The 72,089-nt window shown below is 46.2% G+C and overlaps 2 protein-coding genes and 1 pseudogene across 3 annotated transcripts in view; 2 read left to right on the top strand and 1 right to left on the bottom strand.

Annotated features, from left to right (window-relative positions):
• Nucleotides 1-8,685, top strand: part of CCDC88C (coiled-coil domain containing 88C) — a 150,168-nt gene extending 141,483 nt beyond the window's left edge. Inside the window, exons 29-31 of one of the 2 annotated variants that reach the window (XM_040332983.1) lie at nucleotides 2,477-2,769; nucleotides 3,604-3,825; nucleotides 6,316-8,685. In XM_040332983.1, the coding sequence (XP_040188917.1) occupies nucleotides 2,477-2,769; nucleotides 3,604-3,825; nucleotides 6,316-7,206 (1,406 nt within the window). In that variant the 3' untranslated portion in view covers nucleotides 7,207-8,685. The remainder of the gene's footprint in view (nucleotides 1-2,476; nucleotides 2,770-3,603; nucleotides 3,826-6,315) is intronic. The other variant, XM_040332984.1, reaches the window with a different exon arrangement.
• On the bottom strand, nucleotides 1,266-1,422 carry LOC120921457 (annotated as a pseudogene).
• Nucleotides 8,686-40,452: 31,767 nt separating the features above from the next.
• GPR68 (G protein-coupled receptor 68) lies at nucleotides 40,453-63,916 on the top strand. The gene is made up of 2 exons (XM_040331953.1): nucleotides 40,453-40,580; nucleotides 62,701-63,916. Exon 2 carries the CDS (start codon nucleotides 62,771-62,773, stop codon nucleotides 63,872-63,874), a length of 1,104 nt encoding a protein of 367 aa, XP_040187887.1. The 5' UTR covers nucleotides 40,453-40,580; nucleotides 62,701-62,770; the 3' UTR covers nucleotides 63,875-63,916.
• The last annotated feature ends 8,173 nt before the right edge of the window (nucleotides 63,917-72,089 follow it).

Here is a 72,089-nt window from a genome sequence, read left to right as displayed (position 1 = left end):
TGTAACCTACGGTTACATTGGCGCAATTGCTTCTTGAATCTGGCCCAATGTGTTTCAGGGTCTGAACACCTTTCCTTCATCGGGGCCACAAGAATACTTTGTAGTCCTGATGAAGGTGTTCAGACCTCTGAAACATGTTAGCTGTTTTTTTATTGTAAACCATTCTCGTTTTCTTGAACTCATTTGTGGTTTGGCACTGTAACGAAACGTCCAACACTCCGCTTGAGTGCTTTCGTCATATACCACGTACTTCCATTCTGAATATAAATATCAGATATTCCAATCGCTCACAAGCCCAAAATGAGACAATACATTCTAATGAAAAGCCTGTGGCGTGCAAAACACAACCCAAAAACTCCACCCGGTGCAGAAAAAATGTGCGCACACATAAAGAGTGTAATCACAAAAACGTGCAACGGGTGCTGCGTCAAACGGTCCTCCTCACGAAGGACCTGACCCTGATCCCCCGGGGTGTTAGGCTTCATACGGGGACTGAGGTACTCAAGTGGTCAGAGAAGCCGAAGCCGACACGGACCCAATTCCTTGGAGGGTCTGTTGAAACAGAACCCTCCCAGTACTAGGTGGGCTCCCCCGAATGGAGACCCCATGAGAGCAGGCGAACTAAGCCAGAAGGCCATGTCCACCCACTCCCAAGACGTTCAGGGCTGGCCCGAGGACTGGCACCCTACTAATCACACAGTGTACAAAACGTGCACCAAAAAAAAAAAGACAAAGTGACAAACAGGGGTAAAATAAAAAAGAAAGTTGGGGAGAAGGAAGGTGGGAGAGTGAGTAGAAAGTGACCATCGTGCAATACGATGGCCGGCCCTCCGGCCAGGAATCAAAAATTCCTCTGGTCCTAGCCAAAAGGCCCGGCCCTAGAGGCAGGTGGTAAAAAAGTGTAGTGGAGACGTGACCAAGGTGCCATACAAGTAAGTGCCCTCTCAAACACTTGTGCAGGTACGGCACCCCTGGACTGCCACTCCAGGGGCACTATCTCCACAGGCTTTTCAACGTACCCGCAGCATCCAACCCAGCCAGGAAGGTAGGAGCTCTGAGAGATTGGGGAAAGCCCACATCAGCAGGTTACTCCCATCACTCCCTCCTAATCGCGTCCTAATCGCGTTCGGGAAATACTAACCGCTCCCCCCGACAGAAAGAGGAGCAAGTGTTCTCTCCCGAACAACTGACCGAGGCAGGCACCACAAAATTCAGGCCAGGGGCCCGCCCCTCAGCTTCGACCGCATGTTTCTCTGTCCAAATCAAAAGGCTTCCACCTCCACGCCAGCAAGTTTAGCATCTGCCAACCGCTATCCCTTTCCACCTCGCCGTGTACTAGGGACGGTTAGCATAGCACCACCTACTGGCATCTGATAAGAACACATACTACACTTGATCTTAGCCAAAAGGCAGAGAAGCGATACAAAACGAGACGATACTTGTTTAGTTGCTAAACATGGACTGTTTATTAGAACCAGAATACAAGTCTTATACACAGTAGAAGAGGAGGGTCCTACCTCCTGCTTATATTACGCCCAATACCAGAAACATAAATTAACATGAGCTAATTAACTAATCCCTTAACGCAGTCGATGTGACTCCCTAACTACAATACACATTATCATACATATCAACACAGAACTCCTTCATACAATTGCAGGGTTAATTAGCAAAGACTCTTAGAAGTTATCCTAGACTCATTTACATTATAATAGACAGATAGGTGGCTGGAGTTGACATCGGCATCTTCTAACCGTATGTGTCCCAACATTATGAATCAGTCACTATTTCTAGTATAGCATATACAGGGTTCCCAGAGTCTGTGTGTCTTGGGAGGACATGGACCTGAATCCAAAGTAACACCACCTCAAGGGTCCCCAGGCGTACAGCTTACAAAGAGCACCATTCCCCCAAATGCCAGGGCCCATGATCGGTAGGCAAGAGGCTGGCATTCAGTCTCCTCAAAGTCTGTCCCAGCTAGGTCTGTCACAGGCACTCTTCATGCCATCTTTCCCTTTATGGATTTGGGATACTCAAGTTAACCACTGCATTAGAATTTTTTTTGTAGTTTTGTCATCCTGCAGAATTTTTTCACCAATTATTGGCATTTCCAGCACCTCTCTAATACCTATTCCACATTTGTATTGCTCCTTCTGGGGAGATTTCCACTCTGTCCTGTAGATATGATGGCAAGTCCAGCAGAAGTCTACCAATAGTGACATATGAAAAACCCACTATTGTCACCAAAGCAGATATTCCTTTTGGCAGATATCCCCAGTGACAACTTTCTGTGGTCTAGGTCTTCTTTACTTTGGATCGTGAACATGGTCCTTTTCCACAGTGGAAGCAATAGTTTGTTTTAAAATGATGAAAAATCTGTTGACAGACTTTTTTAGTGGACATCATGAAAAATTGTTCCTGATTGGGTGCCAAGAGTTTCAAAAATGATGACAACCTCTTTTGTGTGTCGGTCTAGGTTCCTCGGGTTATCCTCCTGTCAGGACGGAAAGTATGAGCAGCGAAGATCTGGTTCCCACTAAAGACTCTGCCACCTTGCCCAGAGACAGCTATGCTGCCAGGTCCATCTCTACCCTGATGGTTGCTGGGGGCAAGCCGGAGATTCCATCTAATAGGAACAGCGTGGTCTCTTACAACCAGTCTGAGAAGAGACCCCCTAGTCGTGCCCAGTCTAGGCCAAGGTCTCCAGGGAGTGAGATGGTGAGCTTGGAGGAGTTTCTTGAGGAAAGCAATCGCCAGTCTCCCTCGACTGTAAGTATTTCACCACTGTTTTTTTTTTTTGGGGGCAAATTTCTACACACTATAAACTTTGCATTGTGTATACACTGTGACCCTAATAATACTTGATGCTGGCAATACGCACGGGTCCCAGTAGACAGGGGGGACCAGTGAGGATGCACAGCGCGACTCATGCATGTGCAGTAGGAAACCGGGAAGTGGAGCCGCAGCGCTTCCCTTCCTGATTCCCTCACTGAGGAAGGCGGTGGGGGCAGCTGAGAGCCAAGTGACTGATCGGCTTCGGCTGCCGACATCGCGGGCACCCTGAACAGGTAAGTGTCCATTTATTAAAAGTCAGCAGCTGCAGTATTTGTAGCTGCTGGCTTTTAATATATATATATATATATATATATATATAATTTTTTTTTTTTTTTTTAGGCGGACCTCCGCTTTAAGAAAGGCCTGGATTCTTTCCTAAATGTACATAATATAACTGGATACTAATATTTATAGGTAAAGTTGACCCGGGGGAAATCCAATTGCCTCTCGGGGGGATCAGGAAGGAATTTTGTAGCAAATTGGACCGTACTTTGCTGGAGTTTTTTGCCTTCCTCTTGATCAACTGTGGGTATATAATTTGGTATATGGGATTGTATATATATTTTTTTATGGTTGAACTAGACGGACTTATGTCTTTTTTCAACCTGACTATGTAACAGTGGAAACTGTGACAAATGAAACGACCTACGATTCATTAGGATGATTTTTTGGGGGGCAGGGAGAAGCAGCACAATGGAATCTCCCCCCATAACGTTTTGCCTTGCCATACAAGTTTTAAGTTTTGCTCCTCGTCTCTCCTTTTTTCAGCGTCGCAGCAGTTTAATTGACAGCGAGTTCATCACACTGCAGCAGTTTCTGTTAGAAGCCGAATCTCTCCACCCTTCCTCCCTTTCCCCCTCTCCCACCCCTCATCTCATGGACTCCTCCGAGCCGCCGTCAAGAACCGCATCGCCGTCCCTTGAGAATGGCACATGGAGGCAGAGAACGGACCCGGCCAATAGGAGAGCGACTTCGCTGTATATCCCCAGGGTACCCCAACTTCTGAACCTCCACGTCTGTCCTGCACCATCTCACCCACAAGCACCTTTGCATGCCTAACACTTGTTTTTAACCCCTTCTATCCTAGGCACTGATCTCACAAGATTAACTCGGGTTATTTTGGTTTTTCGGGTGTCTCGCAAACTGGTGGGATTGTGGGTCTCGTCCTCTGTGAGGTTTTTGGGAATGTGCCAATGGTGTCCAGTTAACAAATAACATCTTTACACTCCACAGAGCTGCATTAACTAATATCTCCTATCTGTGTTTAGGAATTCCTGGAATAGTTTGGTGCCAAAGTTATGTGGTGGTTATAAATTAAGGCTGATATTTGTGTGTAGGATACAAAGAAATATAATTGGATGCCTGCACCCTTGCTTTAAATGTTAATGCATTCTTCTAGCTGAGCTCCGGGCTCAAAAACTTTCATTTAAAGGAGTTGTAAACCCTCAAGGTTTTTCACTTTAATGCATTTTATGTGCTGTGCTGCAGCTGCCCCTCTTTTCCTTACCTGAGCCCAATCGTTGCAGCGATGGGGACGAGCACACCAGCTTCAGCCGCTGCCTCGGGTCCTTATTGAATAGATTGGCTCCTGCTTCTGTCGATCAAATCCAATGACGTAGGGGCGAGTTCCGCTGTCTGTGTCAATGGATGTAGCAGTAGGACTCGGGAGCACGCCGCACGAGTGCCCCCATTGAAAGTGGCTCTCCGTGGGGGCACTCGAGATAAGGAGGAGCCAGGAGTGCCGCGGGGGGGGGAAAAGGAGGCTCGGGTGCAAAACCCTTGCAAAAAGGAGGCAAAATAATGTTATATAATATAATATAAATATATATAATAAAATAACCTGAGTAGCGGTCTATATGCTTCCACTCTTTTACTCAATGAAATATATGTATCTGTTAAAAATATCTATTTTTATAAAATGTTTAATATTTAATTATTATGGCCCAGATTCTCAAAGGGCTTACGACGGCGCAACGCCATGTACGCCGTCAAAAGTCCTAATCTGGGCCGTCGTATCTATGCAACTGATTCTTAGAATCAGTTACGCATAGATATCCATTAGATCCGACAGGCATAAGGCTCTTACGCTGTCGGATCTTAAATGTAATTTTTTTTTCGGCCGCTAGGTGTCGCCTCCGTCGTTTTCCCAGTCGAGTATGCAAATTAGCTAGATACGCAAATTCCCGAACGTACGCGCGGCCGACGCAGTAAAGTTACGACGTTAACATTAGGCTTGTCCCGGCGTAAAGTTGCCCCTGGGTATATGAGACGCAATCAATGTTAAGTATGGCCGTCGTTCCCGCGTGGGAAATTTGTAAATTTACGTAAGTCGTCCGTGAATGGGGCTGGACGCCATTTACGTTCACGTCGAAACCAATGACGTCCTTGCGACGTCATTTGGAGCAATGCACCCTGGGATATTTTTCGGACGGCGCATGCGCAGTACGTTCGGCGCGGGAACGCGCTTAATTTAAATGCTCCACGCCCCCTACCCGGCTAATTTGAATTAGGCGGGCTTGCGCCGGGTGATTTACACTACGCCGCCGCAACTTTACAGGCAAGTTCTTTGTGAATAAAGCACTTGCCTGTAAAACTTGCGGCGGCGTAACGTAAATGAGATAGGTTACGCCCGCGGAGTTTTACGCCCATCTACGAGAATCTGGGCCAAAGTGTTTATTTGCACCTTAAAAGTCTCAATTTTTTCGAACTGTCAATTTACAATTATTGGGATGTGGTGCCAAAATATTAAGTTTAGGACTTTAATAGTAGATATACATGAGAGAGAGATCTATACTCCGGCACTACCCCTCATGTATTAATATAAGTAAACAAATTAAATGACTACCTACTGTATAACCCAAAATCTAGGAAAAAAAATAAATAATTCTTCAAAAGCAGAAACAATCTAAAATACAGGCTTCCTAAAACATTTAATAAATAAATATGTTCCCTTTTTAATGGCGTTTACCAAATTTTAGTTTTGTGGTAGGTGGCAATGCGGTCAATTCTGCACACTGGAGGAAACATTTTTGTTGTCACTTTTTTTTTTTTCCCCCTCATATCTTAGAGCCCATTCACATCTAGGCGACAAAACGCCCGACGCTTGTGCTGCTAGAGGGGAGAATTCCCATTGCTGTCTATGGAGATGGTTCACATCTCATAGACGCCGTACGCCTGTCGCCTGAAAAAAAGTCCCGGACCCTTTTTTTCAGGCGACATTGGCGTTCGGCCATTGACAGCAATGGGAAGGATTTGAAAAAAAAAAAAAAGATACACTATTCGCGGCAAAGTACGCCGTGTACGCGGCGTTGCTTGTCGCGGAGGTGTGAATGCAGCCTTTGTGGCCAATCCTACGCCAGCTTACATTCTCTATTGACAGCACCATACTTTTCTGACTTCCAGGAATTCCCCCCACTGACCTGTATAATCTGAAATGGTTCCTGCAGTCATTAAGTGGTTTCTGCGTTTTTTTATTTTTAGGAGACATCAAGCAATCGGGATGACTTGTTGGGCGATTATTTTAAAAGATCTGGTGAGCCTCAAGAAACTGGAAACCCGTCTGGTCAACCCGGCTACAGGGACTCCCAAACGCTGCCTGCCAACTATCTAAGTTCATCAGTGGTTGGAGATGGCAGAATGATGAAACCGGGGCAGTTCGTCAAACCCAGCCCACGTCAGATAGAAATGGGAACAAGTTCGCTCAGGCGACTACAGCCAACACAACAGCCCATTACAACACCCAGGCAAACTCCAGAGCCCCAGCATCCAGGTAGCATGGCTGCCAGGGGCAATTCTCTCAGCAGGGTATTTAGTTTGGCTACGGCAGACCTTCTCAAAGCCAATGGTCCGGACATGAACCGAATAGAGAAACCTGAGCTGGAGCCCCCACCAGGGAAGGATTTTAACAGTCCTATTTTAAGAACCTCCACCCCTACCGGTTCCCCAAGGGACAGACCACAGTCGGCCAGGATGCCCAACCTACCACGAGGCGATGACTTGCGCAGTCGAACTTTAGATAATCGATATCTGTCAGTGGCCAATTCCAGTCAAGACCGGACATTGCAGTCTGCCCCGCCACCCGGCAGCTTCCAACAGCAGTACACAACAGCGCCCTCTGCCGGCAGGGGCAAACCACGACCTACATCTCGCTTTGGAGAAGTGGCCATGATCTCACCCGTGAGGCCGATCTCCAGCATACCCGAGGCTGAAGGTCAAACTGTCAGTGCACCTCCCAAATCACCCAACATAGACTGCCCACCACCTCCAGCGAACGACGAGGAGGCAAACAAGAGTGGATCTACCAAAAGTACCCCTGCGTCTCCAGATCCCAATGATCCCCAATCTGTTTGGTACGAGTATGGCTGTGTGTGATGAGCGGAGAAAAATGGCGGACATTTAAAATTTTAAGTGTGGTCCATCCTTCAGATATGCCACTTTCTACAGGAACATGATCCTTCAAGGGCTTCGTTTTTTTTATAGGAAATGGTTCAGTTAACTCTACCAGGCTGCCCAAGACCTCCATACAATTACCATGTACTTGCTGAGGTTTAGGATTTTCTTTTGATCAATATGTACATAAATGTGCTCACTGCTGATTTATACAAAGACTCCTATGGAGAGGTGCACCGTGACAATATGCATCTTCAGCTCAAGGGACAAATCAAAATCTTCTTGGCTATACAGAGGTTTATATTGTAAATAGTATTGTCACTTTTTTTAGTTTGTATATGTTGTATGTCAAAACCTGGTGCTTAAAATATTGGTACAGCCATTGCAGGGAGAGGCTTGGCGTCAGACATGTACATTAAGCAACTTAGGCCCAGATTCTCAAAGGAGATACGAGTTCACATGGGGCTTCTCTTTTCTCCTGCTGGCAGTACAGGGAACGGTTTGTCCAGCACCAAGGTCAAGGATGGGGAACTGCACCCCCCCTCACCCACTGCTAATGCATGACACAGAATGGGTGTACTGCCCTGCACCCACTTTGCACTGGCTGCCCTTGGTTGGTATAGAGTTTGCACTGCATGTGCATGGTCAACTGCTTGCTTTCTAGCAGTTGGTTGCACATGCATAGCAAGTTTTTTTTTTTGCCAGCTGTGGGTTGATGGGGTGTAAAGTGGTCATGTTGAAGTAGGGTGTACCAGTAGATCTAAAGCACTCAGTAAGGGGGCATCCCCTTTCTGTTACTACGCCCTGGGTGGCTGCCCCTTTTGCCCACACCCTTGTCCCGGCCCTGCTTGCAGTTGATATGTATAAGCAGATGGGAGGTTGGCCAAGTCCTATCCAGTCGACATGCATTCCAGCATTGGCTGCATGGCCTTTTTCAGGGTAGCTTTCCTTTTTTGGAGGCAACACTGGACCTTGCTTGGGTAATAAGCACTGATGCAGCTACTTGTATAGTCAATAGTCGGTGAGCATTTAGTGGGGTGACAATGCAAGAGAACATTTAGGAGACAGGGAAAGGGTGTTGTCTCCCTTTAACAGGAAGTGCCTGAAATGAGGACTGTCATGGTGGGATCTCCAGGGTTTTTAAATGAAAGCTGCAGAATAAAAAATTTGAAGGGTGGCATTTGAAATAACAATAATATGTTAAAGAAGATGTCTTATTTCCAAATAGGGCACCCTTTCTCTCTCCATGGCTGTCCGACAACACAGCTGGCAAGGAGTTGACTACTTTTAACAGACAGCAATTACCTGCCTGTGAAGAAAGGAGAGGGGCCCCTGTTCTGCTCTGCAGCTAGCCTTAACATAGGAAGATGGTAATAAGTTCTACAAGTACTGTATATACTCGAGTATAAGCCGAGTTTTTCAGCACTTTTTTTGTGCTGAAAATGCCCCCCTCGGCTTATACTCGAGTCACCTTTTTGCGCCTGATCTCCCGGATTTTGGGGACCCGGTATCAAACTTGGCACACATATAGCCCCACTCGTCCTCTACAAGTGTGCAAAGTTTGTTGTCTTGGGGACCTACGGCCGGGAAGCACCAAATTTTCTAAATTTCTCCGGTAAATTTAGGGACCCGGTAATGGCCGGCTGTAGGTCCCCTGGACCCCAACCTTGGCACACATGTAGCCCCAGTTCTCCCCTATAAGTGTGAAAAGTTTGCTGTCTGGGGGACCTACGGCCTGGGAGCATCGTTTTTTTTCAAAGCCGGGCACCCCTTCTACATACTCCCATGTTAACCACTTAAGCCCCGGACCAAAATGCAGGTAAAAGACCAGGCCCCTTTTTGCGATTCGGCACTGCGTTGCTTTAACTGACAATTGCGCGGTCGTGCGACGACGTGGCTCCCAAACAAAATTGGCGTCCTTTTTTCCCACAAATAGAGCTTTCTTTTGGAAGTATTTGATCACCTCTGCGGTTTTTATTTTTTGTGCTATAAACAAAAATAGAGCGACAATTTTGAAAAAAATGCAATATTTTTTACTTTTTGCTATAATAAATATCCCCCAAAAACATATAAAAACTTTTTTTTTCCCTCAGTTTAGGCCGATACGTATTCTTCTACCAATTTTTTGGTAAAAAAAAAAATCGCAATAAGCGTTTATCGATTGGTTTGCGCAAAATTTATAGCGTTTACAAAATAGGGGATAGTTTTATGGCATTTTTATTAATTAATTTTTTTTTTTGTTTTACTACTAATGGCGGCGATCAGCGATTTTTTTTCGTGGCTGCGACATTATGGCGGACACTTCGGACACATTTTTGGGACCATTGCCATTTTCACAGCAAAAAATGCATTGTTTAATGACAGTTGCAGTTTGGGAGTTAACAACAAGGGGGCGCTGAAGGGGTTAAGTGTAACCTCATTTGTGTGTACAACTGTAGGGGGGTGTGTGGCTGTAGGTCTGACGTCATTGATTGTGTGTTCCCTAATATAGGGACGCTCAATTGATGACGGCGCCACAGTGAAGAACGGGGAAGGTGTGTTTACACACGGCTCTCCCCGTTCTTCAGCTCCGGGGACCGATTGCGGGACTCTAGCGGCGATCGAGTCCCGCGGCCAAGGTCACGACCCACCGCTGGGATTTATATAGTCACGTACAGGTACGTGATTGTGCCCAGCGGTGCCATTCTGCCGACGTATATCGTCGTTAGGTGGTCCTTAAGTGGTTAAACGTCAGTCTAGACAGGGGCACAGTGAGGCATGCAGATGGACACTCTAGGCTTATACTAGAGTCAATAAGTTTCCCATTTTTTTTGTGTGGTAAAATTAGGTGCCTCGGCTTATATTCGGGTCGGCTTATACTCTAGTATATACAGTACTTTGTCCCCTGATGAAACATTATTAAAAATTTAAGATGTCGTCTTCTTTAAAGCTGCTTGGACATTTTAGTGAATAGGTTTACATCTACTTTGTGACGCTGTTGCCCTGCATGGGGGGGAAAACCATGTTCCAATCTGATTTATACAATCTCCTTTACATTTTCCAAAATTACGTAATTTGAAGGTCTGTCAAAACAGTCTACGCCATAGGTCCTCTCACCACCTAGCTATTGGTAAGATCTAACGCAGATTACACAATCAGATTGGCGCGTGTATATGGACAAGCCTTATAGTGACCAATGCTGGACCGCTCAAGACGTTGGGCTCAGACTTCTATCCTGCTGTATGAAGTCTACAATCTGTTCTAATTTCTGTTGTTTTGTGAAGATAGTGACGAAGAAATGAAATGAGAATAACATTTATCCAGCAGATCTGTATTACAAATGTTTATGAAAATAGATTCTTGTTAATTGTTTAATTTATTAATCTGCATCACTACTGAATATTTGTAAATTAAAAGCACAATGACTGCGGCGGTTTATTACTATGGTGTATGTTCTGGAATGGTTTATTTGTTATGCGTTGGTCCATAGAGTTGATTAATTGGGGGAATCTGAACGTATTTAGGACAACGGCGATACAATGTGTGAGAGAATTGGATTCAGCTGTCGGCCTCATGAGCAAACATCACATAATAGGGCCATACACAGGTGAACGTCTGCCTCGGAGCTTACCTGAGCCGAGCCCTTCAGGCCCCTTTCACACTGGGGCGGGAGGCGCGGTGGCAGTATAGCGGCGATATACCGTCGGATTTGCCGCGGGATTCTGCCGCTAGTGGTGCGGTATTAACCCCCGCTAGCGGCCTATAAAGGGTTAATACCGCCCGCAATGCGCCTCTGCACAGGCGTATTACCGCGGTTTCCCATTGTTTTAAATGGGAAGGAGCGGGATACATACCGCTCCAAAGATGCTGTTGCAGGAGATTTATTTTCTCTCCTTCCAGCGCATCGCCTCAGTGTGAAAGCCCTCCGGCTTTCACATTAAGGTTGCTGGGCAGGAGTTTTTCAGGTGGTATAGAAGCGCTATTTTTAGCGCTGTGCCGCCTAAAAAACTCAGTGTGAAAGGGGTCTTGCATTCATGCACTTGTATTGGCAGCTGTGGGTGGCACATGTGGCTCCCCCGGGCACCAGAAAGCACTGGAGACTCGGCACACAGGAGCTGCTAAGCATGGAGGCATCCATGTAAGTCTGTACCAACCTATCTGTTTACTCTAAACACTGGCCACTAATCTGGTCTCAATAGACCAGTTGTTATCTGTGATGTCATTTATCACTAATGAATGGATTGGCCACATTCTTGGTGATGTCACCGGTCTCTAGTAAATGCGGCTGCATTCTCTGTGAGGTCACAGCTTTCTAGAGATAGGCCTGAGTGTGTGCCAACCTATCTACTCACTAGAGACCAGTGACATCATCTCAGATGCAACCCATCCAGTCACTAGAGAGCGGTGACATCATCTCAGATGCAACCCATCCATTCACTAGAGAGCGGTGACATCACTGAGAATGCAGCCTATCCATTCACTAGAGAGCGGTGACATCACTGAGAATGCAGCCTATCCATTCACTAGAGACCAGTGACATCACTGAGAATGCAGCCTATCCAATCACTAGAGAGCGGTGACATCACTGAGAATGCAGCCTAGCCATTTACTAGAGAGCGGTGACATCACTGAGAATGGAGCCTATCCAATTACTAGAGAGCGGTGACATCACTGAGAATGGAGCATATCCAATCACTAGAGACCAGTGACATCACTAAGAATGCAGCCTATCCATTCATTAGAGAGCGGTGACATCACTGAAAAAGCAGCCTATCCAATCACTAGAGAGCGGTGACATCACTGAGAATGCAGCCTAGCCATTTACTAAAAAGCAAAGACATCACCAAGAATACAGCCTGTCCATTAATTTGGGACTAATGACATTGCAGATAACATATCCAGTTCATTGATATCTGTAATGTCATTAGTCCCAAATGAATGGACAGGCTGTATTATTGGCGATGTCTTTGCAGCCTATCCATTCACTAAAAAGCATTCTCAGTGATGTCATCGGTCTCTAGTGATAAGTTGGCACACACTCAGGCCTTTCACTATAAAGCTGTGACCTCACCAAGAATGCGCCCTTTCCATTCACTAGAGAGCAGTGACATCACTGAGAATGCAGCCTATCCATTCACTAGAGAGCAGTGACATCACTGAGAATGCAGCCTATCTATTTACTAAATAGCATCACCAAAAATACAGCCTGTCCGTTCATTTGGGACTAATGACATTGCAGATAACATATCCAGTTCATTGATATCAAAATCTGTTATCTGTGATGTCATTAGTCCCAAATGAATGGCTAGGCTATATTCTCAGTGATGTCACCGCTCTCTAGTGAATAGAAAGGGTAAATTTTTTTTGTTTTTAAAGGTTTTTATTTGCCAGATGCACATACAAAGAATAGAACATTACATACAAGGTACACTCTTGCTTGTAAGCATCAAAAGTACATAATTATCATTTAAAGTGGTAGTAAACCCGCTGCAGTTTTTTTTTTTTTTTTTTTTTTTTTTCATACCTGAAAAGCAAAAGCCATGATGAGCTAGTATGCACCGCATACTAGCTCATTATGAAATACTGACCTTGGAACGAGGTTTGGGGAACTTACCTGGTCCCCGCCGAGGGAGATGTCATCTTGCCTCGGCGTGTCTTCCGGGTATTGCTGCTCCAGCGCTGTGAGTGGCTGGAGCGGCGATGTCGTCACTCCCGTGCATGCAGGCGGGAGACTTCTTTCCAGCAAGGTCTGGCGGCTGCTTATAGGCTTACCTGTAGGTAAAAGTGGTAGTACAGAGTTAACTACCACTTTAAGGTTGTTCAGATTACACTTCCAACAACAGGAGATATGTCAGTACAAATAGCGTTTTTTTTTTTTTTTTTTTAAATTGCGAAAAAACAAATGAAAGGGCACATCTTTGCTGCGGTCACAGTTTTCTAGTGAGAGGTTGCCACACACTCTGGCCTATCCATTTTTCTAGGAAGCTGTGACATCACCGAGAATGCAGCCATTCCATTTACTGGAGGGCGGTGACGTCACCGAGAATACAGTCTATCCATTCATTAGAGACTGATGACATCCCTGAGAATGCAGCCTATCCAGTCACTAGAGAGCGGTGACATCACTGAGAATGCAGCCTATCCATTCACTAGAGAGCGGTGACATCACTGAGAATGCAGCCTATCCAATCACTAGAGAGCGGTGACATCACTGAGAATGCAGCCTATCCAGTCACTAGAGAGCGGTGACATCACTGAGAATGCAGCCTATCCAATCACTAGAGACCGGTGACATCACTGAGAATGCAGCCTATCCATTCACTAGAGAGCGGTGACATCACTGAGAATGCAGCCTATCCAATCACTAGAGGTGACATCACTGAGAATGCAGCCTATCCATTCCGTAGAGAGCGGTGACATCACTGAGAATGCAGCCTATCCATTCACTAGAGAGCGGTGACATCCCTGAGAATGCAGCCTATCCATTCACTAGAGGTGACATCACTGAGAATGCAGCCTATCCATTCCGTAGAGAGCGGTGACATCACTGAGAATGCAGCCTGTCCTTTCATTTGGGACCAATGACATCACAGATAACATATCCAGTCCATTGATAACAGATTTTGATATCTGTGATGTCATTGGTCCCAAATGAAAGGATAGGCTGCATTCTCAGGGATGTCACGTCCTCTGGTAAATGGATAGGCTGCATTCTGAGTGATGTCATCAGTCTCTAGTGAATGTATAGGTCAGTGATGGCGAACCTTGGATGTTTTGGAACTACATTTCCCATGATGCTCACCTACACTGCAGAATGCATGAGTATCATGGGAAATGTAGTTCCAAAACATCTGGGGTGCCAAGGCTTGCCATTACTGGTATAGGCTGTGAGATCAGTGATGTCACTGGTCTCTAGTGAATGGCCTGACTGTCTCAATGGCGCCAGTGCCTCCATCGAGAGGCACCATTTTGGTCTCCTCCTGCTGTTTGCTCTGTGCTGCCTGTTGGGACTTGTGTTGCATTACAAGCTGGCATAGAGGAATCTCTGAATAAACACAGAATAATAGACTTGTGCAATGGGCTATGTACATAGGATGTAAATGAGTGTATTGTACGGGTCTGATTTCTACATAGTGTTTGTCTTTAATTTCTGGACAATGGACCCACCCTGAAAGCTGCATCTGGAGCCAAACCCCATCCATCACAGGGGGTGCTAGTCCTGCAGATTACACTGGAACCATCCACAGACTATGCCCGCTCCCCAAACTAAAGGATCCCACTATATTGAGGCTCCTACAAATGTCATTTAGCCAGATTCAGGTAGAGATACGCCGTCGTAACTCCGAATCTGCGCCGTCGTGTATTCTCAAATTGAGATACGCTTAAATGTTGCTAAGATACGACCGCCTGCGCGGTCGTATCTTAGCTGACTATTTACGCTGGCCGCTAGGGGCGTGTACGCCGATTTACGCCTAGAATGCGTAAATCAGCGAGATACGCCTATTCACGAACGTACGTTTGCCCGTCGCAGTAAAGATAGGCTGTTTACGTAAGGCGTTTTCAGGCGTAAAGATAAACCACCAAAAAGATGGCGCAGCCAATGTTAAGTATGGACGTCGGAACCACGTTGAATTTTAAAATGTTTACGTCATTTGCGTAAGTCGTCCGTGAATGGGGCTGGCCGTAATTTATGTTCACGTCGAAACCAATGAGTCTTTGCGGCGTAATTTGGAGCATGCGCACTGGGTTATGTCCACGGACGGCACATGCGCCGTATGTTCAAATCGTCAATTACGCGGGGTCATGCTTTATTAACATTAAACACTCCCACCTCTTCCCAATTTGAATTGGGCGCGCTTACGCGGCACATTTACGCTACGCCGCCGTAACTTAGGACGCAAGTGCTTTGTGAATACAGCACTTGCCTCTCTAACTTACGGCGGCGTAACATATATAAGATACGCTACGCCTGCCTAACGTTAGGCACGTTTACGTGAATCTGGCTAATTGTGTGCCACTAGCACTTTTTTTTTTTAAGCTGTTGGCAGTCTTCCTACATGCAACATTCCCCATCATAGTCCTGTCTCCTGTAAACCTGACCTGTTTGTGGAAATGATCGTACAAGAAAAGTCCAGTCCATTGTGATCGGATCTTGCTGTGCTTTCCTTGAGATCCGCTGCTTTCATCCACAAGGCTGAACCAAGCTAAGTACCTAGGCCAGTGATGGTAAACCTTGGCACCCCCAGTAGGGTGACCACGTGTCCCGGATTGCCACAAATGGGGCTTTCTTTTGGTGGTATTTGATCACCTCTGCGTTTTTTTTTTGTTGCACTATAAACAAAGAACGATTGACAATTTTGAGAAAAAAATATATATATTTTTTTCTTTTTGATATAAAACACAACCAATAGAAAAAAATGTGAATTTGTTCCTAAATTTCGGGCAGCCAATATGTATTCTGCTATATATTTTTGGTAAAAAAAAAAAATAAAACACAATAATAAGCGTAGTAGATGCTATAACTTTTGTGCAAACAAAACTATGTGATTTTTTTAATCTTTTATTAGTAATGGCAGCAATCAGCGACTTCTAGTGGGACTACCATATTCCAGCAGACAAATCGAACACATTTGATGGGACCAGTGACACTTAATACAGTGATCAGTGCTAAAAATATGCATAGTCACTGTACTAATGACTCTGGCTGGGAAGGGGTTAACATCTAGGGCGATCAAAGGGTTAACTGTGCCTAGCCTGTGCTTTCACTAGAAGAAGGCATGGATCATTTCCTGGATTTACACAGATGAGGCACACCTGCAGCTCTCATTGGCCCTCTTATAACTCATCACCCCCACCTAGGGTTGCCACCTGATTCACCCGGACAGTTGGGGTTTGGAATAATGTGTCCAGGTTTCAGACTGCCTGAAACCCGGACACATTATTTAGACTGGACTATGGCTTCCCAGCAGGGTTGCTGGCTGCAGTTCTCTAAGCTGAGAGTGTCTGTTGCTCTTTCACAGTGCCGAGAGCCAACATTAACACCCCCCCCCCCCCCCAAACACAAGAGAGAAGAGAGGGCTCAATCTGCACCTCTTCCCCCCACCCCTTCTCTCTCCTGCCTCTAAGTACAATAAGGCACATCAGGGTTCTCAGAGCACCCCTTACATCAGAGTTCCCCTTTACTCTGCGAATCCAGATGTTAAAGGGGGGAACTCTGCGGACCCAGATGTAAAGGGGGGGAACTCTGCGGACCCAGATGTAAAGGGGGGGAACTCTGCGGACCCAGATGTAAAGGGGGGGAACTCTGCGGACCCAGATGTAAAGGGGGGGAACTCTGCGGACCCAGATGTAAAGGGGGGGAACTCTGCGGACCCAGATGTAAAGGGGGGGAACTCTGCAGACCCAGATGTAAAGGGGGGGAACTCTGCGGACCCAGATGTAAAGGGGGGGGAACTCTGCGGACCCAGATGTAAAGGGGGGGAACTCTGCGGACCCAGATGTAAAGGGGGGGAACTCTGCGGACCCAGATGTAAAGGGGGGGGGGAACTCTGCGGACCCAGATGTAAAGGGGGGGAACTCTGCGGACCCAGATGTAAAGGGGGAGAACTCTGCGGACCCAGATGTAAAGGGGGAGAACTCTGCGGACCCAGATGTAAAGGGGGGGAACTCTTGTTATTAACTTCATATAATTAGAAATGTTATTTAATATCAAAATATATGTATAGTTTACACCAAAATAGTTTATCCGACAGGCTTCCGACGGTCGCATACATCGCGTCACGAGTAGCCGAAAGAAGCCGAACGTCGGTGCGGCTCTATACGGCGCCTGCGCACCGACGTTCAGCTACTTTCGGAAAATCGTGACGCGATGTATGCGACCGTCGGAAGCCTGTCAATCAAATAGGAACGCCCAGTCCCGCAGCCCATACCCGGAAGCTGCGGAGAAGATCGCTCTCTAAAACGGTAAGTACAGCTTCGATTTAAAAAAAAACACCCGATTCCCCTTGACAAAATGAGCCTCAATCTAATGTTAAAAATTAACTTTTCGGGTGAACCTCCACTTTAAATCTCGCAGTAAAAAACAAAGAAAAGCTACTGCAGCCAGGAAAGTGGTGACATCTGCATTGTATGTATATGGATGGCTTTTCTCTAATCCCCTCTAATAGAACACAGTTACATCACGTTGGGTCAGGTCACGGCATGCATTTAAATACCGGCAGCGCTACATGCCAATACACAATGGGAGATGATGAAGTGTGCGCTGCCAAGACCGAGAGTGGATAGGAAAGCCCTTTCCTATGACGGCCGCACTCTGTTTACATGAACCATACAGAACACAGCTGTACGGAGTAACACAGCCAGGATTTAAAGACAAACAGCGATTGCCGCTGGCTACAGAGAAAGTGCTGCAAAGTAGAATGCCGCGTACACACGACCGTTTTTCGGGTTCTAAAAAAAATGACGTTTTTCAGGCTCTAGAAAAAAACAACGGGCCAGATTCACATATCTTTGCGGCGGCGGCGTAACGTATGTCCTTTACGTTACTCCGCCGCAAGTTTTCAGCGTAAGTGCTTGATTCACAAAGCACTTGCGTGTAAACTTGCGGCGGCGTAGCGTAAAGCCGTCCGGCGCAAGCCCGCCTAATTCAAATGGGGCGGGGACCATTTAAATTAGGCGCGTTCCCGCGCCGAACGTACTGCGCATGCTCCGTTATGAAATTTCCCGGTGTGCTTTGCGCGAAATGACGTCGCCCTGACGTAATGTTTTGAATGGCGACGTGCGTAACGTACTTTCGTATTCCTGGACGACTCACGCAAAAAAAAAAATTGAAATTCGACGCGGGAACGACGGCCATACTTTAACATGGCTGGTCTAAATCTAAGCCATGAAATTGCAGGCTTAAGTTTGCGACGGGAAAAACCAACTAGCGACGACGTAAGAAAATGCGACGAACGCGCGTACCTTCGTGGATCGCCCTAAACAGATAATTAGCATACCCGACGCGGAAAACAACGCAATCTCCACCCAGCGGCGGCCGAAGTATTTCATCCTAAGATCCGAAGGCGTACGCCGTCGTATCTTGTTTGTGAATTACAAATAAACATACAACGCGGCAAATTTGAAAGTACGCCGGAGTATCAGCAGATACTCCGGTGTACTTATTCTGTGAATCTGGCCCAATGTTTTTTTCAACTTGATCATTAAAACGGTCTTGCCCACACACGATCGTGAAAAAAAAAAATGCTCTAGCAAAGCGCAGTGACGTACAACACGTACGACGGCACTATAAAGGGGAAGTTCCATGCGGATGGCGCCACTCTTGGGGCTGCTTTAGCTGATTCCGTGTTGGTAAAAGACGATTCATGCTTTTTCAGTCTGTTACAGCGTGATGATTGTGCTTCCTCCATTACGAATGCTAGTTTTACCAGAACGAGCGCTCCCGTCTCATAACTTGCTTCTGAGCATGCACGGATTTTTCACGTCGTTAAAGCCCCACACACAACCATTTTTTACAACCCGAAAAACGACAACGTTAAAAACTTTGTTTTTAAAAAAAAAATAGCATGTTCGGATTTTTTTTTTTGCCCGTTTTTCAGAACCCAAAAAATGCTCTGAAGCCCACACACGATCATTTTTAATGAAATTAAAGCGGTGTTTCACCCTAAAAACAACTTTCTAGCATGTCATTCAGCATAGTAGCGCGAGCTACAGTATGCCTTTATATTTTTTTTTTGGCGCCGTACTCGCTGTTATATCGCGTAGTAAAATTCCAGACTCCCCGCGGGGAATGGGCGTTCCTATCCAGAGGGCTCGTGATAGACGGCCGGCTATGGCGCGTCACGCTTCACGAAAATAGCCGGAGTAGGTCTCAGCTCTTCCCGGCGCTATACGGCGCCTGCGCACAGACATCGGAGCTGACTGCGCAGGCGCCGTGAAGAGCAAACACCTATTTCGGCTATTTCCATGAAGCGTGACGCGCCATAGCCAGCCGTCAATCACGAGCCCTCTGAATAGGAACGCCCATTCCCCGGAAACTTTCGTAGGCGATTACACAGTGAGTACGGCGCCAAAAAAATATATAAAGGCATACTGTAGCTCACGCTACTATGCTGAATAAGATGCTAGAAAAAAAAAAAAAAATTTTTAGGGAGAACCTCCGCTTTAAGTACTTTAGACCCGGGCCATAGTAAAAAGACGGCCTCCAGGTGGCTCTATAAATCCGGGAGGCCGTCTTTTTACGGCCTCGCGTCCTTCCGGCCACTGGGGGGCGCGCGCACCCCCCGAGATGCCGATGCGCATGCCTGGTGGCCGCGATGTCCGCCAGGTACCCGCAATCGGCAATGACAGAGCAGGGACGTGGAGCTCTGTGTGTGTGTAAACACAGAGCTCCACGTCCTGTCAGGGAGAGGAAACAGATGCCGTGTCCCTTGTACATAGGGACACAGCATCTGTCACCTCCCCCAGTCTGTCCCCTCCCCCCCAGTAAGAATCACACCCAGGATACACATTTAACCCCTTCCTCGCCCCCTAGTGTTAACCCCTTACCTGCCAGTCACATTTATACAGTAATCAATGCATTTTTATAGCACTGTTCGCTGTATTAATGTCAATGGTCCCAAAAAGGACAGGGGGGCCCTGCTTAAAGCTGTGTAAGGGGCCCCAAAATTAGTGATGGCTGCCCTGGGGACCAGTGAGGACGCGCAGCGCAACTCGCGCATGTGCAGTAGGGAACCGGGAAGTGAAGCCGCAACACTTCACTTCCTGATTCCCTCACCGAGGATGGCGGTGGGGGCAGCCGAGAGCTGAGTGACAGATCGGCTTCGGGTGCCGACATCACGGGCACCCTGGACAGGTAAGTGTCCTTATTTTAAAAGTCAGCAGCTGCAGTGTTTGTAGCTGGTGACTTTAATAAATCAGTCGGCGGACCTCCGCTTTAACCACTTAAGGACCCCTTCACGCCGATGTACGTTGGCAGAAGGGCGCGGCTGGGCACAGGCACTAACCTGTACATCCTCTTTAAGAGCCCAGCCATTGCGGCGCGCTCGCGACCCGTTCCGAAGCTCCGTGACCGCGCCTGCGGAACCGATCGCCACCGGTGTCCCGCGATCGGTTCCGGAGCTGAAGAACGGGGAGAGCTTTGTGTGTAAACACACCTTCCCCGTTCTTCATTGTGGCAGCGTCAATGATCGTCTGTTCCCGATATAGGGAAAGACCATCACTGACGTCTTACGTCCAGCCCCGCCCTCCTACAGTTAGAAACATATATGAGGTCACACTTAACCCCTTCAGCGCCCCCTAGTGGTTAACTCCTAAACTGCACTGTCATTTTCACAGTAATGGGTGCATTTTTATCGCATTTTTTGCTGTGAAAATGACAATGGTCCCAAAAATGTGTCAAAATTGTCCGATGTGTCCGCCATAATGTCGCAGTCATGTAAACGCTATGAATTTTGCTCAAACCAAATCGATAAACGCTTATTGCGATTTTTTTTTATACCAAAAATAGGTAGAAGAATACGTATCGGCCTAAACTGAGGGAAAAAAAATGATTTTTTTTTATATCTTTTTTGGGGATATTTATGATAGCAAAAAGTAAAAAATATTGTATTTTTTTCAAAATTGTCACTCTATTTTTGTTTATAGCGCAAAAAAAAACAAACGCAGAGGTGTTCAAATACCACCAAAAGAAAGCTCTATTTGTGGGGAAAAAAAGGACGGCAATTTTGTTTGGGAGCCACGTCCCACGACCGCGCAATTGTCAGTTAAAGTGACGCAGTGCCGAATCGCAAAAAGGGGCCTGGTCCTTAACCTGCATAATGGTCCGGGTCTTAAGTGGTTAATAGATGGAAAGTTGAAACAATGACTGAAGGTCCGCTTTAATATTTCCAAGCCTGTGATATATAGACACTTAAGACACTGACTCCGTTCCGGAATTCTGGGAGGAGTGTATTCCCGGGAGCTGGCACGCAGCACAACCAACGTCCTGGAAAATCCAACCCTTTCCTTGTTTTGTCATATATGTTTCATGTTATAAAATTGCTGATAAACAGATGAGCAATAAAAAGTCATACAAATACAGAATACTACAAAACCAAGATTTACAAATTCCTCCATGAGGTCCCTGTGTGGGACTGACAAGTCCATCTCATATTTACCCTTTCATGACTAAGCCTAATTTCTGACATTTGGTGTTTACAAGTTAAAATCCGTATTTTTTGCTAGAAAATTACTTCAAACCCCTAAACATTATGGGGCAGATCCACAAAGATCTGCCCCGGCGCAGCGTATCTGAGATACGCTACGCCGCCGTAACTTACTTGGTTTGAATCCTGAAAGAATTTGCGCCGTAAGTTACGGCGGCGTAGTGTATCTCTTGCGGCGTAAGGGCGCGGAATTGAAATTGGGCGGGTAGGGGGCGTGTTTCATTTAAATGAAGCGCGTCCCCACGACAAACGAACTGCGCATTGCGCCGTCCCTAAATTTCCCGCCGTGCATTGCGCTAAATGACGTCGCGAGGACGTCATTGTTTTGACGTGGACGTAAATTACGTCCATCCCGATTCACGGACGACTTACGCAAACGAAAAAAAAAAATTCTAATTAAACGCGGGAACGACGGCCATACTTAACATAGCAGGTTTAACTATACGCCACGAAAAAGCAGCTTTAACTATACGCCGGAAAAAGCCGACTAGAGACGACGTAAAAGAATGCGACGGCCACTCGTACGTTCGTGGATCGTCGGAAATAGCTCATTTGCATACTCGACGCGGATTACGTCGGGAACGCCACAGAATTGCATCTAACCCAGATGCCGTCGTATCTTGTTTTGAGGATTCAAAACAAAGATTTGACGCGGGAAATTTGAAAGTACGCCGGCGTATCAGTAGATACGCCAGCGTACTCACTTTGTGGATCTGCCTCTGTATATATATATATATATATATATATATATATATATATATATATATATATATATATATATATTTGTTAGAGAATAAAATGGCGATTGTTGCAATATTTTATGTCACAAGGTATTTGTGCAGCGGTGTTTTAAAACGCAACTTTTTGGGAAAAATGTACTTTCGTGAATTAAAAAAATAAATAAAAAGTAAAAAGTTAGCCCAATTTTTTTGTATAACGTGAAAGATGTTAAGCCGAGTAAATAGATACCAAACATGTCATGCTTTATGTAGCGCCTGGTTACTTCCAAGTACCGGTGCTATTAAAATTTAGAGGGCGATCAGCGTACTAATGACTGATCCGAATTACAATGTTCAAATAGGGTCTCCGTTTCAGATTGGCTGTGCTGTGGGCTCATTCTGTTGTTACTGGGGTGCTATCCCACCCCAGGGTGACAGGTGGCAGCAGCAGCAGAGTCGAGACTTGGGTGTTCTTTTCCAGCAGCCAATCAGGAGGGAGTGTCATCGCTGGGCATGCTGGGAGAAGGTACTTATGGGACAGACGCCATTGAGTCTGGGTCTTCTTCCAGTGTGGCACCCACCTTTAGGGTGACCACATCATGGCGCCCTGGCGTTATGGCCTACCTGGCCGGGGTGCGTGTGCCACGCGGTGTTCCTGGTTCCGGGACGTTTGAGCAATGGCGGGAACGCAGTGATGGACCTGGGAGATCTCCAGGGCCCTGGATGACAACCCCCCTTTTATATATATATATATATATATATATATATATATATATATATATATATATATATATATATATATATATATATATATATATATATATATATATATATATATATATATATATATATATATATATATATATATATATATATATATATATATATATATATATATATAAACCTCTGGGCCCTTAAATAAATATATATCTTTTTAAAGGGGGGGTTGCCATCTGGGGCCCTGGGGACCTCTGGGCCCTTTAATAAAAAATATATATATAAAAATTTATAAAAAACCTGAGCCCTTTAATAATAAAAAAAAATTATATATATATATAAATCATATTATATATATATATATATAGAGAGAGAGAGAAAAAATAATAATATGATATATATATATATATATTTATTATTAAAGGTCCCAGAGGTCCCTAGATGGCAACCCCCCTTTTAAAAAATATATATATATATATATTTTTTTTTTTATTATTATTAAAGGGCCCAGAGGTCCCCAGCTGGCTACCCCCTTTTTTTTATATATATTTTTCTTTATTTCTTCTTTTTTTTTGTAAAGGGCCCCCTTCAATTTCAGGTGGCAGCACCCCCCCCCCCCACCGTCTCTGCTACAGGGGGCCCATGCCTAAAGCTGTGTAGGGGCCCCATAATTCCTGATGGCGGCCCTGCGGATAGCCAATCGCCGGCTCTACAAAATGATACCGGGATGATGCCTGCAGCTGCGGTCATCATCCCGGTATAACCCCCGAAAGCCGAGGACGCATATCTGCATATGTTTGGCGGGAAGGGGTTAAAATCATAATATTGTTCCAGGAATTGGAATACACAAAGGAAAGGAAATTATAAATTCGGATACAAAATGACAGTTCAGGTAAACGCTACAATTATATTTACATACAATGTTACATAGATAGTCTGGTTAAAAAACAAGTCCATCTAGTTCAACCAATAAAAAGGGGGGGGGGATGTTTTTACAGTCCTAAATACACAATTCTACACCCCCAGTTGACCAAGAGGAAGGCAAAAAAATAAAAACAACTACAGCAAAGCATGATCCAATTTCTCCAGCAGGGAAAAAAAAAAAAACTTTCCTAAGGGAAAGAGGCAATCGGATATTCTCTGCATCAAGTTTACCTATAAATATTTCAACAGTCAATTAACAGACCTTTAGGGTCTAAAAACATTGGCAAAAATAAAATTTAAAAGTGAAACAAATGAATGACAGGTTTGCTTTAACCACTTGGCCTCCAGAAGATTGACCCCCTTAATGACCAGGCCATTTTTTGCGATACGGCACTGCGTTACTTTAACTGACAATTGCACGCTGTACCCAAATAAAATTGAAGTCCTTTTTTCCCCCCACAAATAGAGATTTCTTTTGATCACCTCTGCGGTTTTTATTATTTATTTAAAAAAAAAAAAAAAAAAAAATTTGTAATATATCTCTATATATATATATATATATATATATATATATATATATATATATATATATATATATATATATATATATATATATATATATATATCTTTCTGCTATAAATCATATACAAGAATGAAAAATAAAAAAAACACATTTATTCATACATTTAGGACAAAAAAATTTTGGATTTTTTTTTTTTAATAAATCCCAAAAGCTTATATTGATTGGTTTGCGCAAAAGTTATATAATATAAATATTATATATATATAAAAAATATATATTGTATATGAAATATATCTGTATATATAAAACTTTCTGCTATAAATCATATACAAGAATAAAAAATAAATAAAAAAAACACATTTATTCATACATTTAGGACAATATGTATTCCGCTACATATTTTTTTGGTAAAAAAAAATAAAAATAAATCCCAATAAGCTTATATTGATTGGTTTGCACAAAAGTATACAATATAAATATTATATATATATATAATAATATATTATATAAAAAAAATATTATATATAAAATATATCTGTATATATAAAACTTTCTGCTATAAATCATATACAAGAATAAAAAAAAATATAAAAAAAAAAACACATTTATTCATAAATTTAGGACAATATGTATTCTGCTACATATTTTTGGGTAAAAAATAAATAAAAATCCCAATAAGCTTATATTGATTGGTTTGCGCAAAAGTTATAGCAACTAAAAACTATGCGATATATTAAATAGAATTTATTTTTATTATATTTTTTTTTACTAGGAATGGCTGCGATCAGCGACTTAAAGCGGGACTGCGACAGACAAATTGGACACGGACACTTTTTGGGGGAACCAGTGACACTAAGGCCCCTTTCACATTGAGGAGTTTTTCAGGCGGTACAGCGCTAAAAATAGCGCTGCTATCGCGCCTGAAAAACTCCTTCACTGCAGACTCAATGTGAAAGCCCGAGGGCTTTCACACTGAGGCGATGCGCTGGCGGGAGACAAAAAAATCTCCTGTCAGCAGCATCTTTGGAGCGGTGAGAGGAGCGGCATGTATACCGCTCCTTCCCATTGAAAACAATGGGAAACCGCAGCAATATACCGCCCGCAATGCGCCTCTATAGAGGCGCATTGCGGGCGGTATTAACTCTTTATCGGCCGCTAGCGGGGGTTAATACCGCACCGCTAGCGGCTGATACCCGCGGCAATTCCGGCGGTACAGCGCCGCTATTTTTAGCGGCGTTATACCGCCACCGCAGCTCCCGCACCAGTCTGAAAGGGGCCTAAGGCTGGATACACACCGATGGCATTTTTAGTGCTTTTTGCATTTTGAAGATTTGTACTACAGTCCATTTACCATGGTTTGCCCACTGACAGAATGGCACTCTGCCTTGTATACATAGTGTAATGAACAATCAGGCGGGGGCCGCCGGACATCGAGTCTGCTAATCGGCTCCCTCTGAATAATCACAGCGGGAGCGGGTCGCACCGCCCCCTAACCCAGAAGTGCTGGATCACATACCAGGAAGTAGAGCCGCCTTGCCACTGTATATACACAGTATACGGTCAACGAGTGGTTAAGTGCTGATGCAGCTAGAGGAATCTGGCATGATGAGACGAAATTAACTCATCCAATTTGTATTAATGGAGATTCTGTAAAAATGTAATAAATGGTCGGTATTGCTCAATCTATATCCTCCCAGTCTACTGCTCTCCCCATTCTTCCTATACACAGGCTGCCATTGCAGATGAAGGATTTCCAGTCTATAGGATGCCGGCCAATGTATATCCTGAAATTGATCATTAAATTAATCTGGCTGCATTTCCTGAGCCCTGCGCCACCAGATGCTCCAATTGTGTGATGGAAAAGCAGCCGGTGGTTCCAGGAAAATTAATACATTCCTACCCTATATTATGAATCCGGATTGACCCCTGGAGGGCCAGAAGATGGCCAGACAGGGCTGTTGAGCAATGTCCCCAGGGCCGATCCTAGGCAGGGTGCACAGGGTGCTTTGCACCCAGGCGCCTGAGGAGGGGGGGGCGCCGAAGTGGCAGAGTTCTCCCCTCCCTCCTCTCCTTGTTTGTGTCCGTCCAGAACTAGTGTTCTGAGTATAGGTGTTTGTCCGTCCAGAACTGATGTGTCTCTGACCATCTCCTGTACTATGTCTGCAGTCTCTGACCACCTCCTGTACTGTGTCTGCAGTCTCTGACCATCTCCTGTAGTGTGTCTGCAGTCTCTGATCATCTCCTGTACTGTGTCTGCAGTCTCTGCCATCTCCTGTATTATGTCTGCAGTCTCTGATCATCTCCTGTACCAAGTCTGCAGTCTCTGACCATCTCCTGTACTAAGTCTGCAGTCTCTGACCGTCTCCTGTACTATGTCTGCAGTCTCTGATCATCTCCTGTATTATGTTTGCAGTCTCTGATCATCTCCTGTACTGTGTCTGCAGTCTCTGACCATCTCCTCCATTATGTCTGCAGTCTCTGATCGTCTCCTGTACCAAGTCTGCAGTCTCTGACCATCTCCTGTACTAAGTCTGCAGTCTCTGACCGTCTCCTGTACTATGTCTGCAGTCTCTGACTGCATCATGTCTGTAGTATGTCTGGGGGTCTTTCTAACAGACTCTCTAACATAGGGGTGCCCAACCAGTGGCCCGGGGGCCACATGTGGCCCGCGGAGCCCTCTGATGTGGCCCGCGACCTCCTGCTCTGGGATGGAATAGAATAAAATACTGTTATTAAAAGGTCAGTTTATTACTACAATCACAGGGCCAGATTCTCAAAGGAGATACGACGGCGTATCTCCAGACCCCTGTGGAGGGGAGTTTTTTTTTGGAGGCACATGATTAGAGATATAGGCTCTAATAGGTGTCCAAAAAGGTGAACGACGGGCGCTCATGCTGGTCACTTGCTGTTCACTTAGCGTTGTGTTAGGAAAGCGAATGAATATTCACTTTCCTAAAACACTGAACCGCCTCTCAGCCAATCAGGTGCTCGGGTCTGTTATCTGTCACCTGATTGGCTAAAAACGACAGACACTGATTGGATGCCTATCAGGCATCCAATCATAGCAGAGGATGGGAAGAGAGGACGGGAGAAGACATCGAGGAGCTTGGAGGACATCGCCGCCATGACCCGCTGCCCCACCGAGACAGGTAAGTGCCGGGGGGGGGGGGCGCGCTGGCAGCATTTGATGGGCACAGTAGCTGCGTTTGATGGGCACGGTAGCAGCAATTGATGGGCACGGTAGCAGCAATTGAGGGGCACGGTAGCAGCAATTGAGGGGCACGGTAGCAGCAATTGAGGGGGCACGGTAGCAGCAATTGAGGGGCACGGTAGCAGCAATTGAGGGGGCACAGTAGCAGCAATTGAGGGGGCACAGTGGCTGCATTTGATGGGCACAGTGGCTGCATTTGATGGGCACAGTGGGGGCAATTGATGTTTTTTTTTTAGTTTGTTTGCAACCTCTGACCTAAAAATGTGAATATCTAGTAAATGTCTCATCCACTTGTACCGTCTCCAACAATCCAATTTTTAGAAAACCTGAAATGTTTGAATTCTCTTCTTGGAACAATGAAGAAGTTGCATCGCCTGATCTCTATGTCACGATTCTCCATGAGCGCCAACAAACCGATCATCCTGGAGGAATAAACAGCGCGACTTCCTGGGGATGTGCTTGTATATTTAGCTCGCTCTCACCCCGGGTGTGTCTGCTGGACAGAATGTTTGTTTGTTTCTTGTATACTTTCTGGTGAAGACATTGAGGTCATGGATAGATGAACTCGTAGCTAGCCGAGCAAACGTCATTTCTTTTGAAAGGAACGTTTTAGGTTTCGAATTTCATAAATGTAGGGCTTTTTCTCTCAGAAAATAAGTGCTGGAACTCAACCGCAACCCCCCAGCCCATACCTCTCAACCCCCCCCCCCCCCCCGGACACACCTTCCAAACCGCATCAAATAGTGGGTGTGGTCACATTTCATTAAAGTGTTTGTTAACCTAAAATAAAAATAAAAAAGATCCTTTTCCGTTAAAGCATGTTATACAGCACATTGCTTGTTCTGTGTCATTTGCCCCCCCCAGATCACCTGAAATACCTGGCTGATCCTGGCCCCCCCCCCCCCTGTAAACTGACCACGATTTATCATGGCTTCTAAGCCCTGACACCGTGGTCAGTTTACGTGCCTCTGTCATCCGCAGCTCTCCTGCCTCTCCTCTGTCCTTTCCCCCCTCCCTGCCTGTCAGCTCCGTCTCCGTGCCCGCCCCCTCCTGCTGCTGAAATTACCGTTACATTTTTACAGTATCCTCTCTATTTATGTAATCTGCTCCTGTGTCTGTGGGAAAAAAATGCAGCTATATACCCGTTTTCAGAATGCAGATTGCCCGACTTGATCCGCCGCCTCTCTCCTGATGACTGACGTCAGCGTGGGATCCTCAGCCCCGCCCACTGCAGCTGTCAGGCTGAGATAGGAGAGAGGCGGCGGGTCACGTGAGCACCAATTGGTGCTCTGAAAAGAGGTATATAGCTGCATTTTTTTAATTTTTTTTATATATACACGACACAGACACAGGAGCAGACTACATGAACAGAGAGGATACTGTACATTTTACAACACTAACAGTGGAAGGATCTTCAAGGAGCACTAAATACTAGACATGTGCAATTTTTTTAGTTACGAATACGTTTTCCGTCAATTTTCGTTATTTTAGTTGATTCGTTAACATACGAATGAACGAACGGTTTAGCGCAATTAATAACGAATAGCGATATTTTCAAAATAACGAATATGAAAAACAACGAAGATACGAAAGAAGAAAGAAACGAAAACATAGAAACAATGAAAATACCGAACCCAAAAAAAAAAAAATATTACGAAAAACAAAATGAACGAAAATGCAAACTTACTAATATTCGAAGACCGAAAAGAAAACAACCGAAATGCCGAACAAAGAATAAAAAACGAAAATCAAAACCAACGAAAAATAAATTACGAATCTTCGGAAAACGGAAATGAAAATACGAAATAATGTAAATTAGCTTTCGTTAGTACTGAAATATTTCTGGACATTGACCAATAGCCACTGAGCGCTGTCCCTTTCCTCTGAGGAGGTTTGTTCCTTCCCCCAATGAGCTTCTTTCTCATTACCTCCTGGCTCCTTGTGTCTTTTTCTGTGTTAGACTGCAGTGCATCTCATTTCTAGATTTGTATTTGTAATATCTGACATATTATAGTTTTCTTCTACGTCATTCTAGACAGGGTGTGTGTGCTAACTAAGACAGTCAAGTCAATCACAGTAAAGTATGAATTACAAAATTACGACGAGTAGTGTGTCGAATAAACGTAAAATGTATTCTAACAGAATTACGAATGCAATAAAATCTACAAAAGTACGTTTTTACAATCAATGGAAATTAGACACGAAAATACGAATGATCATAAAGCAACGAAAATATATTTCTTACGAAAATACGAACGCGGCATGATGGAAAATATAATGTAAATACGAATAGCAAAACAACGAAAATTAAACCAACGTAAAAACGAAGGAACGAATAAAATCATTTTAAAAATACGAACGCAGCAGAATACAAAATATAACGAAAATACTAATCTCGATTCAACGAAAAATAAACTAACAGAAAAAAACGGAAACGGAAAAAAAAAGTGTTACGAAAATTCTAAAGAGTACGAATACTATAACTAACGTCTTACGAAATCACGATAAACGAACTTAAAGCGGGGGTTCACCCTTAGAGGGCACTTTTTCCCCCTTAGATTCATGCTCGTTTTCTCTAGGGGAATCGGCTATTTGTTTTAAAATATGTGCAGTACTTACCCGTTTACGAGATGCATCCTCTCCGTCGCTTCCGGGTATGGGCTGCGGGAATGGGCGTTCCTTCTTGATTGACAGTCTTCCGAGAGGCTTCCGACGGTCGCATCCATCGCGTCACAATTTTCCGAAAGAAGCCGAACGTCGGTGCGCAGGCGCAGTATAGAGCCGCACCGACGTTCGGCTTCTTTCGGCTACGAGTGACGCGATGGATGCGACCGTCGGAAGCCTCTCGGAAGACTGTCAATCAAGAAGGAACGCCCGCTCCCGAAGACCCATACCCGGAAGCGACGGAAGAAGATGCATCTCGAAAACGGGTAAGTACGGATCATATTTTAATACAAATAGCCGATTCCCCTAGACCGAACAAGCAGGAAGCTAAGGGGAGAAAATTTTTTTTTTAATAAATGGGTGAACTCCCGCTTTAAACTAAACAGAAATAAACAAAAAATTTTGCTGTGCACATGTCTACTAAATACCAGGAGTGCATTAGGTATCGAGTGCAGAGTCAGGGGGGGGGCATTACACAGAGTGCAGAGTTCAGAGGTGTGCTGCATACTATCGCTGCACGATTAATCATTAACAATCAGGATCACGATTCTTTCCCCCTCGTGATCTAAACAAAGTATTTTCCCGATTCTCTCACCTCAATGAAGTAACGTATGGGCATATAGCATGGACATGGATTCGCATCTATATGTTCCTCTTTGATGTCTTCTCTAATGGTTCCTTAGTGTAAGTATGGATTCCAATTCCCAATAAATCATCTGCGGATCTATAATCTCTCAAGCATGCAGAGGAGGGAGAGAAAGAGCAAAAAGAGGCAGATGCTCTTTCTCTCCCTCCTCTGCATGCTTGAGAGATTATAGATCCGCAGATGATTTATTGGGAATTGGAATCCAATTGGGAGTCCTGGGAGACCAGTTATGGATACTATTGTTTACAGATCTCCTTTGAAGACCATTCTTCATCATATTGTGATTTTTGCTTCGTTGCCATTTTTTGACCTAGGACTTTTTTTCCTCATTTGGTCATTTATTTCATATATGCACATCCTGTGTATGGACTTTGATTAGTTCTTTTCTTATTGGTCATTTATTTTATATATTAATGCACATTTTGTGTATGGACTTTGATTAGTTTTTCACAAAATTCTTTTACCAGTGTATTTTTTCACCAGTGTATTGATCTATTCACATTTATATTCACGTTATTTTGTCACTTGCCCATGCACTTCTAATTTTGGCATTTATTGTGTTGGTTTAGTGGTTAGCGCTCATCACTTTTAATTATTTCATTAATTTTTGTGTATAGTGAACACTTTAGATTGAGCTGTTTTCACACCATTTGCTTTCACTTAACCTATTTTTACACGTTCACCTACTCATAGTCGCGCAGCAGTCACTATATATATATATATATATATATATATATATATATACACACACACACACATATATATATATATTAGCAGAGACCCTAGAGCATAAAATGGTGGTTGTTGCAATATTTTATGTCACACTGTATTTGCGCAGCGGTCTTTCAAATGCAATTTTTTGGTGGGAAAAAAATACACTTTAGTACAGGGGGTCTCAAACTCAAATTACCTGAGGGCCACAAGACAAGTTTTCATATCCCATGAGGGGCCGCATGCAAACTTTCAAACTTCAAAAACAACAGTACTGGTGTCAGCGAACACATTATTAACCCCGAGCACTGGTGTCAGCGAGCGCATTATTACCACCAGCACTGGTGTCAGTGGATGCATTATTAACCCTGACCACTACACTGCACACCGACCACTACACATCAAACTGAAAACTGCACACCGACCACTACACTACACGATGACCACTACACTACACACCACTACACTACACGATGACCACTACACACCCCACTGACCACTACACACTGACCACTCACCATCAGGGCACAGCACATCAGGTCACAGAGCCCAGCACATTAGGGTACAGGGCACAGCGCACATCAGTGTACAGAGCCCAGCACATCAGGGTACAGAGCACATCAGGGTACAGAGCACAGCACATCAGGGTACAGAGCACAGCACATCAGGGTACAGAGCACAGCACATCAGAGCACAGCACAACAGGCCACAGCACATCAGGACAAGGCACATGGCACATCAGGGCATAGCACATCAGGACAGGGCACATGGCACAGGACACAGCACATCAGGGTACAGAGCCCAGCACATCAGGGTACATGGGGCACATCAGAGCACATGGGGCACAATTGGGGCACATTAGGGTACATGTGGCACATCAGCCACATCAGGGTACATGGGGCACATAAGAGCACATGGGGAACATCAGGGTACATGGGGCGCATTAGAGCACATGGGGCACAATCAGGGCACATCAGTGTACACGGGGCGCATTAAGGCACATCAGGGTATATGGGGCACATTAAGGCACATCAGGGTACATGGGGCACATTCAGGGTACATGGGGCACATGAGGGCACACACAGGGTACATGGGGCACATCAGGGTACATGGGGAATATGAGGGCATAATCAGGGTACATGGGGCACATGACATCACAATCGGGGTACATGGGGCACAATCGGGGTACATGGGGCACAATCGCAATAAGTGTTTATCGGATGGTTTGCGCAAAATTTATAGCGTTTACAAAATAGGGGATAGTTTTATTGCATTTTTATATAAAAAAAATTTTTTTACTACTAATGCATTGTTTACTGTGAAAATGACAATTGCAGTTTGGGAGTTAACCACAAGGGGGCGCTGATGGGGTTATGTGTGACCTCATCTGTGTTTCTAACTGTAGGGGGGGTGTGGCTGTAGGTGTAACGTCATTGATTGTGGTTCCCTATATAAGGGAACACACGATCGATGACGGCGCCACAGTGAAGAACGGGAAAGCTGTGTTTACACACACCTCTCCCCGTTCTTCAGCTCCGGGGACCGATCGCGGGACTCCAGCGGCCATCGGGTCCGCGGAGCTTCGGACCGGGGCGCGTGCCCGCGACCCACGGCTGGGCACTTAAACAGGACGTACCTGTACATGCTTGTGCCCAGCCGTGCCATTCTGCTGACGTATATGTGCAGGAGGCGGTCCTTAAGTGGTTAAACAGGGGCTGGGGCAAAAGACAGTCAGTGCAGGTTAAAAAAAATAAAATATCTGAATTACATCCCCCGCTCTAGGTGGGGGAGGGGTATATTTGTCATTATCTGTGCCCCTTTCTGATGATCATGTGCTGGTCGGAGCGGAGGGAATATTTCTTCAGTTTCGGGTGCATGCCCATTCAGCTCCGCTCGCATGTTCTGCCTTGGCTCAAGTCCCGGCCAGCCGCCTGTCTATCTCCTTGTCTTTCCCTGGCGGAGTGATCTTCCTCCACTCCCCACCCAGTAGTAGAGTAAGGCCCGGAGAGTAAGACTTGACAGGCTGTGAGGCGGGCGGCAACGACAGGCAAGAGAGTCGCTAATTGCCGCCATTACTAGTAAAAAATAAATAAAGACGTCCCCGTTAAAAAATCTTGGGCTAGATTCACGTAGGGGGCCGCAAGTTTGTGCGGGCGTAGCGTATCCTATTTACGCTACGCCTCCGCAACTTAGACGGGCAAGTGCAGTATTCACAAAGCACTTGCTCCGTAAGTTGCGGCGGCGTATCGTAAATCTGCCGGCGTAAGCGCGCCGAATTCAAATTGTCAAGAGGTGGGCGTGTTTTATGCAAATAAAACATGACCCCACGTGAATGACGTTTCTCACGAACGGCCCATGCGCCGGCCGTGAACGTATCCCAGTGCGCATGCTCCTGATCACGTCGCAAATAGTCAATGCTTTCGACGTGAACGTAATTTACGCAAAGCCCTATTCGCAAACGACGTAAAATTTTTAAAATTTGACGCGGGAACGACGTCCATACTTTACATTGGCTGTGCCTCATATAGCAGGAGTAACGTTACGCCGGAAAAAGCCTTACACTAACGACGTAAAAAAATCCGCCGGGTGCACGTTCGTTTCTGAATCGGCATATCAAGCTCATTTGCATATTCTACGCTGAAATCGACGGCAGCGCCACCTAGCGGTCAGCGTAAATATGCAACTAAGATCCGACGGCGTAGGAGACTTACGCCAGTCAGGTCTTAGCCTAATTTCGGCGTATCTTGCTTTCTGAATACAGAAAGAAGATACGCCGGCGCAGATTTGAATTTACGCGGCGTATCAATAGATACGCCAGCGTAAATTCTTTCTGAATCTAGCCCCTGGTCTCCTTACGTTAGAGTCTCAGTAATAAATCATGGTTATCTGTTGTTCCAGCAATGTCCAGATTCTGATCAGTTCTCTCTCACTTGACCTAGAATTTCAGCCTCTGAATCCGTGAGTTGTAATAGGTATGTAAGAGATCACAGACCTGCTACTAGCAGACACCACGCAATAATGGCGATTATCTAGGTCATGTCAGATTTATGCTTCATGCCAATTGGTTTCTATCAAGATGAACGATATGAATTCCTGTAGCCATTTTCAACGATTTAGCAAAATTATAGAGACAACAACTATCAGTAAATTAAATAAAAGGTAAAATAAAGTACGTCTATGCAATGGATATACTAAAATCGACATCATCCACCCAATAGTACACACAGAGGCGGCTCTCCAATTAGACAAAATTAGGCGGTTCGTCTAAGGCCTTGCACTCTAAGGGGTCTCGCAACCAACTAATTTGTCTAATTAAAGAGTTTGACATGGGTAGGAATAGCAGCGCCTGGGTGGCTGGAGGACGGAGTGAGTAGCAGAGCTCCCGCCTCTACTGCACTGGCTGCTCTGTATTGCATTCCCTGCCTGTGTGCTCGGCCGGTGATCATCGGCTCCTCTGGTTCGCTCTCTCCTTCTCCATGCAGCACCGCTCAGCCCAGAGGACACCGACTCCAGCACCAAGACAGAGTGCACTGAGAAAAAGTGCCCGGACACCTCGTGTAAATGAGGCATTATACTCTGGATCTCAATAAGTGTTTATCGGATGGTTTGCGCAAAATTTATAGCGTTTACAAAATAGGGGATAGTTTTATTGCATTTTTATATAAAAAATTTTTTTTTACTACTAATGCATTGTTTACTGTGAAAATGACAATTGCAGTTTGGGAGTTAACCACAAGGGGGCGCTGATGGGGTTATGTGTGACCTCATCTGTGTTTCTAACTGTAGGGGGGGTGTGGCTGTAGGTGTAACGTCATTGATTGTGGTTCCCTATATAAGGGAACACACGATCGATGACGGCGCCACAGTGAAGAACGGGAAAGCTGTGTTTACACACACCTCTCCCCGTTCTTCAGCTCCGGGGACCGATCGCGGGACTCCAGCGGCCATCGGGTCCGCGGAGCTTCGGACCGGGGCGCGTGCCCGCGACCCACGGCTGGGCACTTAAACAGGACGTACCTGTACATGCTTGTGCCCAGCCGTGCCATTCTGCTGACGTATATGTGCAGGAGGCGGTCCTTAAGTGGTTAAACAGGGGCTGGGGCAAAAGACAGTCAGTGCAGGTTAAAAAAAATAAAATATCTGAATTACATCCCCCGCTCTAGGTTGGGGGGGGGGTATATTTTTCATTATCTGTGCCCCTTTCTGATGATCATGTGCTGGTCGGAGCGGAGGGAATATTTATGCTTCATGCCAATTGGTTTCTATCAAGATGAACGATATGAATTCCTGTAGCCATTTTCAACGATTTAGCAAAATTATAGAGACAACAACTATCAGTAAATTAAATAAAAGGTAAAATAAAGTACGTCTATGCAATGGATATACTAAAATCGACATCATCCACCCAATAGTACACACAGAGGCGGCTCTCCAATTAGACAAAATTAGGCGGTTCGTCTAAGGCCTTGCACTCTAAGGGGTCTCTCAACCAACTAATTTGTCTAATTAAAGAGTTTGACATGGGTAGGAATAGCAGCGCCTGGGTGGCTGGAGGACGGAGTGAGTAGCAGAGCTCCCGCCTCTACTGCACTGGCTGCTCTGTATTGCATTCCCTGCCTGTGTGCTCGGCCGGTGATCATCGGCTCCTCTGGTTCGCTCTCTCCTTCTCCATGCAGCACTGCTCAGCCCAGAGGACACCGACTCCAGCACCAAGACAGAGTGCACTGAGAAAAAGTGCCCGGACACCTTGTGTAAATGAGGCATTATACTCTGTGGCTCCTCCTGGATTTTGCTTCTAATCCCCTTGTGGACGGACATTTTATGGTTACACAACCAATCACATTGCTATAATCTTTTTATATGGACTATAAACCGAAGGACTTATGAATCAATGGTTGCAGAACGAATCATTTGAGATTCCATTATTTCTTATGGTGAAATTCACTTTGATATACAAGTGCTTTGGATTACAAGCATGTTTCTGGAATGAATTATGCTCGCAATCCAAGGTTTTACTGAACTTGGTTTGGGCCCCTTTTGCAGCAATTACTGCCTCAATGCGGCGCGGCATGGAAGAGATCAGCCTGTGGCACTGGTGAGGTGTTATGGAAGACCAGGATGCTTCAATAGCGGCCTTCAGCTCTTCTGCATTGTTGGGTCTCACGTCTCTCATCTTTCTCTTGGCAATGCCCCATAGATTCTCTAGGGCAGAAATATGCAATTAGCGGACCTCCAGCTGTTGCAGAACTACAAATCCCATGAGGCATAGCAAGAATGACAGCCACAAGCATGACACCCAGAAGCAGAGGCATGATGGGACTGGTAGTTTTGCAACAGCTGGAGGTCCGCTAATTGCATATCCCTGCTCTATGGGGTTCTGGTCATGCGAGTTTGCTGGCCAATCAAGCACAGTAAGCCCACGGTCATTGAACCAGGTTTTGGTGCTTTTGGCAGTGTGGGGGAGGTGCCAAGTCCTGCTGGAAAATGAAGTCGGCATCCCCATAGAGCTCGCCTGTGGAAGGAAGCATGAAGTGCTCCAAAATCTCCTGGTAGACGGCTGCAGTGACCCCGGACTTAAAGCGGGGGTTCACCCTTAGAGGGCACTTTTCCCCCTTAGATTCCTGCTCGTTATTACTAGGGGAATCGGCTATTTATTTTAAAATATGTGCAGTACTTACCCGTTTACGAGACGCATCCTCTCCGTCGCTTCCGGGTATGGGCTTCGGGAATGGGCGTTCCTTCTTGATTGACAGGTTTCCGAGAGGTTTCCGACGGTCGCATCCATCGCGTCACGATTTTCCGAAAGAAGCCGAACGTCGGTGCGCAGGCGCAGTATAGAGCCGCGCCGACGTTCGGCTTCTTTCGGCTACGAGTGACGCGATGGATGCGACCGTCGGAAGCCTCTCGGAAGACTGTCACTCAAGAAGGAACGCCGGCTCCCGAAGACCCATACCCGGAAGCGACGGAAGAAGATGCAGCTCGAAAACGGGTAAGTACTGCACATATTTTAATATAAATAGCCGATTCCCCTAGACCGAACGAGCAGGAAGCTAAGGGGAGATTTTTTTTTTTTTTTTAAATGGGTGAACTCCCGCTTTAATGTAGCACAGAGGACCAACACCAGCAGATGACACGGCTCCCCAAATCAACACAGACTGCAAGATGAAGCTTGAAGTCCAGTGTGAAGTTTCCACAGTGTGTGCCTCTCCATTCTTCCTCCATACTCCGGCTCCTTGGTTTCCAAATGAGATGTAAAATTTTCTCTCATCAGAAAAGAGGACTTTGGACCACTGAGACCATACCAGGTGCATTTTTCTTTAGCCCAGGTATAGGTGTGCACAGCCTATGGCATTAGGGCAGGGGTCTCAAGGTGTAGGGGTAATCCAGCTGTTGCAAAACTACAAGTCCCAGCATGCCTCTGCCAGAAGGAGTCATGCTTGTAACTGTCAGCCTTGCAATGCCTCATGGAACTTGTAGTTTTGCAACACCTGGAGGGCCCCAAGTTTGAGACCCCTGCATTAGGGTGTGCACCTCAAAGCTCAAAGCACACACTACCGATCACTTCCAATGTTCATTCAGAAAAGGGAAGGGGCCAGTAAATTGATACAGTCGGCGGCTATAGCTTCCGGCTGTATCACGGGAGCGCGCCCGCAAGCTAATCCCCTTGGGAGAGCGCTTCCCATGAAGGGGGTTAGCTCTTGCGGGGAGGAGCCGAGACAGCCTCCGAGGGACCCCAGAAGACCAGGTTCGGGGCCACTCTGTGCAAAATGAACTGCACAGTGGGAGGTAAGTATAACATGTTTGTTATTTATAAAAAAAATAAAAAACACGAAGCCATACAACCACTTTAATATTTATGCATTTTATTATTTATTTTTAATTATTGCATTTCCTGAATCAACTGTGGGTATAGGATTGTATATATGAAGGTTTTCTACGTGTGTGTGTGTGTGTGTGTTTTTGCTTCTTTTTTCTATGTTGGTTGGATGGGCTTGTGCCTTTTTTCAACCGGATTAACTATATAAACTATTAGGTAGATTTAGGTACGTGAGCCTAAAGATGCGGCGGCGTAGCTTAGCCTGTTTAGGCTACGCCGCCGTAAATTAGCTAGGCTAGTAATGATTCTAAATCAACTTACCTGCTAATTTACGGCGGCGTAGCCTCAAACGAGCGGGCGCCTAATTCAAATGACTTGGAGGGGGGGCGTGTATCATGGTAATGAGGCTTGACCTCACGTTTTTTAAGTTTTTAGTCTCTGCGCATGCGCAGGGCGACTACATTTCCCAGTGCGCATTGCGGCTAAGAACGCCGTACGGGCCTATTGATTTTGACATGGACGTAAACAACGTAAATCCCGATTCGCGGATGACTTACGCAAACAACGTAAAAATTTAGAATTTCGCGGCGGGAACGGCGGCCATACTTAACATTACTATTCCACTAGAGCCTAGCTCTAACTTTACGTGGCCTATCTCTTACGTAAACGGCGTAAATGTACTGCGTCGGCCTGGCGTTCGTTCGTGAATCGGCGTATCCCCTCATTTACATAATCTACGCCGGCCGCAATGGAAGTGCCATCTAGCGGCCATCAGAAACATTGCAATCTAAGATAGGACGTCGCAAGCCGTCGTATCTTAGATATGTTTAAGTGTATCTCTGTTAGAGAATACACTTAAACATAGGTCGGTGCAGATTCAGAGTTAGGTCGCCTAACTCTTTCTGAATCTACCTATATGTAAGCATTTGAGCAAAAAACACTGGCCCACATTCAGGTACATTTGCGCGATATTTGCGGGGGAGCAGGGCAACGATTTTGCCCTGCGCCCCCGCAAATATTTTGCGCTGCCCTAGATTCACGGAGCAGTAGCTTCGTAAATTGCGAGGGCGCGCCGGCAAAATTGCCCGGCGTAAGCGCGCGCAATGTAAATGATCCCGCCGGGGGCGGGAATCATTTAAATTAGGCGCGCTCCCGCGCCGAGCGTACAGCGCATGCTCCGTCGGGAAACTTTCCCGACGTGCATTGCGGCAAATGACGTCGCAAGGACGTCATTTGCTTCAAAGTGAACGTGAATGGCGTCCAGCGCCATTCACGAATCACTTACGCAAATGACGTGAAATTCAAATTTCACGTCGCGGGAGCGGCGGCTATACTTTAGGATTGGCTGCCCCTACTATTAGAAGGCTCAGCCTTGCGCTAAAGTTGCCGTACGGAAACTCCGTACCTGGCTTGCGCAGGGCCCGCGCAAGTTTGTGAATCAGTGGTAGTATGCAATTTGCATACTACACGCTGATCACAATGGGAGCGCCCCCTAGCGGCCCACGCAAGAATGCAGCCTAAAATCTGCGTGGCATAAGAGCCTTATGCCGCGCAGATTTTAGGCTGCAGTCGGTGTAACGAGGTTCCTGAATCAGGAGCACTCGTTACACCGGAGCAAGTAAGCAATTGTGCCGTGTAACCTATGGTTACACGGGCGCAAGTGCTTCTTGAATCTGGGCCACTCTGAATTAAGAATTTCCTTGCGTTACAATGAAACAAAAAAAAAAAAAAAACGCACCAATCTGGCCGATTCGAGCTACAAAAAAAAAAAAATCCAGAACTTTTTTGAGCTTCAGGCGGCTTGTTGTGGAGATGGGAACCATTTCCATAGAGGATAATTGATAATTATGTTTTTATTTATTTTTTTCCTCCTCCGGCATTTTGGAGATTCGAGCTTCAACCTACAAAAACACAGAGGTGTGAATGAGACCTCAATGATCGACCACTTTTCACACGATCACTCCTTTTTCCCCATTTCATTTTTTTTCATTTACAAAGTAACAAATAGACACCCGTGTGCAGGAAAAAACATGTGATGTTGTAGCTGCCTGTGAATGAAGTGTTCCACAGGGAGGAGCGAGGAGGAGAGCAGAGGCGGACAGAGGAAGGGGCATATTATACACACACAGCTCAGATCTGGGATGAGAGGAGATCTGACGGATAACGGCGACCGGAGAAAAGAAGAATATACAACTACAGAACGCAATTCCGCGTATCAACAAGCCCTGCAGAAATTCTAAGGTGAGAACTCATTTCCTAAACTGTATGAAAGAGTTGAATTTCCGAGTTTTATTGAAAGCAATCCAGTCCTGACAAAAATATGGGGATGCCAAAGCCGATCGTTTTCCAAAAGCTGGCCATACACTGGTAGATTTCGCGAAAACGAACGTTCATGCGAAAATGCTCAGAATATTCAATCATTTGATTTAATTCTCAGAACACAGAACACTACGGGTGACGAGGGACTTGACAAAGGACATTTGAAAGTTTCATTTGCTTTTAACATTTAATTTAAAGTGGAGGTTCACCCGAAGAGTTAATTTTTAACATTAGATTGAGGCTCATTTTGTGAAGGGGAATCGGGTAGTTATTTTAAAATCGAAGCCGTACTTACCGTATTAGAGAGCGATCTTCTCCGCCGCTTCCGGGTATGGGCTGCGGGACTGGGCGTTCCTATTTGATTGACAGGCTTCCGACGGTCGCATACATCGCGTCACGAGTAGCCGAAAGAAGCCGAACGTCGGTGTGCAGGCGCCGTATAGATCCGCACTGACGTTCGGCTACTTTCGGGAACTCGTGACGCAATGTATGCGACCGTCGGAAGCCTGTCAATCAAATAGGAACGCCCAGTCCCGAAGACCATAGCCGGAAGCGGCGGAGAAGATCGCTCTCTAAAACGGTAAGTACTGCTTCGATTTTAAAAAAACTACCCGATTCCCCTTCACAAAATGAGCCTCAATCTAATGTAAAAAAAAAAAATAATTCGGGTGAACTCCCGCTTTAAGAATAAATGTAATTTCCCCAAACAAAAACCACCGACACGGTTAGAAATGAGTTCTATTGTAATAAAAAAAAAAAATTCCTTCCTGCTTTTTTGAATTTTCTCATCACTACTACCAAAAAAAAAAAAAATTTCAATTTGACCCCACTAATGATTAAAAAAAAAAAAAAAATATTATATATATATATATATATATATATATATATATATATATATATATATATATATATATATATATATTTTTTTTTTTTTTTTTTTTTTTTGACAAATTTGCTTGGAATCTAGAAAACAGCTAAAAAAGTTAGGAGCCAGAAAACGCGCCCCGTCCCGATGAGCTCGCGCGCAGAAGCGAACACATACGTGAGTAGCGCCTGTATATGTAAACGGTATTCAAACCACACACGTGAGGTATCGCCGCTATTGGTAGAGCGAGAGCAATAATTCTAGACCTCCTCTGTAACTCAAAACATGCAACCTGTAGATTTTTTTAAACATCGCCTATAGAGATTTTAAAGGGTAAAATTTTGTCGGCATTCCACGAGCGGACGCAATTTTGAAGCGTGACATGTTGGGTATCAATTTACTCGGCGTAACATTATCTTTCACAATATTAAAAAAAATTGGGATAACTTTACTGTTGTCTTATTTTTTAATTAAAAAAAGTGTACTTTTTTCCCAAAAAAAATGCGCTTGTAAGGCCACTGCGCAAATACGGCGTGACAGAAAGTATTGCAACGATCGCCGTTTTATTCTCTAGGCCGGGTGTTAGAATAAAAAATATATATACTGTTTGGGGGTTCTAATTAGAGGGAAGGAGATGGCAGTGAAAATAGTGAAAAATGACACACATTAGAATTGCTGTTTAACTTGTAATGCCAACAGTCACCACCAGATGGCGCCAGCTCACAGAAGGAAGAGCTTGGGACTTCACAAGGCCGCAAAGCCGCGGCCTCAATTACAGGCCGTCACAAATGATAAATATTTAGTTTGGGTAAATGACCGTGCAATTGTTAAAGTGCAACAGCGCTGAAAATTGTCCTGGGTAGGAGGGGGGCGAAAGTGCCCGGTATTGAAGTGGTTAAAAGGGGGTTGTAAATTCACAAGGTTTTTCACCTTAATGCATTCTATGTAATAAGGTGAAAACCCTTCTTTGCGGCAGCTCCCCCCCCCCCCCCCCTTACCCAAGCCCATCCGTTCCAGTGATGTGCACTAACCCAGCGGCTCCAGCCATTGTCTCTGACCTCATTGGATAGATTGAGCCATTGGCTCCAACTGCTGTCAATCAAATCCAGTGACACAGAAGTCGGGCACGGTGGGGGGGGGGGGGATGGGGGATTTGTAACGCCGAGTCCTGTTGTCTGTGTCAATGGACGCAGCAGTGGGACGCAAAAAAAAACATCCGCCCGTGTGCCCACCCAAAGAAAGCGGCTCTCCGTGGGGGGGCACATAATAATATTGACATTATATATGTAAAACATTGCGGCTGTGGCATATACAGTTGTGCTCAAAAGTTTGCATACCCTGGGCAAAAATTGAGAAATGTTGTTATTAAATATTGAAAATATAACCGATCATGACAATTTTATTTTTATTTTTTTTAAGAATAGCAATTACATGAAGCCATTTATTATCACATCGTTTTCTGGATCCTTTTTAGATTACAATAACAGAAATCACCCAAATGGCCCTGATAAAAAAAGTTTACATACCCAGGGATGTTTGGCCTTGGTGCAGACACAGAAGGTGGCACACACAGGTTAAAAAGGCTAGTAAGGGTTAATTTCCCACATTTGTGGCTTTTTAAACATTTCACGCAAATCGCCGTACCCCTACGTCGGTACTTTGGCGCCAAATACCTCCGCTAGCTGCCATAACCCCTGGTGTTTTCAGGAACGGCGTGCATTTCTCTTTAAGATAGAAGTGGTCTCTGCGGCGGAACAGTTCCTGTGGCACTTGTGGCTGAAATCTTTCTTGATCTACCCGAGTTCCCCCAATTTTCCACTTCTTAATAAGGGATTTAACTGTACTGACTGGCATAGTCAAGGCTTTGGATATCTTTTTATCATCAGAGAAATTTTCCCCAATGGGGTTTTTAGGCAGCTCAAGTAAAAAAATGTTGTCCTTTTTTCATATTTTGGATATCTTTTTATATCTTTTTCCAGCTTTGTAAAGTTTCATTACCTTGTTATGCAGGTCTTTTGCCTGTTCTTTTCTACCGCCTCATGGCTCAGAGTCTAGCCTGCTTAGTGCATCCATGTGAGAGCCAACAAACTCATTGACTATTTGTGATTTAAAAAGCCACAAATGTAGGAAATTAACCGTTAGTAGCCACTTTAACCTGTGTGGTGCCACCTTCTGTGTCTGCAGGGCTGGTGCAAGGATTTTTGACACCCTAGGTGAAACCTCATTTTGCCTAACCCCCCCTTGGCTCCAACCCTGACTCCACCCCCTTTCCCCTGCCCATGTAAACTCCACCTTTTTAATGAAGCGCCCATCAAATGCACCCTCACCAGCACCCATCAAATGCAGCCTCGCCAGCGCCCATCAAATGCAGCCTCGCCAGCGCCCATCAAATGCAGCCTCGCCAGCGCCCATCAAATGCAGCCTCGCCAGCGCCAATCAAATGCAGCCTCGCCAGCGCCAATCAAATGCAGCCTCGCCAGCGCCCATCAAATGCAGCCTCGCCAGCGCCCATCAAATGCAGCCTCGCCAGCGCCAATCAAATGCAGCCTCGCCAGCGCCAATCAAATGCAGCCTCGCCAGCGCCCATCAAATGCAGCCTCGCCAGCGCCCATCAAATGCAGCCTCGCCAGCGCCCATCAAATTTCTGGTGAGAGTTCAGCCATTATCACTTTCGGGTGAAGCACTTTATTGAATGCTATTTGCACATGTTAGAAAAGTCACGGTGATTGGATATACAGAAGATATCTGCCTGGACACAATATACCGTATTTGATTTTTTGTTTACATATGGACTATATATATATTTGTTCTGTTGATTGATTGTGTTTGCATTCATTTCACACATGATCCTCTGCGCCCTATATCACAAGTCTAGGCTTACATGTAGGTAAAAGTGGTCTGTTGGGCCCCTTTCACACTGGGGCGGGAGGTGCGGTGGCGGCTATTTTTAGCGGCGCTATACAGTCGGAATGGCAGCGCTATTCGACTACTAGTAGTGCGGTTTTAACCCCCGCTAGCGTCCGAAAAGGGGTCAATACCGCCCGCAATGCGCCTCTGCAGAAGCGTATTGCCAGCGGCATTACCGCTGCGTCCCATTGTTTTCAATGGGAAGGTGCGGTAAACACACTGGGCCGGATTCAGATACAATGGCGTATCTGTCCGGCCGGCGTAACGTATCTTAGATACGTTACGGCGCTCTAACTTTGGGCGCAAGTTCCGTATTCATAAAGAACTTGCGCCCTAAGTTACGGCGGCGTAACGTATATGTTGCGGCGTAAGGCCGCGTAATTCAAATGGAGATGTTGGGTGGGGAGGGGGGTTTTATTTAAATTTTGCTTGACCCCGCGTATTTGACCGTTTTTTTTTGTACGGCTCATGCGCCGTTCGTGAAAACATCCCAGTGCGCATGCTCGAAAATCCGCCGCAAAGCGTCATTGCTTTCGACGTGAGCGTAAATTACGTGAAGCCGTATTCGCGAACGACTTACGCAAACAACGTAAAAAGTTTAAAACTCGGCGCGGGAACGACGGCCATACTTAACATAGAATACGCCGCACATACCCCTCATATAGCAGGGGTAACGAAAACGACGTAAAAAAAAAGCGCCGTGCGGTCGTTCGTTTCTGAATCGACGTAAATAGTAATTTGCATATTCCTTGCGTAAACAAACGGAAGCGCCACCTAGCGGCCAGCGTAAATATGCAGCCTTAGATCCGACGGTGTAAGAGACTTACACCTGTCGGATCTTAGGGATATCTATGCGTAACTGGATTCTATGAATCAGTCGCATAGATACGACCAAGCGCACTAAGAGATACGACGTCGTATCTCTTTCTGAATCTGGCCCACTGCTTCTCTCACCGCTCCAAAGATGCTGCTGGCAGGACTTTTGGAACGGCTCCCGCCAGCGCATCGCCTCAGCGTGAAAGCCCTCTGGCTTTAAAATTGAGACTGCAGGGCAGGAGTTTTTCAGTCGGTATTTAGGCGCTAATTTTAGCGCTAAACCGCCTGAAAAACTCCTCAGTGTGAAACGGGTCTACAAAAGCGGCGGTGCTTCCATAGTGGGCGCAGAAGCGCTGCGCCCTCTTTCCTGCGCCATCACTCATTCATTGCATGAATCGATGTATTGTCGCCGGCGCCGCTGCCGCCCACTATTCAGATGGCCGGCCCCCTGGTGAGCGCCGGCCATCTGAATAACAGCAGTTTGTTGGTTTTTGGAAGTGTCTGTTGGCTCCAATCGGCTTCCAAATAGTTAACCAGGGGACGCACATGCTGTGCGTCCCCTGGTTAACACTGACACGCGTCTCAGCCAATCAGGTTCACCAGGTCTGCTTAACACGTGACACGCCTCTCAGCCAATCAGGTTCACCGGGTCTGCTTAAAACGCGACACGCCTCTCAGCCAATCAGGTTCACCGGGTCTGGTTACCGGTAACCTGATTGGCTGAAGCGACATCGAGGGCGGGAGAAGACCTCGAGGGCGGGACTCGGAAGAAGACACAGAGGGAGCGTGGAGGGAGGATGGCTGACCCGAGAAGGGTAAGTGCCGGGTGACGGGGGGGGGGGGGGCGAACAATCTGGTGGTTTTGGAGGGGGCAAACTGGCAGCAATTGATGGGCACAGTGGCGACAATTGATGGGGACAGTGGCGACAATTGATGGGGACAGTGGCGACAATTGATGGGGACAGTGGCGACAATTGATGGCATGGCACAGGGGCTGCGTTAGATGGCATGGCACAGGGGCTGCGTTAGATGGCATGGCACAGGGGCTGCGTTAGATGGCATGGCACAGGGGCTGCGTTAGATGGCATGGCACAGGGGCTGCGTTAGATGGCATGGCACAGGGGCTGCGTTAGATGGCATGGCACAGGGGCTGCGTTAGATGGCATGGCACAGGGGCTGCGTTAGATGGCATGGCACAGGGGCTGCGTTAGATGGCATGGCACAGGGGCTGCGTTAGATGGCACAGTGGCTGCGTTAGATGGCACAGTGGCTGCGTTTCATGGGCACAGTGGCTGCGTTTCATGAGCACAGTGGCTGCGTTTCATGAGCACAGTGGCTGCGTTTCATGGGCACAGTGGCTGCGTTTGATGTTTTTTTTTTTCTCGTTTGTTTGCCCCCCCCCCTCAAAAATTTGGAGCACCAGCCGCCACTGGTCTACAAACACTTTAAGAGGTCGATTTATAAAGCAGTGAATGTGACGTTCACCAAACATTCTCTGGTGGAGAATCAAGCACTGTCAGTTATAACACATGGAGCTGGAAGATTCACCTGCAGGGAATGTTTGTCGGAAATTCAGATTCGCTGCTTTTTAAATACGCCCCTTTGTGTCCATAGCGCCAACATATTCTGCAGTGTTTTCTGGAGTACAATCTGGGAAATTACGATTTTTTTTTTTTAAAACAGACACAGGAGGAATATTATAATGAAATAAATGAAACAAAAGGTGGAAGGGCCCTGCCCACAGGAGCTGACGCTCTAGGGAAAATTTGGGAAACGTGGTAAGAGGGGCGTATTTTTTGGTACAAAGGTCCAGGCGCATCTAAATCATAAACATAATTTAATGCCAAAACCGTCACCTAGAAAACGTTTATGAGAGGATGGAAAATAAGCGCGGCCGGAGGGGGGGGGGGGGGGGAAGGGGTTAGAATTTAGGAATAGTGGGGGCAGGGGGGGAAATCATAATGAAAGATACATTGTAGCAAAGAAAAGTATGATTTTGTGTGGGGTAGGCAGGAAAGATACTCCGGGATAAAATAGAAATTAAGGAAATTAGACAAACGTCATTAAATGGGATGCGTGAAACAAAGCTGAACTCCACGCAGATATAAAAAACACAAAATTAAAGTGATACCAAAAGGTTCCTTTTTTTTTTTTTCTCCTTTTTTTTTTTTTAACCACTTAAGACCCAGACCAAAATGTAGCAAAAAGGACCTTGCCCTTTTTTGCGATTCTGCACTGCATCGCTTTAACTGACAATTGCGCGGTCGTGCGACGTGGCTCCCAAACAAAATTGGCGTCCTTTTTTCCCCACAAATATAGCTTTCTTTTGGTGGTATTTGATCACCTCTTTGGTTTTTATTTTTTGCGCTATAAACAAAAATAGAGCGTCAATTTTGAAAAAAAAATTATATTTTTTACTTTTTGCTATAATAAATATCCCCCAAACATATATATATATAAAAAAAAAAATGTCCTCAGTTTAGGCCGATACGTATTCTTCTACCTATTTTTGGTAAAGAAAAATCGCAATAAGCGTTTACCGGTTGGTTTGCGCAAAATGTATAGCGTTTACAAAATAGGGGATAGTTTTATTGCATTTTTATTAAAAAAAAAAAAAATGTTACTACTAAAAGCCCAGCCGCGGGCGTGCGCCCGCGACCCCACGGCTGGGCTTAAAGGACAACGTACCTATACGGTAAAAAATAGCCTGGTCATGAAAAAAAAAAACCCTCCAAAAAAATCTATTTTTCATTTTTTACTGCATGTGTTTAATTCCAGAAAGTCCTTTTTTTTTTTTTTTTTTTTTTATTGTCGGTCTTGTTTTTGTCTATAGCGCAAAAAAGGGAGCGAATACCACCAAAAGAAAGCTCTATTTGTGGAATTTCTTTTTTATTTGTGTACAGCGTCGAGCAATTGCGCAATTGTCAGTTAAAAAAAATCCCCCAAAGAAATCTATTTTTCCATTTTTTACTGCATGTGTTTTTTTGCAGAAAGTACTTTTTTTTGTTGCGCTATAGACAAAAACAAGGACAATTAGTACTTTCTGCAATAAAACACATGCAATAAAAAATGGAAAATAGATTTTTTGGGGGGATTTTTTTATATGATACGGCACAGTGTTACTTTAACTGACAATTGCGCAATCGTGCGACGCTGTACACAAATAAAAAAAATTCCCACAAAGAGCTTTTTTTGGGTGGTATTTGATCACCTGCGCTATAGACAAAAACAAGAACGCAAAAAATAAAAACCAAAGAGGTGAGCGAATACCACCAAAAGAAAGCTCTATTTGTGGGATTTTTTTTTTGATTTGTGTACAGCGTCGCACAATTGTCAGTTAAAGTAACGCAGTGCCGTATCGTGTAAAAAAAATAAAAAAATTGTCTGGTCATGAAAAAAAAAAAATCCCCCAAAAAATCTATTTTTCCAATTTTTTACTGCAGAAAGTACTTTTTTTCTTGTTTTTGTCTATAGCTCAAAAAAAGTGAGCGAATACCCCCAAAAGAAAGCTCTTTTTGTGAGAATTTTTTTTTTATTTGTGCACAGCGCCTCACAACCGCGCAATTTTCAGTTAAAGTAACATTGTGCCGTATCGCAAAAAAAATAAAAAAAAATATTGCCTGGTTATGAAGGGGGGGGGGGGGGGGGGTAAACCCTGCAAAGCTGAAGTGTTAATTATTGGGGGTGCGTAAATTAGCTGGTAGGGGCCCCCAGATCATTACATTGCCCAGGGGCCCATGATGCTATTAAGACGGCCCTGATTATACCAGAACAGTGCGATGTGTGCGGTCGCTCTCTATAGTCCCTCTGTGGACCCTTCTCTCATCTCACTTTCCCCCCGCAGTGCTTCTCATACAGCCCGGCTCTTCAGGTTCTGTACGGTTAATGATGTGAATTGTCGGAGGATATGACCAGCCTGTTGAGTAGCTCTGAGTATTGACCGCGCATATATTAGCAGCGTGGTGAAATCTCTCATTACAGACACTCAGGGGGCGGCAGGCAGATCTGCTGACAACTCCAGGGAGACATTTGTGATAAAAGACGCAAACACTGGCAGCTGATCTGTAATCTCTTTATCAATATAGGAAGCAGCAAAGCCCCTTCACATCATAGAATGGAAAAAATACCAATCCAGCCCATGGTGACGACACTCTCCTATTACACAACATAGGATTTTCGGAATATGAATATTATTAACCACTTAAAACCCGGACCTTTAGGCAGCTAAAGGACCCGGCCAGGTTTTGCGATTCGGCACTGTGTCGCTTTAACTGACAATTGCGCGGTCGTGCGACGTGGCTCCCAAACAAAATTGTCCTTTTTTTCCCCACAAGTAGAGCTTTCTTTTGGTGGTATTTGATCACCTCTGCGGTTTTTATTTTTTGCAAAACAAAAATAGAGCGACAATTTTGAAAAAAATTCAATATTTTTTACTTTTTGCTATAATAAATATCCCCAAAAAATATATAAAAAAAACATTTTTTTTCCTCAGTTTAGGCCGATACGTATTCTTCTACCTATTTTTGGTAAAAAAAATCGCAATAAGCGTTTATCGATTGGTTTGCGCAAAGTTTATAGAAAATAGGGGATCGTTTTATGGCATTTTTATAAAAAAATTTTTACTACTAATGGTGGCGATCAGCGATTTTTTTCGTGACTGCGACATTATGGCGGACACTTCGGACAATTTTAACACATTTTTGGGACCATTGTCATTTTCACAGCAAAAATTGCATTTAAAATGCATTGTTTACTGTGAAAATGACACTTGCAGTTTGGGAGTTAACCACAAGGGGGCGCTGAAGGGGTTATGTGTGACCTAATATGTGTTTCTAACTGTAGGGGGTGTGGCTGTAGGTGTGACGTCATCGATTGTGTATCTCTATAAAAGGAATCACACGATCGTTGACGGCGCCACAGTGAAGAACGGGGAAGCCGTGTTTACACACAGCTCTCCCGTTCTTCAGCTCCAGGGACCGATCGCGGGACTCCAGCAGCGATCGGGTCCGCGGCTTCCGCGGTCCCGGAGCTTCGGACCGGGTTGCGGGCGCGCGCCCATGACCCACGGCTGGGCACTAGCAGAGGACGTACCTGTACGTGCTTGTGCCCAGCCGTGCCATTCTGTGACGTATATGTGCAGGAGGCGGTCCTTAAGCAGTTAAAGTTGCCTCCAGGACAGGCGGCTGTGGCCAATCACAGAATAATCAGCTCTGTGGGAGGGAGGGATTTGCCTGGGTAAACTATTTTTTTTTCCTGTAAAGTTGCTTCAGTTAAGATGAAGATCCGACTTTGGAGGCGACTTCCATTGAAGTCTATGGGTACAAATTGTCTAGAAGTCGCCTTGAAGTAGTACAGGAACCTTTCCTGAAGTCAGAGCGACCTCAGTAGTGTGCATTAAGACGGCTCCCATTGACCAACATGAGATTACTGATGTCAAGCGACTTGGGGCGACTTGAGATCTGACAAGTCTGATCCCAAGTTGCTGTAGTGTGAACCCGGCATGTAGGAGCTCGCTATATTAAAGGAGTTGTAAAGAAAAAATAAAATTTCACCTTAAAGCGGAGGTTCCGCGGTTTCTCACTTTTTTCTATTAAGATTCAATAACTAATGTTACATATATCATTATAAGCCTCACTTGTTAGCCGCCTGTCAAACGATCCCATCGGTTTCCGTGTGAAAGAACAACTTATAAAAAATCAGGCAGGCGTTTTCCATCTTGCTTGTGGGCATTCTGAAGCCCACAAGCAAAAGACTTCCGGGAAGCGGTGATGTCGAGTCACGTGACCCGCTTGTCGAGTCTCCTGGGAATCATGACAAAGAACTCCCAGGAGACATTGCGCACAGTTCCCAGCACACTCTGGGGCGTTGGGGAAAGGGATAGATACGCCCACTCCCGCGGGCAACAGTACCTGGAAGCAAGTCAATCCCTCTGAATTAAGGTAATAAGATGATGATGAAAAAAAAAACAGTGGATTTTAAATGCATTAAGGCTGCAGATCTTATTAAGACAAAGTTTATATTGTGGGTGAACCTCCGCTTTAATGCAATCTATGTATTAAAGGTGAAAAAACATCTGATGACGCCGCCTCCCCCCCCCCCCCCAAGCCCCTGTTTTACTTACCTTACCCCTCGAAAATCCCACGCGCGGTCCCGAGATCCTCTACGCCGCTCAGCCTGGCCGCTGATTGGCTAGAGCGGATGGATTGAGAGCAGCGCAGCCATTGGCTGGCGCTGCTGTCAATCACATCCAGTGACGAGGCGCGCTGAGGGGTGGGGCCGAGTGATACAGTGAGCGGCTATGGCCGCTCACTATATAACGGGAGCGCGCCCGCAAAGACTGACCACCATGCGAGCGCTCTCGCATGAATGTGGCGAGTTCTTGCGGGGAGGACCAGAGACAGCCGCCAAGGGACCCCAGAAGACGTGGATCGGGGCCACTCTGTGCAAAACGAACTGCATAGTGGAGGCAAGTAGAACATGTTTTTTATTTTAATGCAAATTTTTTTTTTCCTATAGTAACCCTTTAACCACTTGCCCACCGGGCCTATTTTGGCACTTCTCTCCTTAATCAAGAAAATTAATCAGAACCCCCAAACATTATATATTTTTTTTTAGCAGACATCCTAGGGAATAAAATGGCAGTCATTGCAACTTTTTTTCCTCGCACGGTATTTGCGCAATAATTTTTCAAACACCTTTTTTGGGGGAAAAAAAACGGTTTCATGAATTAAAAAATAACAAAACAGTAACGTTAGCCCAATTTTTTTGTATAATGTGAAAGATGATGTTAAGCCGAGTAAATAGATACCTAACATGTCACGCTTTAAAATTCCGCACACTCATGGAATGGCGCCAAACTTCGGTACTTCAAAATCTCCATAGGCGACGCTTTATTTTTTTTTACAGGTTACTATTTTCGAGTTACAGAAAAAAATAAAAATTCATTTTATTTTAATTCATTTTTTTATTTTTACACTTTTATTTTTATTTTTTTTGATCACTTTTATTCCAATTACAAGGAATGTAAACATCCCTTGTAATAGAAATCAGTGTGACAGGTCCTCTTTATGGAGAGATGTGGGGTCAATAAGACCCCACATCTCTCCTCCAGGCTTACAAGCATGAAATCGGTGAAAAAACATTCACCGATCACATGCCGCCAGCCACGATTGCGGCTTTGTTTACTTCCGGGTACCGGGCTTGACGTCATAACGTTGCGCCCGGGCTTCCGACGGTCATAGAGATGACTGTGACCATCTGGTCACCAGTCATCTCTATGGTTCTGCAGCGAGCGCCGGCCGATTCGCTCTCCGGGCCCCCGATGGCACGGGAGAGTCCGGAGAAGCACCGGATGGCGGCGGGAGGGGGGACGGGGACGTCCCCTCCCGCTGCCTATAAAAACGATCAAGCGCCGCTTTGATCGTTCTTATCGTGCACAGAATCGGCAGCTGAAGACTGTGATATCTGAATGATGCCTGTAGCTGCGCCCATAATTCAGATATCACCGCACAAAGCCGAGGACGTATATTCTCGTACTGCGGTGGGCAAGTAGTTAAGTTATAACCTATTCACCCCCCCCAAGGGGATCAATCTGTGAACAGGGTCACTTGAGGAAGAACGTTAGTGAACCATTGAGAAGAGGGGGGGGGGCGAAGACGACACAATGGGTGATCACAATTGTTTGTGTATAACAGTAAAAGAGATATACAATAGCTGAGAGAGAGTAATAACATTAATTAAGGGCATTTTTACACTGGGGCATTGGGGTCAGCGGCGGGACAGCGCCACTTTTTTTTAGCTGCGCTTTTCAGCTGCTAGCGAGGTGCTTTTAACCCCCGCTAGCGGCCGCAAAAGGGTTAAAAGTGCCCGCTAAGAGCCGCTGCCGAGGCACTTCAGCGGCGCTGCCCATTAATTTCAATGGGCAGGGGCGCTTTAGAAGCGGTGTATACACCGCTCCTAAGGCCCCATTCACACCTAGGCGTTTTTACGCCTGAAGCGCACTGCTCACAAACGCCAGAGGGGAGAATTAAAGCGGATGTGCCACGGGGTAAAAATATTAAAAGCCAGCAGCTACAAATACTGCAGCTGCTGACTTTTAATATTAGGACACTTACCTGTCCTGGAGTCCAGCGCTGATCGCAGCAGAGCACGAGCGATCGCTCGTCACTCTGCAGCCCCCCCCGCCATCCACGCTGAGGGAACCAGGAAGTGAAGCGCTGCGGCTTCACTGCCCGGTTCCCTACGGCGCATGCGCGAGTCGCGCTGCGCCCGCCGATTGGCTCACACGCTGTGTGCTGGGAGCCGAGTGTTCCCAGCACACAACGGGCGACAGACGGGAAGTCGGAAAAACCCGTCTTTCGCCCGTAGCGTGTGGCCGGAAGTAGGTGCAAATACCTGTCTTTAGACAGGTATCTGCACCCCCCTCCCCCCTGAAAGGTGTGTCAAATGTGACACCGGAGGGGGGAGGGTTCCGATCAGCGGGACTCCACTTTAGGGTGGAGAACCGCTTTAACATTATTCCCTATGGTGACTGTTCACGCCTGAACGCCCAAACGCCCGTCGCGCGAAGCTCAAACAAGTCCCGGACCTTTTTTTATCGTGCGGTTTGGGCGTATTTGGGCGTATGTCGAGCGTATCGCGCGTTTGCTACGGGCGTTTCGTCGCTTTAATAAATAGAACTTGTCGCCCATGCAGAAGATTAAAAAAATCTACCAACATAGCAACAAGTGATGAAAAGATGATCATTTTTCCTATTGGCTAAAATAAGAAACGCCGAAGTACAAAAACGTCGCACGACGCTGTATGCAAACGCGCAAATACACGCGACAAAACGCCAGCAAAAAACGCCCAAAAAAACGACCGAACGACCGACGCTCGGGTGTGAATGCAGCCTAAAGCGCTGGAAAGATGCGGCTAGCTGAACTTTTTTTTTTAAAGTCCTGCAAGTGAAAGCACTCAGGCTTTTTTTACATTGGAGTGAAAGGAGAGGCTCTTTACAAGCACTTTGCAGGTGCTATTTTTTTAGCTCTATAGCGCCTCAGTGTGATAGTGGCCTAAGAGTGAAAGTACAGTTCTTTCACAGCATTAGAGGCTTTGGGGTGAGAGATCCATATGTGCCAAAGTTTTTTGAAGAGGGTTGTGTTATTAGTTTTTGGGCAAGCATTAGTTCATATTGATAGGCAATCATTAGTTTATATTGATAGGCAAGCATTAGTTCATATTGATAGGCAAGCATTAGTTTATATTGATAGGCAAGCATTAGTTCATATTGATAGGCAAAAAGTAGTTCATATTTATAGGCAAGCATTTGTTTATATTGATGGGCAAGAAGTAGTTTATATTGATGGGCAAGCAGTATTTCATATTGATTGAACATTTTTACTAAAACATTTTTTTCTCCTAACATACAATGTTTTACACCGAAACAGGTTTTCATTTTACAGAGGAGATATCATCATTGGAGGTGGGAGGGAGTCATGAGGAGATTGGGGGGGGGGGGGGGGGGGAGATTTGCATTGAAAGGGGGGATTTAGGAGGGGGTGCAAGGGGGTAAGAAATGTTCTAGGAAGAGAAATTGGGGGGGGGGGGGTGGATTTGTGCCAGGAGGGGATTTTTTTGGGGGGGAGGGGGGTTGAGAATTTGTGCTGGGGGGGGGGGGGTCTGAGCTGGGAGAAGGGGATTTGGAGTGGGGGGGGTATGAATACTCAGAGGGGAAATTTTAGGGGCAGAGGATTTGTGCTAGAAGAGGTGATTTGGTAGAGAGGGGAGTGAAATTGTGTTAGGAGGGGAGTTTTTGGGGGAGGGAGGATTTGTGCTAGTAGGGATCATTGAGAGGGAATTTGTGCAGATGGGGATTTGGAGTGGAGGGAGACGATTTGTATTAGGAGAGGGGATTATTTTTTTTTAGGGGGGGGGGGGGGGTTTCAGAAAGGGAATGGAATTGTACTGGGAGGAGGGTCAATTTATGCTGGATAATCATGCAGCTTAGTGCTCAGATTTTTTTCTTTTGGGGGGGGGGGGTTCGTTCCAGGAACATGCTTGTAATCCAAAGCACTTGTATATCAAAGCATTTTTTTTTAAAGGGTTTAAAAGAATAGAGAGGCACCTCTAATGCTGCGTACACACGGTCGTTTTTCGGCATGAAAAAAAACGACATTTTTTAAAATGTCATTTTAAATGATCGTGTGTGGGCTTCACATCGTTTTTCGGCTTTAAAAAAAAAATGTTTTTCGTGATGTCAAAAATTATCGTGTGTGGGCAAAAACCAAGTTTTAAACCCGTGAATGCCCAGAAGCAAGTTATGAGACGGGAGCGCTCGTTCAGGTAAAACTACCGTTCATTATGGAGTAAGCACATTCATCGCGCTGTAACAGACAGAAAAGCGCGAATCGTCATTTACTAACAAGGAATCAGCTAAAAGCAGCCCCAAGGCGAATAGAACTTCCCCGTTATAGTGCCGCCGTACGTGTTGTACGTCACCGCGCTTTGTTCATCATTTTTCAAAAACGATGGTGTGTTGGCAACATCGTTTTTAATGATGAAGTTGTAAAAAAATCGTTTTTTGGACATGCTGAAAAACAACGTTGTTTTTTCATGCCGAAAAACGATTGTGTGTACACAGCATTATAGCAAGACATCGCTTGTATATCAAGGCACAATTTATTAAAACATTTTGCTTGTCAGTTATACAGCGGCAGGTCGGCTCTCTCGCCGTTCAGCCAATTGGGGCGCGGGCACGCGCGCCCAACGCTAGCCCCCGACGCCGACGCGAGTGCCCGGCGGGCGCGATCACCACTGGGCACCCGCGATCGCTCGTTACAGAGCGAGAACCAGGAGCTGTGTGTGTAAACACACAGTTCCCGGTCCTGTCAGGGGGAGAAATGCCTGATCATCTGTTCATACAATGTATGAACAGCGATCAGTAATTTCCCCAAGTCAGTTCCACCCTTCAGTTAGAACACACCCAGGGAACATACTTAACTCCTTCCCCGCCCCCTGGTGTTAACCCCTTCCCTGACAGTGGCATTTTTATATTAATCAATGCATTTTTATAGCACTGATCGCTATAAAAATGCCAATGGTCCCAAAAATGTGTCAAAAGTGTCCGCCATAATGTCGCAGTACCGATATAAAAAATCGCTGATCGCCATTACTAGTAAAAAAAAATATTTATAAAAATGGCATAAAACTATCCCCTATTTTTGTAAACGCTATAACTTTTGCGCAAACCAATCAATAAACACTTATTGCGATTCTTTTTTTTTTTTACGAAAAATATATAGAAGAATACGTATCGGCCTAAACTGAGGAAAAAAAAATTTTTTTTTTTATATATTTTTGGGATAATTATTATAGCAAAAAGTAAAAAAATATTCATTTTTTTTCTAAATTGTCGCTCTATTTTTCTTTTTTCTCACCAAAAGAAAGCTCTTTTGGTGAGCCACGTCGCACGACCGCGCAATTGTCAGTTAAAGCGGCGCAGTGCCGAATCGCAAAAAGTGGCCCGGTCATTGACCAGCAATATGGTCCGGGGCTTAAGTGGTTAAAGAAGGCAGATGTCAATAGATGATCATCCGCTTGCCTATAGGAATACATAGGCCATGGGTTGGACACCCCTGCTGTAACAGAAAATGGTCTTCCCCAAACTGTCCCCCCCCCCCCAAACATAAAAAGAGTGCAGTTTTCTAACATGTCTTTTTATGCTGTAGTACCATTTGATGGAAACACCTGGTCTAAGCGTCGGCCATATTGTGTATCACTTTTGATCCGTCTTCTACACCCCCACCCACCCCATTGTCTCTGGTCTTCTCTGCTCTCCAGTTATCAGATCTCTGTGGATGGAGGAGATGTACATTTTCCTTCCCTTGCTCTCTGACTCAGCTGATCTGTAATATATGACTGGACCTCTTCATATACGGAAACTATTTTCATTGGAAAAAACAACAACATGCGTTTTGGGGCCAGAAATGCAGATTAAATGGATTGCCTGGCAGAAAGTACTGTGACTGCGTGAGCTCATTGTCTGAACCACTAATCTATTAATTCTAATCGAAGGAAGACAGATGCGGCTAGACCTAAAATTTACCGCTTTGATTAACAGCATCTCTCAGCCGCTAACATGGAAGAACTCTTAAAATAAAAAAGTTCCAGTCTCAAGGAACCTCTGCTAATAATTCTTATGTCTACACCTCATAGTACATTAGTGTGAACAGTAGGTTGTGAATACAGGAAATAAAACAATAGGTAGAGCAGTTACATTACATAATCTATATGAAAAAATAATATATATAAATATATATATTATATATATATAATAAATAATAATAATAATTCAAGAAAAGTAACAATGAGAATTGTAGAGTTCTCCAACGGTCACATTGATATTTAGTGAAATGTGACCCCTTTACACTAGTGGTCAAGATAAAAGAGCCCCTTAAAATTGTTGGGATAGTGGGAAAGGAGCCCATTATATATTGGTTATCGGCGGAAGAAGGGCCCCCCCTTAATCCATTATTCAGTGGGACACATGCCACCATTACATTGGCAGGCAGCAGGGCAGGACATATGGTGGTGGGGGCCCCTGGGCTTAATAATCAAAGGGGCCCCCTGGAGCAGAGAAGATGGGGGTGGGTTGTTACCGCCGACCGATCATAGTTGTTATTCTGGATCCGCCAATTGACCTATCGAAGTTGAGGGAGGGGGCAGTGCGCCGACTGATCATACTTATTGAGCGGGGACGGACTTCTTACCTCCTCCCAGGGCCACCTTCAGTAATTTTGGGGCCCCTTACACAGCTGCAGTGAAGGGGCCCCCTGGAGCATGGAAGTTGTTGAACCGGGGGGTGGGGGCTGCCGAGAATTACATTCATCCGGGAAGGGGTTGCCGCGAATGGGGGATTGACGCGAAATTGCAGGAGGGGATTGATGCAAAATTGTGGGAGGGGATTGATGCGATTGCCGCGAACGGGGGGTTTGCCGCGATTGGGCCCGGGGCTGGACCCATGGGCTTGAGCCCAGTCAAGCCCAATGGTAAGTCCGACCCTGGTGGTCAGTGTAGTCCCCCCCCCCCCCCATACTGGTGATAAATGAACAAAGGCCCATTAGTTTAGTAGTGGTTGGGAAAAGAACCTGATAATTGGGGGTCAGTGGAAGAAGGGCCCCCATTAATCTACGACAGTGTTTCTCAACTCCAGTCCTCAAGGCGCCCCAACAGGTCATGTTTTCAGGCTTTCCATTATTTTGCACAGGTGATTTGATCAGTTTCACTGCCTTGTAATTACCACAGCCATTTCATCTGAGGGAAATCCTGAAAATATGACCTGTTGGGGCGCCTTGAGGACTGGAGTTGAGAAACACTGATCTACGATTCAGTGGGAGATAAGCCCCTGTCACGACCAGGCGTAGGGCTTGAAGACCAGTAGGAAGCCACTTCCTTCATCAAGTTGTTTCTTTCTGCAGGACAGACAGAACAGGATCACCTTTGCAGCACAGGCCCCAGCCAGACTACTGGGCCTGCAAACGAAGTCGGGCCACGAGACCCATGGGACGACAGACCGACGACGACCTCGCCCTAATGGCGTCTGTCCCTTAAGTACCCCTCCCCGGCATGCACAGCGAGCAACCACTCCCACTGATTCACTGCCAAGGGGGACACTCAATGTACCTTGACCCTGCTGCTGCCACCCTTGGCCTGGAGTGGTAATAACACCCCCAGGCGAACAATGGTGGATACTCTCAGCACAGTCACAGCAGGAAAAGAGGCTAAGTTGCCCATAATTACACTTGTCTGAGCCAAATAACAGCTCAGACCCCACTAAATTTAAAGCAGTGCCTGTTCAACAGGAGCAGGGTAATGATCAATCGCAACAAGATGACATGTAACACCCTACATAGGTTGGGGGGCGCTGTCTCCCCCTCCTTCAGGGCTGTGTATACTCGGGAAGGAGGAGGGTTCATAATATTACAGTAAAAAAAAACTCTTACACCCCCCCCCTTTTTTTTTTTTTAGATAATATACATAAAATTGTCCAGGAGAAAAATAGCAGCAGCATGCTTGGAATTTGTTTCATCGAAACCTGTATATAAAGAAGCGCCTATTGGGGGAAGAAAGTCTCACCCCCCCCCCCAGCACATTCCAGCAGATGGAGAAATCCTTAACTTTCCCGCTTTAGAAAGGAAGCCAATTTGTTTGTAAAATATTTCTTGGGAGGTAACAAATGTTTTCCCAACCTAAAGGGCTTTTATTTCATGATCCATGTCCGTTTTTAGCGATAGCGTATCTCCCAACTGTCCCTGATTTCAAGGGACTGTGCCTGAGTCGGAGCAATGTCCCTCTGTCCCTCTTTCCTCCTCACTTGTCCTTCATTTTGGTCTGATCTATATACAGTAGTTATATATAAAATGCACATTTACATTTTTCAAGAAGTCTTTCCCAGTGCTAAACCTTTCATTTAGAGCCCATTCACATCTAGGCGACAAAACGCCCGACGCCGGACGCTCGTGCCGCTGGAGGGGAGAATTCCCATTGCTGTCTATGGAGATGGTTCACATCTCATAGACACCGTACGACTGAAAAAAAGTCCCGGACCCTTTTTTTCAGGCGGCATTGGCGTTCGGCCATACAAAGCAATGGCAAGGCGTACGCGGCGTATCTTGACGCGGAGGTGTGAATGAAGCCTAAAATTGCTGCATTTGTAAATCACAAAAGCCAATATAAGTGAATAGTAGTGGGGGGAAAAAAAAGCACTTGTGGGTTTAGCCCAGGGGTGGCCAACCAGTGGTCCGGGGGCAGGGGCGGACTGACCATTGAGGCACTGCTCGAGGGCCCCATGCCACTAGGGGGCCCCATCAGGGTTGTCAGGCTCAGTAAAACCAGGGACAGTATGTAAAAATCTGTGTTTTTTTTTACATCTGTCCCCGATATGTCCGAAACCAACATGCTTTTGATGTGAAAATCCTGAGATTTTAGCTGCCCGGCCTCTGTACTGTCTCCTGGCTTGGTGGCCATCTGTAAGCCCCGGGGCCCATAATCTTCTATTGCCCGGGGGCCCCATGAGTTGTCAGTCCGCCCCTGTCCGGGGGCCACTCTGATTGTCTTTCACCACCGCCGCAATACAATACATATATAGCCTTATATAGTGTGGGGCGTGTACTAAACCCCCTGAGACATAATTGGCCAAAGCCACCCTGGCTTTGGCCAATTATAGCTCTCCGTTTTTTCCGCGCTGTGATTGGCCAAAGCATGCGGGTGATAGCGCATGCTTGGCCAATCATTAGCCAGCAATGCACTGCGATGCCGCAGTGAATTATGGGCCGTGACGTGCCTTTTGAATTTGGCCCATAATGTTCGAAATTCGAACGGTCGAACAGCCGATGTTCGAGTCGAACATGAGTTTGACTCAAACTCGAAGCTCATCCCTAATGCTGAGACTTGGTTGCTTGCTGAAGAGAGTAGAAAAACCAGTGGCCGGGCACCCTGGTAGCACCGGCCCTGGAAGTAGGGTGCCCACGTGTCCCGGATTGCCCGGGACTGTCCCTTAATTGACATGTCTGTCCTGGGTCCCGGGCACCCCCCTAATGAAATAGAGGACACAGCCACCCCCTACTAACTACATTTCCGGAACTGGTTGCTAGGGCCGGCGCTGCCTGGCATCTTGCAACCAGTGACAATTTACTCTCAGACAGTGAGACCGGGAGCGAGGCACCTCCTTCTCCGGCACCCAGCCGCAAGCAGCAAGGACTGGTGTGATCTTCACTCTCCAGATAGTGACGCCACTCCTTTCCTTCTACGCACGTGGCTCATGCAGAGGGAGTGACAGCAGCACTGCATCTAGTGGCAGGCTATGGGTGGCAAGCGGCACTGCATCTGGTGGCAAGTGGCACTGCATCTGGTGGCAAGTGGCACATTCACCTGACAAAGAACCCGCCGCCTAATTCCCCAGCAACCCCGAGACTACATTTCCCCACGCCCCCCCTCATCTTTTATTTGGGGAAGATGAGGGGGGGTGTCCCTGAATGGCAGTTTGGAAATGTGGTCACCCTACCTGGAAGGTGGGGGATCTAGATGTGAAGGGAACTGTAAAGTGCAGTGGACACTCATACCTCCCAACTGTCCCTGATTTCGAGGGACTGTCCCTGATTTGTAGTAATGTCCCTCTGTCCCTCATTCCGCCTCATTTGTCCCTCATTTGGGTCTGATCTATATAGGTGTATATAAAATGCACTTTTTATCTATCAAAAAGTGTCTCCCAGCGCTAAACCTTTTTTCTGATTTCTAAATTGATGAATTTGTAAATTCCAAAAGCCAATATAAAGTAATAGTAATGGTAAAAAAGCACTTGTGGGTTTAGCGAAATCGTATTTTTTTTGGTAGAATTCTCCTTTAAGGGGGCGTGTCAAGGGGCGTGGCCTATGCCTGCATACTTTTGCCGATAGTGTCCATACCTCCCAACTTTCTGAGATGGGAATGAGGGACACCTGTGTACTGATGTAAGCATGGGAATGTGATATGGGGTTCAGATCTGTGCTCGTGCATGTCACAGGTAGGTCAGCCCATTTCATTTTTTAATGTGCTGCACTACCCATGAGAAATGCGGGGCTTTTTTTTTTATTGCGCAGCACCAAGCTGCATGGTGCTGAAGGATCATGCTGTTTGGCGCACGCATGTGCATGTGCAGTCGAAAATGTGCATTTTCGACTGCATTACCCAGCTGCAGAGATGGAATTTAGCTGACAACTCTGCTTCTGCTGTACTGAAATCCCAAGCATTGTTATCAGTCTTTCCCAGTTCTCCCCTGTTGGACTACAGAAAACCTCAATCTTATGGTATGGAGATGAGGGGAGGAGGAGAGTGTTCTATAGTTCAGCAGGGCTCTGAATTCCTATTAATACTGTCAGAGGCGGCTCTTTAATTAGGCACATTAGGCGGTCGCCTAAGGCCTCGCACTCACAGGAGCCTCATGCCCGCCTAACTTGCCCAATGCATTACCCCAGTTTTGAGGGACAGGGGACCTTAACGCTGCTGTTCTCAGGCAGCGTTATGAGCCCTGACTCAGGAGCTGGGCCGCCAGTGTCCATAGCAACGAGTGAATATCGGTGACACCACCCTTTGTGACCTCAATGACCCAGCATGCCCTCAGTCAGTGTCGTCACAAGGGGCGGGTCCACCAGGGGACATCACCGGGTGGCCCCCGTCCCTTCGTTATTAAAGAGCAGGATTTGGGGGGCGCCTTGTTAAAGGGAGCTTCCAGATTCCGATAAGCCCCCTGCCCACAGACCCCCACAACCACCAGCCAGGGTTGTGGGGAAGAGGCTCTTGTCCTTGAATTCTTTTTCCCATCATGGGCGTGAGTGGGGCCCCATGTCAAGTTTTGCTTAAGGCCTCACAAAGCCTAGAGCCGCCTCTGAATACTGTATCCTAGCAAAAAATAAAATAAAAACTCTCTTCTTTGCACAGGTTCCCAAGAATACGTTATAACCCATTGAGAACGTCAAGAGGTGAGATATGATCCCGGAACCACAAGGACATGGGAAACGGAACGGAAGGCGACGATGTTAACGCCACTTATTGCACAATCAACCACAGCATACACCAAACACTCTTCCCAATCGTGTACATCACCGTGCTCGCCATCGGTCTACCAGCAAATTGCGTGTCTTTGTACTACGGCTACCAACAGATCAAAGCCAAGAACGAACTGGGGATATACTTGGTCAACCTAACCCTGGCCGATCTTCTCTACATCTTCTCTTTGCCCTTCTGGCTTCAGTATGTCCTCCAACACGACGACTGGACTTATAACGAGACCATGTGCAAAATCTGCGGCATTCTCCTCTACGAGAACATCTACATCAGCATCGCCTTCTTGTGTTGCATCTCCATGGATCGCTACCTCGCTCTGGTACACCCTTTCCGCTTCCACAGACTCCGGACCATGAAAGCGGCCATCATAATCAGCGCGGTCATTTGGCTGAAGGAACTACTGACCAGTTACATCTTCTTTGCGCACGGGGAGGTCAGCAAGGACCCAGACAGCCACATAGTCTGTTTCGAACACTACCCCATCAAGAACTGGGAGCACAGTATTAATTACTATCGGTTCTTCGCGGGTTTCCTCTTCCCGATCTTCTTGCTCTTGTTTAGTTACTGTAGGATCTTCAAAGTGGTTCGAAAGAGCCAAGGTACGCAAATGAGGAAAAAAATGCAGATCAAGCAGCTGGTCCTCAGTACGGTCATGATTTTCTTGGTCTGCTTCGGCCCCTACCACATCCTGGTGGTCGTTCGGAGTCTGTTCGAGAAAACTTGTACTTTCGCGTCCAAAATTTTCAACGTGTACCACTTCTCGCTACTTCTCACCAGCTTCAACTGCGTGGCGGATCCCATGCTCTACTGCTTCGCGAGCGAGAACACCTACAAGGACTTTGTGAGGTTCAAAGACTTGTGTATTTCCTTCATCAGATGTGTGAAGGTCAACAGCAAGGACGCCTACGAGCTGAACAATACAGACGTCTCCAACGCAGAGAATGGCAGGATCAAACCTCCACCTGCCCAAAATGAGAGCAATGTCCTGTGCAAACAAATGACTAGTGTCCAAAACGAGACAGAAACATCTCCTGCCCCTCAGTTATAGCGGGAAGGAATACTTTATTATTAAAAATGACTTCTTCATACATTGTGTGTGTGCCGGGTGCGACTTCCGATTTGTTAAAGACTCATATATCATATATTTTATAACTATTCACAGAATGAAAAAAAAATATCTATCAGGGTCCTCATCAGAGTCCCCTCACCTCACAATCTCCCTTATATCTGGGTTCCCATCAGACTCCCCCCCCCCCTCTCAACGTACATCAGCGCCCCCCTACCTCAGAATACCCCTTACACCTGGGTTCCCTTTAGAATCCCCCCTTACATCAGGGTCCCCATCAAAATCCCCCCCCCCCGTACGTCAGCGTCCCTATCAGAATCACCCCCAACTTACATCAGGGTCCCCATCAGAACCCCACTTACATAAGGTTGCCCATCAAAGTATCCCCTTACTTAAGGGTGCCTATCAGAGTCCCCCCTCCACATCAGAGCCCCAACTTACATCAGGGTCCCCCTCAGAGCCCCCTGTTCCTCACATCCGGATACCCTTCAGAGTCCAATGTTCTTTATATCAGGGTCTCCATCCTAGTCCTCCTTTACATCAGATTTGCTCGTTGCTTACATCAGGGTCCCCTTCAGAGTCCCCTGTTCCTTACATCAGGGTTTACATCGTAGCCCCCCTTTACATCAGAGTTCCTCACATCAGGGTCCCCTGTTCCCTACATCAGGGTCCCCTTCATCAGTGTCCCCTTTAGAGTCCCCTATTCCTTACATTAGAGTCTCCATCGTAGTCCCCCTTTACATCAGAGTTCCTCAGATCAGGGCCCCCTTCAGGAGTACCCTGTTCCTTACATCAGGGTCCCCTTCAGAGTCCCCTGTTCCTTACATCAGGGTTTCCATCGTAGCCCCCCTTTACATCAGAGTTCCTCACACCAGGGTCCCCTGTTCCCTACATCAGGGTCCCCTTCATCAGTGTCCCCTTTAGAGTCCCCTGTTCCTTCCATTAGGGTCTCCATCATAGTCCCACTTTACATCAGAGTACCTCAGATCAGGGCCCCCTTCAGGAGTACCCTGTTCCCTACATCAGGGCCCCCTTCAGAGTCCCCTGTTCCCTACATCAGGGCCCCCATTCAGAGTCCCCTGTTCCCTACATCAGGGCCCCCATTCAGAGTCCCCTGTCCCTTAAATTAGGGTCTCCATCGTAGTCCCCCTTTACATCAGAGTTGCTCGGATCAGGGTTCCCTTCAGGAGTACCCTGTTCTTTACATCAGAGTCCCTGTTCCCTACATCAGGGCCCCCATTCAGAGTCCCCTGTTCCTTACATCAGGGCCCCCTTCAGAGTCCCCTGTTCCCTACATCAGGGCCCCCTTCAGAGTCCCCTGTTGCCTACATCAGGGCCCCCTTCAGAGTCCCCTGTTCCCTACATCAGGGTCTCCATCATAGTCACCCTTTACATCAGAATTCCTCAGATCAGGGTTTCCTTCAGGAGTCCCCTGTTCCTTACATCAGGGCCCCCTTCAGAGTCCCCTGTTCCCTACATCAGGACCCCTTCAGAGTCCCCTGTTCCCTACATCAGGGCGCCCTTCAGAGTCCCCTGTTCCTAACATCAGGGCCCCCTTCAGTGTCCACTTCAGAGTCCCCTGTTCCCTACATTAGTGTCCCCTTTAGAGTCCACCGTCCCTTACACCAGGGTCTCCATCATGGTCCCCCTTTATATCAGAGCTCCTTTTTCCTTACATCATGGTCCCTTTCAAAGTCCCCTGATCCTTACATCAGGGTTCCCTGTTACATAGGAAGGGGGGGGGGGATATTGAAGCAGAGACTGTAATTAAGGCCGGGTTCACACTGTTGCCGCATGCAGCACACAGCAGGGGTCCAGTGCGTGCTGGTTCACTGGTTCAGATCCGATTTCAGCCCGAATTTTGGGCTAAAATCAAACATGAAAAACTCACCAAAAAAGGCACACGTTTTTTCCGGCACACCGCACCAGACCTGCTCCATAGAGAGCCAGTCACATTCTCCTCTTATGAGAATTAAATGCGGGGAAATGCGCATTCAATTCGCATAGGTGTGAAGCTGGCCTTAGAATACACCACTTACCCTAGCTGCAGGCCAGATTACAGTATGCGGCCCACAGGCCATAGTTTGAAGATCCCTGATCTAATGGATATGTACAAAAATAAATAATAATCATTATTCATAAAATAATAAGATATGCCAATGATAAATGATCAGTGAAAGCATACAAGTACACGAAGAGGCTCAATTATAAAACAAACCCGAGGGACTAAAAAATAAATAAAAAACTGGGCCAAATTAACCACTTAAGACCCGGACCTTTAGGCAGCTAAAGGACCTGGCCAGTTTTTGCGATTCGGCACTGTGTCGCTTTAACTGACAATTGCGCGGTCGTGCGACGTGGCTCCCAAACAAAATTGGCGTCCTTTTTTTCCCACAAATAGAACTTTCTTTTGGTGGTATTTGATCACCTCTGCGGTTTTTATTTTTTGCGCTATAAACAAAAATAGAGCGACAATTTTGAAAAAAAATGCAATATTTTTTACTTTTTGCTATAATAAATATCCCCCAAAAATATATATATAAAAAAAATGTTTTCCTCAGTTTAGGCCGATACGTATTCTTCTACATATTTTTGTAAAAAAAAAAAAAAAAAAAAAAATCGCAATAAGCGTTTATCGATTGGTTTGCGCAAAATTTATAGCGTTTACAAAATAGGGGATAGTTTTATTGCATTTTTATAATTTTTTATTTTTTTACTACTATTGGCGGCGATCAGCAATTTTTTTCGTGACTGCGACATTATGGCGGACACTTCGGACAATTTTGACACATTTTTGGGACCATTGTCATTTTCACAGCAAAAAATGCATTAAAAATGCTCTGATTACTGTGAAAAGGACAATTGCAGTTTGGGAGTTAACCACAAGGGGGCGCTGAAGGGGTTAAGTGTGACCTCATTTGTGTTTGTAACTGTAGGGGGGGTGTGGCTGTAAGTGTGACGTCATTGATTGTGTTTCCCTATAAAAGGGAACACACGATCAATGACGGCGCCACAGTGAAGAACAGGAAAGCTATCCATGTTCTTCAGCTCCGGGTACCGATCGTGGGACTCCAGCGGCGATCGGGTCCCGCGGTCACGGAGCTTCGCCCGCGACCCACGGCTGGGCACTTAAAGAGGACGTACAGGTACGTGCTTGTGCCCAGCTGTGCCATTCTGCCGATGTATATGTGCAGGAGGCGGTCCTTAACCACTTCCCGACCGCCGCATGTATATGTACGTCGGCAGAATGGCACGTACAGGCAAATGGGCGTACAGGTACGTCCTTGCCTTTCCGCGGGTCGGGGGTCCGATCGGGACCCCCACCGCTACATGCGGCGGTTGGATTCCCGCGGGGAGCGAGACGGGACGACGGCGCGGCTATTCGTTTATAGCCGCTCCGTCGCGATCGCTCCCCGGAGCTGAAGAACGGGGAGAGCCGTGTGTAAACACGGCTTCCCCGTGCTTCACTATGGCGGCGCATCGATCGTGTTATCCCTTTTATAGGGAGACTCGATCGATGACGTCAGTCCTACAGCCACACCCCCCTACAGTTGTAAACACACACTAGGTGAACCCCAACTCCTACAGCGCCCCCTGTGGTTAACTCCCAAACTGCAACTGTCATTTTCACAATAAAGAATGCAATTTAAATGCATTTTTTTCTGTGAAAATGACAATGGTCCCAAAAATGTGTCAAAATTGTCCGAAGTGTTCGCCATAATGTCGCAGTCACGGAAAAAAAAAAAAAAAAAAAAATCGCTGATCACCGCCAATAGTAGTAAAAAAAAAATTATTAATAAAAATGCAATAAAACTATCCCCTATTTTGTAAACGCAATAAATTTTGCTAGGTAGAAGAATACGTATCGGCCTAAACTGAGGAAATTTTTTTTTTTTTATATGTTTTTGGGGGATATTTATTATAGCAAAAAGTAAAAAATATAGCATTTTTTCAAAATTGTCGCTCTATTTTTGTTTATAGCGCAAAAAATAAAAACCGCAGAGGTGATCAAATACCACCAAAAGAAAGCTCTATTTGTGGGGAAAAAGGACGCCAATTTTGTTTGGGAGCCACGTCGCACGAGCGCGCAATTGTCTGTTAAAGTGACGCAGTGCCGAATTGTAAAAACGCCTTTGGGCATTTAGCAGCATATTGGTCCGGGGCTTAAGTGGTTAAAAATAAATATTTCCAATCTAATGCGGCATTCAACTTCTTCCATCCTAGAGTCATCAACAGTAACAGCGGACACAACCCATTCCCATACCTTCTGTCAGGGCCGTCTTTCATGTTGATCGGACCCTGGGCAAAAAAAATCTTGCCCCCCCCCCCCCCCATGCAATTTTGCTCTCCACCTGCTCTGAGACATACAATAAATATCAGATATACTTAAAATCAATTTACTGCATCAATCTGGCAGTGATTGCGATTGGTTGCCAGAGGTTACAGTATATCATTACCACTTACTGACTGGTTGCTAGAGGTTACAGCACACATTACAGCTCACTGATTAGTTGCTAGAGTTACAGCACATGATTTCTTCTTGTCGATTGGTTGCTAGACATTACTGTACAGTAATACTGCTCACTGATTGGTTGCTAGGGGTTACAGCACTTCAACTCTTCACTGCAGAGGAGCATGATATACATATGAATGCCGCCTTTATTTACATATAAATGCCGCCGGCCTCATCTATTTACATATGAATGACGGTTATTTACATGTAAACACAGGGTCTGCAGGTGAGTCATCTTTACACAACAATAGGGCAGAGCTGGGCAGCGTTAGTAGCAGCACTTCACACTGAGATATCAGGACACAGCACAAGACTAAGGCTGCATTCACATCTAGGCGGACAAAATCGCAGCGTTTTGTCCCGCGAATTGCGGCGACAAATAGCGGCGTTTTGTACCGCGATTTGAGGCGATTGTCCACCTAGATGTGCCCCTAGATTGTCCCCCTATGGAGATGGTTCCCATCTCCTATGCCGAACGCCGCCTGAAAAAAAGGTCCGGGACTTTTTTTCAGGCGGCAGGCGTGGAGATGTGAACCATCTCCATAGAGGGCAATGTTAAATCATCCCTCTGGCGTGTCGGGGGGGCAGCGGCGTCACACTACAGGCGACAAAACGCCTAGGTGTGAATGGGCTCTAAAACTTCACGGGACAAGGGAATTTAAACTGGGATAGTTGGCAAGTATGAGGCAGCTGCTTTGGGCCCCACAACAATGACAGGGCCCAGGGCAGCTTCCCCTTGTGCCCTGCCTTAAAGACAGCCCTGCCTTCTGTATACTCAGGAATTGTCAGGCCAGGAGTTCAGGTAAAAAGGGCAACAGTTTAGATGTGCTGATTGTGCAATAATTCAGTAATAAAGCGTACATACCATGAGAAGAACTGTAGGCAGAGCAGGCTTGCTGGTACTTGTGGTGCACCGCTGCAGAGGTAGGTAGAGCAGCAATGAGACTGGACCAAGCAGGAACAGGTCAGGACAGCCCAGATGGAATGGTGAGTCTGGTAACAGTAGGGTCAAACAGTCTAGACAAGCTGGGTCACATAGATCAAATCCAAATGGTACGGAAACAGCCGGGTCAGAACAAGCCGTGTCATCGGTGGTATACACAGAGCAGATATAAGCCGGGTCATCGGTGGTATACACAGAGCAGATATAAGCCGGGTCATCGGTGGTATACACAGAGCAGATATAAGCCGGGTCATTGGTGGTATACACAGAGCAGATATAAGCCGGGTCATTGGTGGTATACACAGAGCAGATATAAGCCGTGTCATTGGTGGTATACACAGAGCAGATATAAGCCGTGTCATTGGTGGTATACACAGAGCAGATATAAGCCGGGTCATTGGTGGAATACACAGAGCAGATATAAGCCGTGACATTGGTGGTATACACAGAGCAGATATAAGCCGGGTCATTGGTGGTATACACAGAGCAGATATAAGCCGGGTCATTGGTGGTATACACAGAGCAGATATAAGCCGTGTCATTGGTGGTATACACAGAGCAGATATAAGCCGGGTCATTGGTGGTATACACAGAGCAGATATAAGCCATGTCAAGTAAGAACACACAAGGCAGCATTTGCTATCACAAGTATTGATTCTGGGTGCAGACAGGTGTTTTAAACTTGAGCACTAATGAGCCAATCACTGTCATTTTCCAGGTAAGGGCTGTCTCAGGTGAGTTGTTTGTTTAGCAAAACAAAAAACCCAGTGGTGATTAAATACCGTGGAAAAAAAAAATTATAAAAATTTAATTTTGATACATTGTTGCATGACTGCACAATTGTCATTCAAATTGTGACAGCGCTAAAAGTTGAAAATTGGGCTGGGCAGGAAGGTGGTCAACGTGCCCAGTAGGTAAGTGGTTGGAAGGTAAAAAAAAAACCTTCCCTGTGCAGCAGAACCCCCTAATATTTATCTGAGCCCCCTCTCAATCCAGCGATGTGCCTCGCTTCTACAGGGACTCTCCCTCCCCATTGGCTGAGACAGCAGAGAGAGTCATTGGCTCCCACTGCTGTCAATCAGAGCCAATGTTGAGGGAAAGGGGGTGGAGTCAAGCCAGGGCTCTGTGTGTGAATGGACACACCCAATGCTTGGGTGCTCCCATTCCAAGCTCTTTGCTCTGGGGGGGCCCTCGGCAGGGGGGAGGAGCTGCCATGAAGCCCAAGAAGCAGGGTGAAGCTGCTGAGGAGGATGGAAGTCACTGAGGAAGCTGCCATGAAGCCAGAGAGGGCAGGTTGAAACCACCAAGGAGGATGGAAGTCGCCGAGGAGGAAGCTGCCATGGAGCCCGAGATGCAGGGTGAAGCCACCGAGGAGGATGGAAGTCACCAAGGAGGAAGCTGCCATGAAGCCCGAGACGCAGGGTGAGGAGGGGGAGACACAGGAAGGAGCCAAAGCTGGCCACGACCTAGATGGGGTAAGTACAGGGCCGTCCGACTGGGGGGGGGTGTAGGCAGGATGTCTTGCGGGCGCGCTCCCGTGATACAGCGAGCGGCCATAGCCGCTCACTGTATCACTCGCCCCATCACTGGATGTGATTGACAGCAGCGCCAGACAATGGCTGTGCTTCTCTCAAACCATCCGCTCTAGCCAATCAGCGGCCAGGCTGAGCGGGCCGGGGCGGCATCATCAGATGTTTTTTCACCTTAATTCATAGATTGCATCAAGGTGAAAAAAGTGTTTTCTTTACAACTCCTTTATGGTCATCTGCTGATCTGAAAACTGTAGTGGGGACTTTTAATGGCAACTATAATCACAGGTAATGTTACACACGGTGTCTCCGACTTCGTGGTGTTTCGCAGCAGTGACACCTATGCCGAAAACAGGAGATGGGGTCTCCTCCAGCCCCTCCCACTTCACATTTCTCACCAGTCAGCTGCGGGACAGTTGTTGAGCGGAGGGGTGGGGGGGGCTCGAAATTGTTGAGTGGGGGGAGGGGAATCGAAGTTGTTGAGCAGGGGGCGCAAATTTCTCTCACCTGTGGACACAATCAGTCATCGTCGCGCCGCTACTCCTCCTCCAGCAGTACTGCCCATTCAGCTCCGCCTGCCTCCTCCTTCAGCTCCGCCCGCCTCCTCCTTCAGTACTGCCCATTCAGCTCCGCCCGCCTCCTCCTTCAGCTCCGCCCGCCTCCTCCTTCAGTACTGCCCATTCAGCTCCGCTCGCCTTCTCCTTCAGCTCCGCCCGCCTCCTCCTTCAGTACTGCCCATTCAGCTCCGCTCGCCTTCTCCTTCAGCTCCGCCCGCCTCCTCCTTCAGTACTGCCCATTCAGCTCCGCTCGCCTTCTCCTTCAGCTCCGCCCGCCTCCTCCTTCAGTACTGCCCATTCAGCTCCGCTCGCCTCCTCCTTCAGCTCCGCCCGCCTCCTCCTTCAGTACTGCCCATTCAGCTCCGCCCGCCTCCTCCTTCAGCTCCGCCCGCCTCCTCCTTCAGTACTGCCCATTCAGCTCCGCTCGCCTTCTCCTTCAGCTTCGCCCGCCTTCTCCTTCAGCTCCGCCCGCCTCCTCCTTCAGTACTTTAGTACTGCCCATTCAGCTCCGCCCGCCTCCTCCTTCAGTACTGCCCATTCAGCTCCGCTCGCCTTCTCCTTCAGCTTCGCCCGCCTTCTCCTTCAGCTCCGCCCGCCTCCTCCTTCAGTACTTTAGTACTGCCCATTCAGCTCCGTCCGGCTCCTCCTTCAGCTC

The sequence above is a fragment of the Rana temporaria genome, chromosome 13, assembly GCF_905171775.1.
Source record: "Rana temporaria chromosome 13, aRanTem1.1, whole genome shotgun sequence".
NCBI classification, from domain to species: domain Eukaryota; kingdom Metazoa; phylum Chordata; class Amphibia; order Anura; family Ranidae; genus Rana; species Rana temporaria.
The sequence above is the reverse complement of the archived record's forward strand: the minus strand, read 5'-3'. Positions and strand labels throughout refer to the sequence as shown.

What these genes read in the sequence shown, in the direction of transcription:
- GPR68 (XM_040331953.1), top strand. Translation starts at nt 62,771, where the DNA reads ATGGGAAACGGAACGGAAGGCGACGATGTTAACGCCACTTATTGCACA.